The 72089-nt window shown below is 39.9% G+C and overlaps 1 protein-coding gene across 1 annotated transcript; it reads left to right on the forward strand.

Annotated features, from left to right (window-relative positions):
* Positions 1-490: 490 nt before the first annotated feature.
* Positions 491-37464, forward strand: LOC119791212 (WSC domain-containing protein 1-like). The gene is made up of 9 exons (XM_038297189.1): positions 491-720; positions 3266-3846; positions 21655-21769; positions 22747-22931; positions 30395-30516; positions 33747-33936; positions 34423-34587; positions 34666-34866; positions 36577-37464. Exons 2-9 carry the CDS (start codon positions 3456-3458, stop codon positions 36927-36929), a joined length of 1722 nt encoding a protein of 573 aa, XP_038153117.1. The 5' UTR covers positions 491-720; positions 3266-3455; the 3' UTR covers positions 36930-37464.
* Positions 37465-72089: the final 34625 nt, after the last annotated feature.

The raw sequence follows: 72089 nt of genomic DNA on the forward strand, positions 1-72089 counted from the left end.
TGTAATAGAGTGACTATAGGACCAGTTTGATATAAAACAATTTCATAAAATATATGTAATTAGGGGGTCCCCGCTCCATCTCGCCATCAGTTTGTTGGTCCTTAGCCTGGAAAACGTTGAAACCTCCTGTTTTAGGAAATGAGCTTGTGAACGAGGCGCTGTTCGTGGTGCTGAAATGCCTTCCACGGTAACGCAGCTGAAAGGTCACACCTAATCCATGGAAATCCATGAAGCGCTTTGAGTGCTTTCTGATTTAACCCAATTGTTAAGACAAGACATAACTTGACAAACTTTATTTGATCTACATAAATAGCATACGGAGCTTAACGGCCAAAGGGATTGACGTTGGAGCTGCAGTAGGCCTACGGGCTGCCTTCTCCTGTCGGCACAGTGTAGGAGCCGTGACGCGTTTACATCACCAATGTAAATGAGCCTCAGCTCCTCTTCCTCCTCCTACTCTTCCTCCATCAGCCCCTCTCTCTTTCTCTCTCTCTCAAACACACAGACACACGCACACACTGCCGCCGCAGCCTTTTCAGGGCGGCAGAAAGCAGCGCTGGTCCGTCCACACTTAGAGTTCCCGTGTTTATGTGTGACTTAGACATCTTACATAACAGCAACTGTGAAAAATACTAAAAAAAAAGCCCATCAGTCGTTCACATGCAGGACAGCAAGCCGTGCAAAGAGCTACCGGAGAGATTGAGGCTGCCGCTGCTGAAGGTAAGCCGAGCAGCTGAATAGCCTCTTTAATGGTGGAGGCGCTTTGAAAGGGGGGTTTAAGATGGAAGACCTCGGCTTCTTTAACGCTTCATGCGTCTTCGCTTCATCAGGCGATGCGTTTGTTTGCGGCGCGTTTCGTCAGATCTTAATCAGAATCAACGCGTTTGGTTTTGGAGATGACTTCGGCCTGTTTGATTGGCGATTAAAACAGGAGTTAAAGGTAACTTAGATATCCGGACTCTATCAGGGTACAAACTGTTGCTTCGGTAGAGGCTGGTGCATCCAGGCGCAGCGCCGCTGCTGCTGCCGGAGGAGCTCCGCTTAGGAAAAGTGGATGTGAAGGACATAACGACGTGTGACGGCCACCAGCCCGATCAGCGGGTGTTCACCTCCCTGCTCCTCTCCTCTCGGTGTCAGCCTGCATGAAATCACTAGTTCTGATGGAGCCTTATCCGTTCAGGGTGCTTTTGTTGCCCATCGCTCTCCTATCCATCGCTGTTGGGATGAGAGTTGATCTGCTGGCGTCTGTGATAATCCTCCTTTCATAAGCGCCCATAATGCTCACAGCTTTGATCCCTGCAGGGTTTTTTTCTCTCCCTCTGATGACCAGGATTCAGGCTGTTTGCGGATCATCACGCATATTAGCCTATTCTTGCAGGGCATCACCTCACATTGACATGTGTCACAAAGGAAACACAAAGCAGGTCAAGTTGAAAGTCTTTCATTGGACCTCACCTCATAGAAGCAGCAGAAATCCTTCACTTTTTTATTATTGTCATTATTATTGTTTCATGAACAAATAGCTATTCCAGGATCATTCTGATGTTTATTTGTTGAGAAGGATCCAATGTATAACATTGTGAATAATAACCCCCCCTAATTTGCTACCAAAACAGCAGCCTAATGTGGTGCCACATAGACAGAGGTGTCAAGTAACGAAGTACAAATACTACCTTACCGTACTTAAGTACAGTTTTTAGGTATCTATACTTTACTCCATTACTTATTTTTCTTCCTATTTCTGACTTCAACTCATTACATTTTCACACAAGTATCTGTATTTCTATTCCTTACATTTTTAAAAGAAACGTTACTCGTTACTCTTGGCTTCAGTTTAATGTTTAGAAATATTTATTTCACATCATGTGCGCCATCCAATGCAGATCATTGGTGCCATCCACATCTAGTGAAAACTAGTGTAACTGGATGAGTCATATAACGCAAACACTCATTGGTTAACTAAAGGAAATAATCTGAAACAAGCAGGTGTTCTTCAAACTGCAAACGTTAATTGTCTATGCCATGCTACAATGTAGGATTCAGAAAAAGATCTTAAAATGTTTGAAAGGTCGGACACAGGTGAGAGCGTATCGGGAGATGGAGACGGAGACTAACAAGACCTCCCTCATCCTTGGCCCTATCTCAGACTTTTTCGAAATAGTCGTAAAATTGAGTGTTCAATTCATATAGTGGCATCTGGCTGTTTTTTTAAAGGTTACTTTATACTTTTATACTTTAAGTAGTTGTTGGTGCACATACTTTTTCACTTTTCCTTGAGTAAAGAGGTCAAACTGATACTTCAACTTTTACCTGAGTGTTTTTAAACTGCAATATCTGTACTTCTACTTAAGTAACAAATGTGTGTACGTTTGACACCACTGCACATAGAGCACAGTGACTGACACTACACTCTATGGCACAAATATTTTTAAGAGTGGTTCCTGCAGAACAGCTGAACATAAAGGTCAGCCCCCAAACCAAGTGGGCTTTTACTGCCTTAAAACAGCTCTAATCATGAAAACGCTACAGATTTATACAAATGCCATGTTATGATCCGTTAATGTTCATATGATCCTTTCATAAGCTCACAAGAAAGAAAGCTGTGTCCTAGGATGCCCTTATGAATCAGGCTGGGGGAGGCCAAAAACAGTGGAAAAAAACATCACCGTTGGATTATATCTCCAACCACATGTAGCTGTTGCTGAACTGCAGAGCTGCAACTTCAGTGCCTAAAGGGGCATTATCACAGCTCCGCTCTGCTAGACTTTATAACCATCACTGCTCCTAACATGCTCAATAAGGCTTATAGATCCCTGCAGGTTTTTAAAGCTTTTCAGAAAGATTTTTTTACGTTTTTTATACAGAATTATAAAAACATTTGGTAAATGAAGGCTCACAGTTTTGAATTGCATTTAACCTGAGTATGCCATTTGATAACTCGAAAATATATTTGGAATAAAAGGATTCCTCTATTCCATGAGACTCACCATTGCAGACAAGGAACCCCCAATAGTACTTTGGTTTAGAACACTTTCCTGACCTGCACATTATAACATTTTACAGCTTGTTGATATTCTTTTAAACTAACTGCTAAAAATGCTAAAGAGTTAAGTAGTCTTACTCACTTTACCTGTTAATGTTCATAATGTTATCCCTCATTGGCATGTATATATTATTTTCCCTTAGGTTTTCCTTTTATTATATGTTTTTAGGATTTTAGGATCGTCAACCTAATTTGTATCTTTTTTTTTTCTATATCTTTCAGGATCTTTATGGATCACCCTTTTTTCCTACTGATCCCTTTATTCCACTGCTGCTGTTATTGGCAGAAGCATGGACCAATATAGCTACAGGTGCTGCAATGTTCTTCTAAACTTCGGAGCCTTCTACATATCTTCAAAGTCACAATTCATTTAATGACCTTTCATTGAAGTGAGAGGCAGTATACTGCAGATATGGTGGTTCCCCTCAGCAAGCTTCACTGCCTCTTGAAGAGAGCTCAGATGGTGCTACTCTGCCTGGGCATCGCCTATCTGATGGCAGGCAGCATCCTGCTCTTGCAGCGCTCCACCATCAGGGCGCCTCAGCCAAACCTCCCCAGCCTGCCGCCCCTGCTATCTCTTGTCGCACCTCCTCCTGCCCTCGGTAGGGCAGGCATGGGTATGAGAGCACGTTCCAGATGGGCCGCTGTTCAGACCATATCTGGCGGAGGAGCCAAAGCATCTCAAAGCTGGCCAAGTTCCAGGAGCCTGAGGGTCCAGCATTTACACCGCCGCTGGTTTCACAGCCTACTGCCAGAGAGTCCAGAGCAGAAAGTCTCTCAGCACAGGAACAGCAGACACAAAGGTAAGATATACTGCAAGCTGAGAGAGTTCGGCTTAAAACGTGTCTTGTTGCAACATCTGTGAAAATATTTGCAATGGAAACTTTTAAATTGTCACTGTTTTTTTTTAAGAGTTACCTCCCAATTCAGCAAATTTTACACCACTTTAGGGACATTCAACATTGAAATTTTCTTTATCTGTCACCCAGCCTTAAGCGGCACTCACACAGCTGCGGTACAGCTCATCTAAGAAAAGAAAAAACACACAGAGAATATACAGATACGGGAAGAAGGGACATCTGAGGCCTTGCTGCCATAAAAAGGAGCTGCCCCCTTATAGTAGGAAGATGCTGGTGAAGGTTCTCAGTCATCCAGGTCATAGTCATTCCAGAAAAATTGAAAACAATCAACTGGACTTGGTTTCCAACTTAGAATTTGGAAACCAAGTCTAGTGGATTGTGTTTTTCTTTTTTTTCCGGAATTTATATTCCGAATTATTAAATTAGGACAGGAAAAAAAAAAAAAATCAGATTTCATAGTTTATCCTTAGCAGGATACAGTTTGAGATAGAAAAAAAACCTAATCAAAACCACATAGCAAAAGCCAACACAGATAACGTGACATATTGCTGGATGAACGGTTGGGAAGGATGAGAGGTGCGTAAATCATATGTGAGCAGTGTTAGTGCAAAGTAAGTCCATGAAACCCTGGGTCAATGTCCTTGACAGATGTAACAGTTCGTCATCTGACCAACAAGGTGGCTTCACAGATGTTTCAGGATTTAAAACTTAATAGATTCAAACAGAGATAAAACTTTTTTGGGCAAAAGTCAGACACAAAATCTTAAAGCTCAAACTTGTTTATACCAACTGAGGTTGTTTTTGTCAAATATAAATGTAAGTTGTGGTCATAAAAAGAGTTTATCCTTAGTGTCTATTTTGGTTACCAAATACATCTTTCATTGAAAGTAAAATACGAGTAAAAAAAATAAAAATAAATAAAAGAACTTACTTAAGAAAAAACTAAACAAAAAGGGGGGGGGTTGGTCGACCTATGTTTGAGAAACACTGTTGACCCACTATTTTAAGTGGGAAGGCGGCTTTATAAAGTTAAATCCAGTCATGTTGCACACGTGGTTCTGCCCCTCATTCAGTCCTTCAGTGTGACTTCATTCAGTCCAACATTGTTGTTTTTTGTTTTTTTAATATAAACCCACACAGATCTACATCTTCTATCTGACATACGGCTGCTGTGAGGAAACAGGAAAAGTGTGTATTTCAATCCACCAAAAAAAAAAAAAAATCAACAAAATCCTCAAAAAAATAAAGCTTAAAATTGTAGTCATGGGGTCACAAAAGAGATCAACTGAATTTTCCTCTACCAAAATAGAATTCTAGAATATTAAGGACCCAGAAGGTTCCTAAACAGAACAGAAATAACAGAATATCAATACTAACTAAGAGCCAAATGATCTTCTTCCATTTATCCATCAGGGTCTGGGCGGCTGGTGCTTATCACAAGCAGTCTTTGGGCAAAGGGTGGTGTTTACACCTTGGACAGGTCCCCAGTCCATCTAAGGATAGCAAAGAAAAACAACTATGGACACACACCTAAGAGCAGTAAAGAATCCCTAATCAACCGACACCAGAGAACAGGGAGAGGATGCACCCAGGCATGCACAGGGAGCAAAGTCCAAGCAGAAAGACCCGAGGCTGGCATTCAAGCTTAGGACCTTCTTACTGCAAGGATAAAATATGAAAAAGAGAGAAATATACAGGACACATTTAAAGACAAAAGTGTGCTATTATGTGCATGCTTCAACAAAAATATAAGTGTTATATTAGATTCATTAATGAATTACATTTTTAAACATTTATTTTAACAAATAATAAAGTGAAAGTGTCTGATTCCGTCTCAGCTGTAGAAGGCTGAACCGTATTTCTCATGAGTTATGTGAAAAAATACAAACACATATACAAGCATATTATATTTTCAGTACCTTCTTATCTCAGATAGCCAGAAGCTAAGTAATTATATTCAATACAATGCTTGCAGAGCACTTACATTCAACATGTATGAAAGAGAAAACCCAGAAGAGTCTGAGAGGCTTCATTATACTTTCATGTGACATTTTACATGTGGGTGCCCCAGATATCGTAGACGACAGCTCAGCGGTCCTCTCAAAACCAGAGGAAGAAAGGGCTCAGTGAGCCAAAGTAGTACAGGAATAAGAACTGGATACCAATGAGGATTAAAGCAATATTAGTTCCAGCTTGTGCTCTTTATCAAAACTTAGTGTTTTTTAGATTTGCTACAATATTCATCTTTGCTTATCACTACAATTTTGCTCAAATGATGCCTGCAATGGAGTTAGTTGTAATGCAGGATTTGTTTTCTATGTGAGTCTTTAAAACTGATGGAAAATACAGCAGGAAGATATTATACCAGCTTTAACAGCTGCTATTTAAGAGGGATTACATTACGTTGAACTAATGGTGCCTCCTGTCCAATAATTATTCAGTTTAAGGCTAAGGGAGATTTATTTGTGGTGTTTCTTATGATGGCAGGCTATAATGAAAAAAATTTAATATGTTTAGTAAAATAATCTCTTTTCCAAAGTGTTAAAATGGTAAATATAATTAGATTTAAATCTAAATAGCAAAAATCCCTAAAAGTGTACATAATAAAATCATAGCCTTTTTGTTTTTAAAAGGTAGAAATCATTTTGAAGTACATTCTCTGTGCAGTAAGTGGGCATGTTGCAGGAGGAACGAATAAGACATACAAACAGCTTCTGTCCGTGGTGTTAAAATAATTTAGAAATGGCGGTAAAGAAAGAAATGGTTTAAAGACATTGAGTTATAGACAGTAGTTCTTCTCCAAATGATGAAAATTATAGTAATTATGGTTATTATTTAAATTTTACTTTACATTTATAAACAAAAGTAATAAATAAAAAGACAAATATAAATATAATTGGATAATAAAGATAGAATATTAATCATAAATCTTAAAAGCAGGACAACCTTGTCTACTCCCTGGTTTCAAACCCCCAGACAGAGAAGGATTCTTGGTCAGATTTAAAAGATTTAGGTCAAAACTGCTGGATTTAAATCACAAAACCTGCTTGACCCAAATTACTATCTTCATACAACATAGATGTGCTTCATATGGAGCTCGTTAAGTTAACATGGGGGAGAAAAAAATGCCTTTATTTTCAACTTAATGATGAAAACTTTTTAGGGAAACTTGGAAGTGTTTCAACAATTTTGAACTTGTTTTTAAACTTGCAAATCTTTTGAAGAATAAGCCAAATGTGTGTTGTTGTTTACAGCTTTAAAGAAAAGATAATTATATTAAACAAAATTTAAAATTTCTGTGTGGCTATTTGCATGCAAAACACAAAAGCGGTTGTATGTAACAGTTTATCTCAGAAGAGAGAGTCAGCAGCCAGACCATAAAGGAAACAGCAGGCATTGTTAAATACAAAAAAACAAAAACAAAAAAAACTTATAAAGTTTGTTTTTCACACTAGTATTTACTGACAATCAGATTATTTTATGGATTAAAAGTAAAAACCATCCTGCTTAGTTCAATCAATGATGATGGAGCTGCAGCAGCTGCAGCCATGTTTAGTCAGTCTCTTAGAAATATAAAAAACTTGGTAATGCTTACTTCCCCCTTTTCCTTTAAAATGTCTTTGGCATCATTAGCCTTTATTGAACAGAATTCTGATAGGAAATGTTGTCCAGACGTGAGGGCTCCCACCTAGGATGACCACCCCAAATTTGATCATCCCAGCATAACAGCTGCAACACATGAGTTAGCATAGCTGTTGCTACTGTGTGTTTTACTAATACTGTTTGGCAACATCTATCCCAGAGAACATTTTTACTATCCACACATGGTTGCTCCAAAGGTCCACTGTTTCGGTTTCCACACACTGACAGTTTTTTAAGCCTTGATAGAGACAGTAATGATAATGCTCATAAATGTTATTTTGAATGGACTTTTCATTCCAAAGAATGTCCTACATTTAAAATTAAAGCATAAAATAATACAAGGGTAAAATTAGCATTAAAAGCTATTTTATGCAAGAATGTCTCAAGATGGGCTTAAAAGAATACAAATTCTGAACTTCTCTCAGCCCTGGATAGTGAACTTTCTAAAGCAATGTTGTTCCAGTTCCTAATTAAAAAGCTCAAGGTTCAGCTCACACAGATGAAAATTAACCGGCTCACATTCATGATTCAGTTTTTCAAAAATTAGTTCTATAACCTCTAAATGAACTTGTTCAAGTTAATTTGGTAAATTAAGCCACAATCCTCCACAATAGAATGTGGTATTTCCCCCTTTAAATGTGTGATCATAATATATAGAAAGAAATGGAAAATACTGGATGCAGTGAATGAATACTGGATGTGCAGTGAAGCCTTTATTTAGCCAAATTGCACAAAACTTCAGAAACATACAGGAACACTCAGGTTCTGCTGAAAAGATCTGGATCCAAAATTATTTCTTCCATTCCTCATTCAGTAGCAGATATTTCCCAAGATAGCTCGGATGGTTAACACTATGTGTGGCTTTAAATTTGAAGTGGTCATGGCTGAGGTACAGGCTTGTTTGTTAAGTCCTGGTGATCACTGTTTTTTTTCTGTCCCAGTCTTCTTTTGTTAATTGATCAAACTCTGCCAAACGCTCTGCTAAACTGGCATCAGAAATACCAGCAGATGAGTCTGAATGGAGCAGACTAGTTCTAGCAGTAGACATGCTGCTCTGTCAGGCTGTTTATTGTAATAAGTGCCGTAAACCTGACGTTATCCAATGAAAAATCTTCTTATCATTTGAACGCCATCATGAGCTGTGTGTGTCGCTCATTATTCTCAGAGTGAACATCGCTCAGTTTCACGTTCACTACTTCAAAACTGATCCGTTCACAATTCAACAAAGATAGAAACACATTCATGTAAAACACTGTTCCAAAGGCAGGCTGCAGCCGAGCAAAAGGCTCTGTCCCCCATGGTTCAAAGCCCTGAAAGTGCAGCTGGAGGTTTAGATGGAATTGGTTTTTTTAAATAGAGTGGACTCTCTGACTGAATGATAATTCTTTGGGTTAGAATTTCATTTTGCATCGGTATGATATTGATACTTGAATAAGGACTGTTTTGACTCTGTAACAGTATGCAAACTTCCATCCTTCCATCCATCCCTACATCTGTCCATCCAATCATCTCCTCCACCTTATTCCGTCAAGGTGGGGCCTATCTCAGGCTGTCTCTGGGCCAAAGACGGGGTCCACCCTGAACAGGTAGCCAATCTGTTAATATACAAACTTTAACATCCAAAGCAGTTTTACCAAATATTTGATCAAATTACCCCATTTCATAAAACCAACGTTTATTAGAAATTTTAAACAGTATCTCATAATCACCTCTTATGATGAAACATAGACAAGATCGCAAAATTTGGTCCTAAAAAGATCTTGCAGCCATTAATATTTAATAGATTTTTCTCCATCACAGATCAAAGCTAAAATAACTTGTTTTCTTAATTAAACCTTTATTACTATCAGATACTCTATTTCCTAGCACCCACCCTTCCTGACACAATCATGAACTTGTTTTTATCACAAAGAGGTGTGGAATAAGATACATGTCATTGACCCATATTGTTTTATTTCTGCAACCTCATTTAAAGTACCCTCACCCTTAATAATAACAAGGCAATTAATAAATTAATTTTATTGTATGAAGAAAATGTAGATCACATCAGAAATAAATGAAATAATAAAATTCATTTCATTCACTTTACCTCTATCTGTGTGGATCATGGCGACATGCAGACAGATGGGACACATGCAGGGTCACAGGTAAATACTAGGTCCTGCTATTAGACACAGATCATGCAGGAAAAGAGGCCGCAGTAACCTGCAAAACAAACTTTAAAAAAAAAAGTTTTATATAAATGTTGGCATAAACCTAACCTTACTTCTCCAAGAGTTAATTAGATGAAAAACCAAGATTATCATGAGCTATCCAGCCAAGCTTAGCCGTCATTTAACAGCTATGATCCATCCAGCACAATCCTGTTATCTAAATCTTACATCTGAGGTTTCTGGATGAATGCCTAAATATTTAAGTCTGCATAGATTTTTCATGTGCTATAAAAATCCAATTAAACCCAATGCTTGTTTTAAGTCCTTAACAATTACTTTTTTAAAGACTCTATTCCATAAGATCGTCAGATAACTCTAAGAAATATTTTATCAACAGTTTTTACATTGTCTAAAATGATGAACTTTTAAGCCAGAAAACTGAAGAGAACAGGTTTGAAACTGCATACTTCACGATTCTTCCCTTCCTAAACTGCTCAAGCAAATTTCCCCTACGGATCAACATCAACGCTATTTACTGTTCACACTTTCAGCTACAAGTTAAACCTTTTAAAAAGCATCCAACTCAGTTACAAAATTCCTCTAAGCTGATGATATTATTTTTGACATTTGTTCAAGTGCTCCAAGTGATGCTTCCTCTCATACTAGGTGCCCCAAGCACAGAGATGAGTTTGGAGAAAAACTGTGAAGCAGATTTATGGAAACCAGGCCTGATTACAAAGGCATAATGAGTTTAATGAAATTGCTGGTCAGAGTTATCACTTCTTGATGTTTTTAAAGGTTAGAAATTAGGCCTATAGATTGATAGAATTGAATTAAATATGTTATTGTCCCAAAGGGGTCATTTGTTTGCAATAGATCTTGATAAAATTATCACCACAGTTTGTTTAGCTGAAACATTTGCTGCAGGCAATGACGCAAATTTTCCTTGACAGAAATTTTTACATTTATTGTTTAAATTCATTTATTATACAAATGTTTACAGTATTGGAAAACATAATGAATGTTTGTTTGACCTCCTGCACACTATAATAAAACAAACAAACAAACAAAATTTTTTTTTTCCATTTTCATACATTTATGAAAAAGCTCAGGCGGTGGGCATTAAAGAGCTGCGGTTTCCCAAACCCTAACCTTAATTAACCAACTCCACCACTGGAAAAAAACAGGGCATGGATGGGGGTTTAGTTAAAAGTCTATCAAGCCTGACATCATGTCATCAGGAATGAGCTGCTGATGTTCGAATAATTTTGAAAACACACAAGATTTACATACAAACATACAGTATTAAAGTACAGAACTCGGTTTCTTCTCTTTGAATGAATCAGAAATTAATTTATGTCTATCGCAGCCATTTAAAGAGCAGAAACCTAATACTGGACTTTAAATCCATCCATCCATTTTCTGACAATGCTGGTGCCTCCAGCTGTCTACGGTTGAGAGGCGGGGTCCACTCTGGACAGGTCGCCAGTCCATCGCAGGACAACACGGAGACAAACAACCATTCACGCACACCTAAGGAGACTGTAGAGAAGCCAATTAACCGGACAGACATGTTTTTTGGACTGTGGGAGGAAGTCGGAGTACCCGGAGAGATCTCATGCATGCTCAGGGAGAAGATGCATACTCCATGCAGAAAGACTCTGGGCCAGGAATCAGGCAGCAGCACTATCCACTGCCCGTCTTTAAATCTTTCAAATCTAATCAGTAAAAAAGCTTTTAGTTTTGGTTATTGGAAAAAAGGGAAAAGTTATCCGTAAGGCCAAATAGGGGATTTACAGCAGTAAAAACTGAGTTCCGTACAGCTCTTATAGTTTTGAAGTTTTAATAAATCTTTTAATTTAACTAGCATATTTCTTCTTTCTGTAAGTTATATGAACATCTTGGAGTAATCCAACCAAACTCCTGACTTAAATCTGATAGAGAATCTGTGGAGGGAAGTTTATATCTGGGCGATGGCACCAAGGCCTTTCAACTCAAACCATTTGGGGCTCATCACAAAAGAGTACTAATCAAAATACCAACTGGAACTGGATCAATATTACATCGGTTTTGATTTTTAAATGCATTTTTAAGACATTTTCTTATTGCATTTTTGTTGCACAGAGAGCAACAAAATCTGTCTTGAGTCCACAGTGTAACCAGGACTTCCTTTTAAATAATTTCCCATCACACTGAACGGCACCAAATGCTCAAAGAGAAATGTGAAGTGTTGGAAAAGTTTTACATGTGGCAAGGTGATGGAATAAAATACAATACAAAATTTTTCAAACTGATGAACACTGATTGTCTCTTTTTACTTTTGGGAAATGTCACATTTTCTAAATACACTTTTTATTATTGAATGAAAGTAACTTTAGATAATAATTTGTCAGCGGTTGCTGTTTATAAATATGTGTATGTGTATATGAATAGAATAGAATAGAAAATCCCTTTATTATCCCACAACGGGGAAATTGAGGTGTTACAGCAGCAAAAGGTTATAGCAGAAGTGGTCACACAATGTGGACCTTAGAAAGTGTACAAATAACAGAATTAGTAACAGGGTTAAGAAAATACACAACTAAGTACTGTACTGTACTGTACTGTACTGTACAGTGTGATGAATAGCAGCAACATCATAGATGTTCAAAAGGACAGCAGCATGTTATTTAACTATGGCAGAAACCCTGCAAAAATCAGCATGAATGTAACAACTTATTGAGCTTGTTGGGAACAGTGAGGGTTAAAGAGTCTTACAGCTGCTGGGAGGAAGGATCTGTGATAACTCTCCCTGGTGCATGTGCATTGAGGAATTTGCCCACGACGATCAAACATGTTTCATTTTCTCCCGACCTCACGATTACTGATAGGGAGGTGGTCGTGAGAGGCTGATCACCCCTTGTAACCCCCTGTACACTACGCAACGCATGATCAGGCTGCAAGTCGGCCCGATCGAAAAATTCTAGCACGACTAGAAAGTCGCCCCGAAAAGGACAAAAGATCACACAGTGTAAGCCTGGCTTAAGCCACTGCTCCAGTAGCCAGCTCCATAGATGGCTGATGCCACAACAGAGTCATAGAAGGTCTTTAGGAGCTCCCCCTGCACTCCAAAAGACCTCAGTCTTCTCAGCAGGAAGAGTCTGCTCTGACCTTTCTTACACAGTCTAGTCCAGTTTGTTATTCAGATGAACACCTAGGTACTTATAAGAGAGTCCACTACCTCAATGTCCATTCCCTGGATGTTCACCCGTATCAGTGGGATGGATCTGCTTTTGTGAAAGTCCACCACTAGCTCCTTGGTTTTCCCTGCATTAATCAGCACGTGGTTCTGCTGGCACCAGATCACAAAGTTCTGGGTCCACTGTCTGTACTTCTAAGTCATCCCCACATGTTTTGAGGCCAACTACACTCACCGCCCACTTTATTAGGTACACCTGTCCAACTGCTCGTTAACACTTAATTTCTAAACAGCCAATCACATGGCGGCAACTCAGTGCATTTAGGCATGTAGACATGGTCAAGACAATCTCCTGCAGTTCAAACCGAGCCTCAGTATGGGGAAGAAAGGTGATTTGAGGGACTTTGAACGTGGCATGATTCTTGGTGCCAGAAGGGCTGGTCTGAGTATTTCAGAAACTGCTGATCTACTGGGATTTTCATGCACAACCATCTCTAGGGTTTACTGAGAATGGTCCGAAAAAGAAAAAACATCCAGTGAGCGGCAGTTCTGTGGGCGGAAATGCCTTGTTGATGCCAGAAGTCAGAGGAGAATGGCCAGACTGGTTCAAGCTGATAGAAGGGCAACAGTGACTCAAATAACCAGCCGTTACAACCAAGGTGGGCAGAACAGCATCTCTGAACGCACAGTACGTTGAACTTTGAGGCAGATGGGCTACAGCAGCAGAAAACCACACCGGGTGCCACTCCTTTCAGCTAAGAACAGGAAACTGAGGCTACAATTTGCACAAGCTCATTGAAATTGGACAATAGAAGATTGGAAAAACGTTGCCTGGTCTGATGAGTCTCCATTTTTACTGCGACATTCGGATGGTAGGGTCAGAATTTGGCGTCTACAACATGAAAGCATGGATCCATCCTGCCTTGTATCAACAGTTCAGGCTGGTGGTGGTGGTGTCATGGTGTGGGGAATATTTTCTTGGCACTCTTTGGGCCCCTTGGTACTGATTGAGCATCGTTGCAACGCCACAGCCTACCTGAGTATTGTTGCTGACCATGTCCATCCCTTTATGACCACAATGTACCCAGAGATGGGAAGTAACGAAGTACAAATACTTCGTTACTGTACTCAAGTAGATTTTTCTGATATTTTTACTTTACTTTACTACTTATTTTTATGGCGACTTTTTACTTCTACTCCTTACATTTTTACACAAATATCTGTACTTTCTACTCCTTACATTTTAAAAAATTGGCTCGTTACTTTAGTTTTGAATCATTTCAATGGAGTTACCGTTATTATTTTTCACGTCATCAATACCAAATTCAATCTAATTGGATGGGAATCTACGTTGCATTTGACGCACCACTACAAGATGAATCGACAGATTCGGCGGTATTCATTCGCGACAAATCATTGCAGCTTGGTGGCGGTGGCATTAGCATAGTAGTATGGACGACGAGATGATTGAAAATGAACACAACGGAGATCTAGTCCTATTGGCAGACATCCATTTAAAATGTAGGCAACGGCATGAAAAAAGTGGTTTCTACTTTTACTTTTATACTTTAAGTAAATTTACAAGCCTGTACTTTGTTACTTTTACTTGAGTAAAGAAGTTTAATCAGTACTTCCACTTTTACCAGAGTATTTTTTAACACAAGTATCTGTACTTTTACTCAAGTAAGGAAAGTGAGTACTTTTGCCATCTCTGAATGTACCCAACTTCTGATGGCTACTTTCAGCAGGATAATGCGCCATGTCATAAAGCTGGAATCATCTCAGACTGGTGTCTTGAACATGACAATGAGTTCACTGTACTCAAATGGCCTCCACAGTCACCAGATCTCAATCCAATAGAGCATCTTTGGGATGTGGTGGAACGGGAGATTCGCATCATGGATGTGCAGCCGACAAATCTGCGGCAACTGTGTGATGCCATCATGTCAATATGGACCAAACTCCCTGAGGAATGCTTCCAGCACCTTGTTGAATCTATGCCACGAAGAATTGACGCAGTTCTGAAGGCAAAAGGGGGTCCAACCCGTTACTAGCATGGGGTACTTAATAAAGTGGCCGGTGAGTGTATGGCAGAATTGTCATAGAACTTCTGGAGGTGTCAGCGTGGGGAGTTGATGGAGAAGTCTGCAGTGTAGATCAACAAGAGGAACCGTGCCAGCACTGTTCCCTGTGGACCACCACTGTTCCCTGTGGACCACCACTGTTCCCTGCAACCCACCTTATCTGAGACACAGCCCTGTGCCCTCACATACTGTGGGCGAACAGTGAGGTAGTCTGGAATCCACTTGGACATGTGCTGGTCCACTCCTGACAGCTCCTGCTTGCATCTTAGGAGTCCCTGCTGGATGATTTTGAAAGCACTGGAGAAAACAAAAAACATGATCCTCACAGAGCTTCCAGGTTTCTCTGGTGGAGTCAGAGCTTGATGCAGGAGGAGATGATGGCATCATCTACCCCAGTTCTACTGAAAGACGATAGGCAAACTGCAGTGGATCCAATGAAGTCTTCACCAGGGGGCGTAGATGGTGTAAGACCATCAATATATTTATATTTAGATAGCTGCACGGTGGTTCTGGGTTCGATTCCTGGCCTGGGGTCTTTCTGTGTGGAGTTTACATGTCATGTCTTTCATCCAGGCACTCCTGCTTCCTCCAACAGTCCAAAAAAATACTTTTAGATAAATTGGCATCTCTAAATTCTCCTTATATGTTAGCGTGTGTGTGCATAGATGTTTGTCTTTGTTTGTCTCTGTGTTGCCCGGCAACAGACTAGTGACCTGTCCAGGGTGGACCCAGCCTCTCGTCCATAGACTGCCGGGGATAGGCACCGGCCCCACCGTGACCCTGTTGGAATTAGTGGGAGAAGACGGATGGATGGATTTTTACGTATAGAGAGATGGTCCTTTAAATGTAGAAGGCAAAGTGACTTGCAAGAAAACTGACCAGTTTTTTTGTCTATGCAGAGGAATCAATATTGAGAATTGCTTATTTAGGAAAGTTAGCAGCTTCTAAATCTTCCTGTGATTTGCTTACTTAATCCAGTCTTGCAGAGAGGGATAAGCAGCACATGATCTTGTATGTGTTTTAGAAGACCTTACAATGTCAGACCTCTGGAATATTTTCTATCATGCCTACAAGTTCAGGCTGTGTCCCTTCATTTACCTTTAACACCTCCCTGCCTCAGGCTTCTTTCTCACTTTGATTAAAGAATTAGCCTACTGCTCAGTGGGGCTGACATGGACGGGTTTCACCTTTGCTAATGCCTCACAACCGACTTTGGTAGCTTCTGCCTCTAAGTTATTTAAACAGCTGGTATACGTAACTCTCTGGGTCACAGCCAGCTGGTGACTGAGCGTAGCCTCAGGACCCTTGGCTGATTAGAAAGAATGTTCTGCCCTGATTGAACCACTTTTTTGATGTGGCAATGGTTGACATTTCACGGCCCACAGCTTGCTCTCATCCTGCTCTCACCTTGCCACGTATAAAGCATTTCCTTCACTTCAAATTTCTTGTTGAGCATTTGATGCTGTCCAGTGTGATGGGAGAACATTCAAAAGGAAGTCCAGGTTACACAGTTAACTCAAATGTATTTTTTTTATGCAAACTAAATCTAGGCATTGTAATCAAAACCAAACAGCTAACCTGGAGGGTATATTTTACATGCCCTTTATTCAGCAAACACTAAACACCAACAACTTCAGAATGTAAGATTTGTGGAATATCTTTGTTTAGCATAGAACGTGTAAACATAGCGTTTTTTTCCTCAGGGGAAAAAATACTTGAAGTCTGAAGACAAAAAGGAATGCAGGGTGTTTTTATCTGCCAACTGAGGGGCGGATGATGCAGCAAAGATAACATCAAAGACTGAATTCAGGCGACATTTTATACGGTGCCTTAATCTTGTCACTTCATCGCATTAGCCTGTCAAATGGTATTACTTGAACCTCCTTTCTTTATGCATGGGCAGTTTCTGGGTTTAAAATAACTGGGTTTAAGCATAACTGGAATATTAGGAGGGTAATTACCTCTTCTAAGACATACCTGACACATAAGTCAGTTATTAGGGCTCTCAGTAGAGGCTGTATAATTGTTAGATCGAGTTATGACACAAAGGCTGCATTGGCCTCATAGATCTCCAGTTCAGCTGTGTGTGTTAGTGTGTCAGACATGGAAACCAGACTCTATGTAAAATATTCAAGGTGACAGTCTGAAACCTTTCCTCATATAACAAGGAGTGAAATTAAGCCAGAGAGAGTAGATCCTACCATATAGTGCTTAATATTGTTAGTCTGGGTTCAGTGTATATAAAATATTATCTGCCATTTATTAAGTTATTTGCCATATTGTTTGGATGTGGGATGCATCCTCCTCAGTCATGTTGCTCTGGCTTTGCAGCAGTGCAAAACCTTAGTGGTTTGAGGAAGAGGCGGATTGTGGAAAAAAGCCAGTTATAAATACAGACGTTTGACCAACAAAACTATAGGATTGGACAGTGGCCTCGGAAATAAACAAGAAGTTTTTTTAAATTTGACCTGTCTTATCACTGGTGTTTAGATTCTGCTTTCCTTCTGGCGGCCAAGCTCACCTGCGCCAACCTTACCCACTCCCAATCAACTTAAAGCCCAGAACACACCGAATCTGTTTGTGCGTCTGATCTGACAGAAAATTGTGTCAGACAAGGTTGTGGTGTTTAGCGCTCATTGAAAGTCAAAGTGGAGGATCACACCGGAAACGATTTCCTGCAGGGGACAGCGTAGCTCTGACTGAGCTAGAATCCAGGTTTGTTTTAGTCGGACTACGCAGCAATTTAGCAGCAATTTAATTGGTCTGACAGGAAGAGAGACGCGGTTACAAAGTTAAACACATCCACTCTTGGGGAAAATACAAAATGTTGGCAAAGAGAAGCAGTGCTGCAGTGCTGCATCTCCTTTTGTAAAATTGGGAAAGGCACAATCTCTATTGATTTACTATAAAGTTATTGAGTCTTTTACAGCTGCTCTAGAGTTGGTAAGTGTTATGAGCTTGACTGTTTGCTCGGTCCTGGGTTTGGCTAAGTTTTCTGCCATAGTTTGAGAGTTGATGCAGGACCTAAAAAAGCAGAAGGAGAAGGCAAGGCAACCAGGCCAGAGTAATCAAGTGAGAGAAAGCAATAGCTGGGGAATATTAGGAGAGAGACAATAATGCGTAGAGGTATTCAGGGTGGAGCTTCAGAAAGAAGTATACCAGAATATAAACGTTATAAAAAAGGAACAATAAACCATAGAATACAATAGAATAGAAAATCCCTTTATTGTCCCACAATGGGGAAATTCTGGTGTTTACAGCAGCAAACAGATGAAAAAAGAAAAAATAGTCAAACAAATGTGGACCTTAGAAAAATGTATAAGAATAACATGCTAGTGAAGAGCTAAAAGATAAGCAAATAAAATACTGTACCGTAAAGTGTTTTAACAATATAAAACTGTGCATCTGGAGAATAACTAACCAATATACAGTTTGGACATTTTACAGTGATTGATATTTGACATTAGCAGCAGAATCAGAGATGCTCAAAATGACAGCATCATCTTCAATTAGTATCATCTGCCCAAATCCCAGGATGGTAGACAAACTGCAGTGGATCCAATGAAGTCTTCACCAGGGGGCGTAGATGGTGTAAGACCAATCGTTCAAGGGTCTTCATCAGGTGTAAAGTCAGTGCTACCTGCCTGTAGCTGCTAAGGTACCACACAAGAGGTCTTAAAGGGATAGTTCGGGATTTTTGACATGAATCTGTATGGCATCCCCATCACCAGTGTCATGCAATCACACTGACTTACCCCTGGCAGCATCCTGCAGAGGTCTCGTCCAGCTTTGGTCAAGCCGAAAGTAGTCCGGCAGGTTTGCTAGACCCAGCGAAATAAAACGTTTCTCTTCCCAAAACATTATGTGTTCAAAAGAGTGATATTTTTGCATCCCAAAAACATTGTAGTGGAAAAAGTCACACTTCGTTATCACTTGGTCCTATTTTCTCTCTGTTCGTATCAGTGCGCGCGACACCATGACCTGACAGCTAGGGCCTACTAACCTGACAACAGCCAGATGCATGTCTCGCTCCGCCTAGCTCCTAGCTAGGCGGAGTGAGACATGCATCTGGCTGTTGTTGAGCTCGCTGTCAGAATGACGGCGCGCACTGATACGAACAGAGAGAAAATAGGACCAAGTGATAACGACGTGTGACTTTTTCCACTACAATGTTTTTGGGATGCAAAAATATCACTCTTTTGAACACATAATGTTTTGGGAAGAGAAACGTTTTATTTCGCTGGGTCTAGCAAACCTGCCGGACTACTTTCGGCTTGACCAAAGCTGGACGAGAACTCTGCTCACAGGATGCTGCCAGGGGTAAGTCAGTGTGATTGCATGACACTGGTGATGGGGATGCCATACAGATTCATGTCAAAAATCCCGAACTATCCCTTTAAACATGAGATGCTACACAGTTCATCTGCAGATCATCTCAGAAGTTTAGAGCTGATGTCATCTGGACCTGCAGCCATTCCCACCTTGATCTTTCGCAGCTCATTCCTCATCTGTGTTGTTGAAAGCAACAAGATGGCAGGAGGGGATGGGCTGTGTGATGGAGTTCTTTGGAGTATGGGGGATGGGTGATGGTTTGGAGCTGGAGTTGTGAAGAAGGTGAGGGTAACAGCAGGGTGTCCTGGGCTGGGGAAGGAGTGGGTGGCTAAAACCTGCTTCAAAACTGGTTCAGATCTTTAACCCATTTCAAGTCTCCAGCAGCCTGGGTTTTCTTATTTTGGCCTGAGATTGTCTTTAGGCTTTTCCAGATCCCTCTAATGTTGTTTTGCTGCAGCTGGTCCTCCATTTCTTTCCCTGTTCTTTCTGATCAGCTCTCAGCTCCTCCTTTTTCCCTGATCTAAATGATCTCCTCTTTCACTTTCAGAAATGCTTTTATTTCAGGGTTGATCCATGGATTGTTATTGGAGAAGTGACGAATCTTTCTAATAGGCAGTGTTGTCCACACTGAAGTTTATGTAATCGGTGATCCAGTCTGTGCTACTATTGATGTCCTGTTGATTAGGAGCGCAGAGCTCTTCCCACACAGTATTGGAAAAACAGTCCCTGAGAGCTTCTTCTGCTTCCACAGACCATCTCATCACTGTGCGTTTCACAGCTGGTTCTCTTCACACCAGGGGTTTGAACACAGGCTGGAGATGAACCAGATTGTGGTCAGAGTTCTTTAGAGGAGGGAGAGGTGATGAGGAGTATGCCTCCTTGGTGTCGGCATACAGTAGAGCCAGTGTTTTAGTGTGGTCTGCTGTGGGAATGTGGGAAGTGTTGAAGACAGAGAGACATGGTTGAAGTCCCCAGAGATCAGAAAAAGAGCCTGTGGATGCTGTGTTTGGAGTCTGCTGGTAATACTGTCCAGGACATCACAGACTGTTGCTGCATGAGCAGAGGAGGGGACAATGTCTTTGCTGCAGGTCCTGCAGGTCGTCTCTTTATTGGCTAGGGGTTCAGAGTTTCACCATCTTTTATTTACAAACACAGCCAGACCCCTTCCTCTCTTCTCACTTCTCTCCCTGGTTCTGTTGGCCCAAAGTAGATGAAATCGTGGTTAGCCACGTCTGAGACAGGCATAGGATGCTAGCCTCACGGTAGCGTATTTCATGGTGAGTTAAAGCCACCAGCTCATCCACCTTGTTAGAGAGAGATCTGGTGTTGCCCATGACGATGGACGAGATGGTTGGTCTTCTCTCCCGGGTATTGCCCAACACCCACACTGCTGCCACGTCTCTTCCTCCTCAGCTCGCAGGGGGCATGGGCTGGCTCTCTGGGCAAGCAGCTGGTCCCGGGTATAAACAATGGGAGCCTGGTCAACTAACATCCACCTCAATTTGGAAAATCCTCGCCTATTTTGCATACCTAAATGGAAAAGCAAATAACTTAGGAACTGTAAGCCCAAATTCCATGTGTGGTACATTATTTGAAAACTAACACCTTCCAGTTTCTGAATATATACATGGAAATTGGGTGAGCAAAACAAAGCCAAAGCTACATCAGTTCAAACAAGACTCAAAGTTACTTTTTTTATTCTCGAAAATTATAGGTCTTTGAACAGCAGTAATAAAGACATGCTTGCTTGTTGTGGCTGCTTTGTCATGGTACATTTTGACATGCTGCTATATCTGTTTTTATTGTGCTAGCTGTGTCCATAAAATGATCTTGGTGGTTGGATTGTGGAGAATCTAAGCTTTCCAACGATGTCTAACATGTCTATACTGGTAAACATTTTACCAGTGTAATTTTCATGCATTCTGAGTTATTATTTGTAAACACTTTAAAACAGGTTTTGAGAGGATAAAAAAATAATTGCAGCTTCTATTGATTCAAAACCTTAACATTGGCCTTTTTTGTTCCATATATACAGACATGCAATGACTGTGCAGTATGAATAAGAGCTTCTGTAATGAACAGACAAAACAAATGCACTGCAAACAAACCCTTTCATGAAAATCAGTTTGATCTAAAAATGACTGTTGTCCCATTTAACAAGCTTTTTTATGAAGCATCCAACACTAATTAGATAAAGTTCAAATTATTTCAGAGGAGCTAATTGATCCACTTACATGTTAAGTTCAGGCCTTAGTTTAGAGGATGTGCAGAGTCTAATAATAATGCAGTAAAAAATCAGATTTGACTTCAAACACTCCAGCCTGCCTGAGATTCTTTGTACTTTTATTTTTCACACATGCAGGAACCTACATTGGCTGCTTCCTGCATAATGCCAGCGATCGAGCTTTGGGGGGAACCATGCTTTATGACCTACGCAAGATGACCAGCTCCCTGTGTCAGGACACCTGCTCAGAAAGGTAACCCATTCAAGGCTGGCTCCTGTGAGGGGGGCCACAGAGGGCCACTTGTGTGAGCTAAGCTTTGGGAGCCTGTCCCCTCCATGAAAAGCTTCCGTGTCTTTTAGCCAGTGGAGAGCCAGGTGTCTGGGGAGGTTTAAGAGACGAGGGATGGGAAGAGCGGGGGTGGGGGTGGGGTACAGGAGGCTTCATCACTTGCTGTGGGAAATCCTAATGAGCTGACCGGAGCAGTTGGACTGAATATATTGGTGGTTAGAAATGAGCTTCTTCAAAAACCCTGCTTTGAAAAGTAGCCAAGGGGGTCACTGTGATCCACGCTGCATGACCTCCACAAAAAGCTCCAAGGAAATAAGAAGGAGGCAGGTGGAATCCTTCAAAGCCGGCTCATGGAAGACCTCTTTGAATTATTCTTTTTTTTCTCTAACTCACAGCAGAGCAGCAGAGTAAGCTAGCTGCAGAGTACTCCTGAGATATGCATTTGGTGCTTACATCTCAGGCCAACCAAGTGCAAGCAGGAAGCCGGCGTCCGCACGGGGAGCGGTCAGGCTCGTTACCTGAGCCAGCCAATTACAGTGATGAGCTAAAGTAAAAAAGTCAAGGCAATTTATGGGGTAGCTTCAAAGGACACACAGGAAAAGGTCAGTTTTCCCAAGGAGGAAGGATGAAAGCTGAGGGAGGAGGATGAGTCACAAAGGCTGAGATAAGTAAAGAACAGATCAGAGGTGACTGTAGTTCATGCAGAAGAGGACATTATGCAGTCAGATGAGAAAATGGGCAGAAGCACTGACAACCTTCTCTGGGAATACGTTATATTTAATGCAGGGAAGTCTGAATTAAGTGATAAGTGTAAAAGCTTACCTAATGTCCTCCTATGGGATTGCATAGCCTGAGGGTAAGAGTCTGAGGTTATAAAATGCCTTTGGCTAGGGAAATAACTGTGCTTCCCTCCGTGTGTGTGTGTGTGTGTGTGTGATTAGTGGATACCAGTTTGCAGGCTTGGAGTATGGAGCTGAGTGTCACTGTGGGAACCGGATCAGCAGCCCCCCGGCACCGGAGGAGGACTGCAGTCTGGTGTGCCGGGGTGAGAGGGGGTCTCCCTGTGGCGGTGTGGGCCGTCTCTCCATTTACAAGGTGGAGGAGCAGCTGCCAGGTCACAGAAAATGTAAGCCAGCTCCCCTCGGGGAACACAACACACACTGCTATTTATACAGGCGAGGAGAAATAACACATTTCCAATTCTAAGATGAAGGAAAAATGTTTGAAAATAGCATATCTCGTCTTGAAAAAATCTAGCGACATGACAATCAACTTTTTATTTTTATAAATGAGGAACTGCTAAAATTATTTACAGATTACACATAAATAGATTAATTAATTCTGCGGTTAAGAAAGGAATTACTTTAGGATTAGGATTCATTTGGTGATAACAGCCTACTGCGCCTACTAGTAGGTAGGAGGCCAACCTGAAGCCATGCTATGGGACTGATAACCACTAATAACAGTCATTAATTGGGATGATAAGATCCGAAGCAGCTGACTCAGCTAGACTAGAATGTGTGCGGGTTTAGTGTAGAGCTCGCACTACGACACAGGGCTTTGATGTAATGATCAGTTTCTTAATGAGGATCGGCTCTGATTGAATTTCACGGAGGAATGTCACACTAGGCAGCCAACTGTAAAGAATAATCATCTGGACTGGCATTTAAACACATATTAAGGTCCTATAGTTTGGTGTCTTATATCAACATTGATCAATTTGATCACATCAAACACAGCTTAGGATAAGGAATTATCACATTTGGGAAATATCTTCGAATCTGATGTTACGTGGGATTCACATGTGGACTCCCAGCAGAACGTTGTAGATAAACAAACCCAGCGAATGTAACTTAGATTTAGGGTGAGAGATTGTCTCTCCTGAAATAAAAAAGTATTTTCTTTCCATAATTATTTAACTCTGTCGAAGATCATAGTCCATAACAGTTTTATATGAGGCGTGAACTTAATCTTATATCTGATGCTCTCCACTCGTTTGTCCTTTTCTCTGACTGTCTTTATCATATTATGTTATTATTTCTTATGTTAGCTCTTCAGTCTATCAATGATCCACGGTGAGCTGTAGGGGTAGAAAAACTCAGTCACTTTAACTAAAGTCAGATTTCTCTAGAATGTAAATTTCCTGGACAGTTTTGATGCAATCTTCGACTGTAGGTCTTTCAGTTTTTCACTATTTTCTAGTGATCGTCTTTATGCTTCCTGCCAGAGGCATTAGCAGCAGTTTATGTTTTTTCATCTTTCAGAAGCCAGTTATCACATGCAAAGTTTCATAATACAGAACTTCACATTTACAGGGCATTCGCTCAGAAAAAGAGCGATATGACGAATTACATATTTGTTTCCAAATTACTCTGATTACTGGACAGCCTGGGAAGATCTTGTTTTGTTCTATAGTCTCCAACACGTATTTCCACTTCCTTGATGTACTTTCTCAGCCGGTTACAGTGTTTTTTCAACATTATTCTCTCAATGTGTTTTAATTCCCACCTTTTTGGTTAATATAAATACATTTCTGCCATTGATCCACTTATTCTTTATGGGGTAAATACCACCTTGCTTTGACAATAGAATAGCATTTTATAGTCTGGAGACATGATTTGTGATGAGGATACGTTCATCAGAGACAGAAATCCCACTTCAGGTTTTCCCCAAGTTTCTGGTATTTTTTGATGAAAACAGACCCTAACCTGCAGATACACTATATTGCCAAAAGTATTTGCTCACCTGCCTTGACTCACATATGAGCTTAAGTGACATCCCGTTCCTAATCCATAGGGTTCAATATGACGTCGGTCCACCCTTTGCAGCTAGAACAGCTTCAACTCTTCTGGGAAGGCTGTCCACAAGGTTTAGGAGTGTGTTTATGGGAATTTTTGACCATTCTTCCAGAAGCGCATTTGTGAGGTCGCACACTGATGTTGGACGAGAAGGCCTGGCTCTCAGTCTCCGCTCTAATTCATCCCAAAGGTGTTCTATCGGGTTGAGGTCAGGACTCTGTGCAGGCCAGTCAAGTTCATCCACACCAGACTCTGTCATCCATGTCTTTATGGACCTTGCTTTGTGCACTGGTGCACAGTCATGTTGGAAGAGGAAGGGGCCAGCTCCAAACTGTTCCCACAAAGTTGGGAGCATGGAATTGTCCAAAATGTCTTGGTATGCTGAAGCATTCAGAGTTCCTTTCACTGGAACTAAGGGGCCAAGCCCAGCTCCTGAAAAACAACCTCACACCATAATCCCCCCTCCACCAAACTTTACACTTGGCACAATGCAGTCAGACAAGTACCGTTCTCCTGGCAACCGCCAAACCCAGACCCGTCCATCAGATTGCCAGATGGAGAAGCGCGATTCGTCACTCCAGAGAACGCGTCTCCACTGCTCTAGAGTCCAGTGGCGGCGTGCTTTACACCACCGCATCCGACGCTTTGCATTGCACTTGGTGATGTATGGCTTGGATGCAGCTGCTCGACCATGGAAACCCATTCCATGAAGCTCTCTGCGCACTGTTCTTGAGCTAATCTGAAGGCCACATGAAGTTTGGAGGTCTGTAGTGATTGACTCTGCAGAAAGTTGGCGACCTCTTCGCACTATGCGCTTCAGCATCCGCTGACCCCGCTCCGTCAGTTTACGTGGCCTACCACTTCGTGGCTGAGTTGCTGTCGTTCCCAAACACTTCCATTTTCTTATAATACAGCTGACAGTTGACTGTGGAATATTTAGGAGCGAGGAAATTTCACGACTGGATTTGTTGCACAGGTGGCATCCTATCACAGTTCCACGCTGGAATTCACTGAGCTCCTGAGAGCGACCCATTCTTTCACAAATGTTTGTAAAAACAGTCTGCATGCCTAGGTGCTTGAATTTATACACCTGTGGCCATGGAAGTGATTGGAACACCTGATTCCAATAATTTGGATGGGTGAGCAAATACTTTTGGCAATATAGTGTATCTGTAGCGGTCCTCCTCCTCCTTCTCAAAACTCTTAGGTAGATCTGTAAAAAGAGGTGAATCCGTTTTTCTTTTTTGTACATAACAGCTTTCTTTTTACCTATCTTTCTTAACTATCAAGCAATGTGCATAGTTCTACTTGTTTAAAAAAAAACAAAATCCTTTTTCAAAATCAAAATGTGTTGGAAAGTCTTCATTATAATTTTCTAACCACCAAGGTAGAGCGTTAATTTAAAGACGAACTAATCCATGCTCATGTCCACTATTCCTATCACTCTGCAATGTGCAATCAGCACATCAACCGATTATAAATGAGGTAAAGAATAAGTAATGGTCAGTGGTGACAAAGTAATCAACAGTAGTACTTGAGTAAAAGTATTGATACTCATAGTCAAATCTTACTCAACCACAGTAAAAGTTACTCGGTTCAAACATCTACAGTACTCAATTTTAAAATACTAAAGTATTCAAAAGTAAATGCATTTAAAAGTACTTAAGTATTAAAAAATGTAAATAAAATTTTCAAATTCTGTCTAATCTTCAGCATAAAGATACCACCAAAAAACAAGGACAGATATTTGATTATTATTTATTATTCAAAAACAAACCAAAATGAAAACAGAGGAGTCTTTATGCTCCTCACACTTTCATTATAGAATACAGGTTTAAGGTTAAATCTATTAGAAACTATAATGCTGCTTAGAGATCTCATCCTACTGAATAACTTGGCCACATGGCAACAACTAACACCCTATAAAACTATAAACTACTAATATTGAGTTTCTCACATTAGTGTAATGTCATTAAATCTCTAAAACAGTGGCGTCCAGATTTAGTCCTAAGGGCTAACACGATGGAATGAAAAACAACAACAGAGGATTAAAAAGCGAAGCTGAACCAAAAGGAACAATGAAGTAGCAGCTTACTGGAAATGGAGTGGAGGGAAAGTTATAAGTAGCCCACCCAGAAAATTGCCGGTAATCGAGTAAAGCAAAGATACTAAAAAAAAAGTGCTTAAGTAAAGTAATCAGTAAATGTACTTTGTCACTTTCCACCCCTGGTTATGGGACATACTGTATTACAGCACAGAAATGGACAAGAGTTTCAATTCCCTGTAGGGCTGCAACTAACGATTGCAAATGATTAATCTGTTGATTATTTTTTCGATTAATAATCGGATAGCCAAAGATTCCTTGAAGAAGACTTTTTGCAAAATTTAACCAGGTGAAACTGAAAACATTATTGACAGACGTAAACTTTTTTTTTTAAATCTTGAATGCAAAATGTTTATATAGTTTTTTACAATCTCAGTATAATTGCTGCTTTAAGTGGGTCGCTCTGTCAACTAAAGGCGTTTTACAGTCTCTATACTCCAGTTAATGATTAATCGATTACTAAATTAGCTGACGTTTAAATAATCGATTAATCTGAATAATTGTTTAAGCCCTAATTCCAGCAATTGCTAACTCATAATGATGTTTAAAAGTATTGATGCCCAGAGAGGCCAAACCTGCTCAGCCTTAACAAGCTGTGTTAAAACAAGCTGGGAAAATATATTTGCATGCTGCTGTTTAACGTGCCCAGATTAAAGAAAATACATAACTCTTCATCAGCCTGCACCAAGGCTAAACCTGTCAGTTTTTTTTACCTGCGTGTGTAGGTGACAGGGCCCTCAGCTCTGACAGTCATTATATCTGTCTGATACACACCTGGGAAAATCACGTTCTGGAAAGCTCTCCACATTAATATGACAGCCGTCTGGGAGCTGTCATCGGCCCTCTAAGCTGGGGCTACAAATGCATAAAACATCAAACTGCTGCGATTGCTTTCCAAGTGACATTTGTAGGTGCACTCATTGTAAGTGTTGCCTTTGATGAAATGTGTTCAAGAAACAGATAGAAAAACCTGAGGGCAACACATCTGCATGTGTGGTGAGAATAAAATGAGAAATAGTTTGAGGTTCAACACATTTTAAATGTTAAGCTGTTTATTCCAGTGTGTCTCTTTTGCGTATTTCCATTTGCATAGAAACATCAACAGGACTGAAATGCAAAGCTTGCCACTCAGCTGCTGTACATTAGAACAGATAGTTTAGGTCCTGTCATGTCACATTTTAACAAAAATATATATCCAGATTTGCTTTGTTCTTAAATTATTTTGTTATAAACAGTATATTTTTGCACAGATAAGGACAAATAAGACATTTTTTCTGTCAGTAGTGGGTCACTTTTTGCACATATAAATACTTATCCCCTACAAAACGATTTATCCAACCTGAAACTGACAATGGGGAATTTTCGCATCTACATTTAACCAGATGCAAAATTTCACACTAATTTTTTTATGCTTGCATTTTGGGCACAGGCATGGCAATGGCACAATGGCCTTGGAGAAAAAGCATTTCAGAATTTATTAAATTCCATTCAGCTTTATATAGCACTGATTCTCATGTCATACAAAGACAGTTCTTTAAAATCATACAGACAGATTAGTTGAAACTTTTCTTTCTATGACTTTGTAGGATTTGCTCCTCCTGGATGAGCATGTTTCAGCAGTCTATATTTACTTGTATTGTGTCATTGACTCTGCAGCAAGCCCTCACTTGGAGCATGCCACAGTGGAGAGGAAAAACTCCCTTTTAACAGGAGCAAACCTCCATCAGAACCAGGCTCAGTGTGTGCGGCCCTTTGCCGAAACCAAATGGGGATTCAAGAAAACTGAAGCAGACATTCAAAAGGAACAAAGAAGCATTCATCCATGAATACGTAATTGTCAGAACTTAATGGTTACAGTAACCCAGCTCCATAGGTGGCTCTGGGAAAAGAATAGTTAAACAGATGAGCTCTAATTCAGTTTACATATAAAAAAACGTTAGAGAGCACTTACAGATGGTTATATTTAAAGCTGTACCCATACCTAAGTCTGGGAGAGAAACAGGACTAAACACTGCAAAACATAAACATCAAAACATCCCCAATTCTATGGCATGCAGCAGGAAGCTAGGCCAGATGCAGCTACTATTGTGAGAAAAAGTAGAGAGAACTTAAAGTTAGAAGTTGAACGTACTTTAAACAATCATAAATTGAACAATATGAAAAAATGAAGCAGAGTTGGAAAAAAAGGTTCTCTATGTCTTCCAGCGGCTTAAGCCTACAGTAGTTAACTAAAGCGATAAATCAAAATATTGATTTATCTCTAAATCAATATTTCTGCAAATTATGCAATGGACAACAAATTTAGCTTTCACAAGTTGAGTAGTACGGCTATCGCCACAGTGTTCCGCTTGATTTAGGCATATAAATAACTTTATTATAATTCATGCAGGGAGTATTACAGATTGTATGGACACTGCAATGTAAGTAGAACAGGAAAGAAAAAACTGAAAAAAAGAGAAAAGATGAAAGAAAGAGGAGATAAAAGGGAGACAATGATAAAACGCCTTCAGTCTGCTTTATCACCTGCAAAGAGATCTAAAAAAAAAAGGGCTGCTGTTTTTAAGCGTAGGAAGGCTTAAGCCCATCCTCCACAACAAAGATTTTTTCTCCCCCAATGTTCCTTTACCCGCTCTGAAAAAAGCACAGTTAAGTTGTATGAAATAATTATAGACCAACCTTGCTTTGTTATACTTTGGGTCAAGCAGATGGTTTAACAAGTGGTGGGTGCAAACCGGTTTAGTTATTAACCTTAGTATACTATAATAATTCAACATTTACTATTTTTCCTTTTTTGTTGTTTATTTTTGTTCATAGCACTTTTGTTATCATTTTAAAGTTTTCAAACTCCATGGGGTACAACTTGATCTTTCTTTTATGGCAACTTTCAAAGAGTTTTAAAGAGGCAGATCAAACCTCTTTCCACCTCTTGTCCTTTGAGGATGCAATCTTAGATCGTCTTCAACATGTCCACACCAAATACATGTATAATTCTTTTGAAAGCCAATTTAGCGTTTCCTATGTGGAGCCTTTGTAGATCAGAAAAGTGTCCCAACAGTTTGACTCTGCCACCACCATTTTCCTCGTATGTATGGTGTATTCAGTGTGATAAACAGTGTTCATTTATTAGTATTTTACACATCTGCTGAAATGGACTATTGAACGTTTTGATGCTTTTAAAGCCATGCATCATTTTCCTTCCACTGTAAAATTACGCTTTATTTTGTTGTATATCAATTAGGGTCCCAGTTATGTACATCTAGATGTGGTTGCAATGAAGCAAAAAGCTCAGGGGACGTGTTTCTTCAAGGGTACAACAACACTCATGCCCATAACTTGGTCCTGTACAAATTGTCTTATTTTCCCGAAAGACAACCTGACCTGTGTGAAGGAACCTGTGGTAGATAAGCATAATCATAAACACCATTAATATTCATGATTGGAAGCTTCATGCCCTCCAGAGATTAGCAGCTGAGCTTTGAATGTCAAAACAGTGCTCTGGGATTCAGTTATGCTGAGGAAAGAAATTCCTGCAGACAGATTGAAGTTTCTAGTTCATGTATCTTTTCAGAGGGAATATAGAGCACTCGTCCAACTAGAGAACTTCTCTATTCTGGTCACATTATTTTTGAACATATTTTACACATACATTTTTTTCACCTTGTAATCTTTGTTTCTCTTTTCTTTTAGTCAGAAACATTCAGCATCGTGGCTGCTTCAACCTGACAAACAGCATCATTAGCACTTTCCCGGTCCACTCCTTTCAGCCCAACCTAACCACTCATTCCTGCATCGAGACATGCACTGATAAGGTAGGGATCCTAACTCCAAAAAGGACACTCTTGATTGATTGATTTTATTGATCTTGCAGGGGAGAAATTTACTCATTACACAGCTAAAATAGTCAAAAAGAGAAAGAAGGTGCCAAAGGAAAGAGAAAAGTGACATGGAGAATATACAATATATACAGTGCGTCCACATACATACAGTATATAGGACAGTTGAAGTCTCTTATTTAGCAGGATTATCATACAGGGTTATTGCACAGGGTATTTACAGGGTATTTACATGGGTACTATATATATATATATATATATATATATATATATATATATATATATATATATATATATTACCCCGCCTCTCGCCCATTGACTGCTGGAGATAGGCACCAGCACCCCTCGCGACCCCAATTGGGATAAGCGTGTAGGATAATGGATGGATGGATATATATATATATATAAAATATTTTCTCACCCCTCGTGGGGTGGTATGTGTCATCCTCAAGCTGGGGTCCTCTACCAGAGGCCTGGGAGTTTGAGGGTTCTGCGCAGTATCTTAGCTGTTCCTAGGACTGCGCTCTTCTGGACAGAGACCTCTGATGTTTTACCTGGAATCTGCTGTAGCCACTCTCCCAGTTTGGGGGTCACAGCCCCCAGTGCTCCAATTACCACTGGCACCACTGCTGCTCTCACTTTCCACATCTTTTCTAGCTCCTCTTTCAGTCCTTGGTATTTCTCAAGCTTCTCGTGTTCTTTCTTCTTGATGTTGCTGTTGCTTGGGATTGCCACATCTATCACTACTGGCTTCTTGTGCTGTTTGTCGATCAACACGATGTCTGGTTGGTTAGCCATCACCTGTTTGTCAGTCTGGATCTTGAAGTCCCATAGGATCTTAGCTCGGTCATTCTCAACTACCTTAGGAGGTGTCTTCCATTTTGACCTTGGGACTTCCAGCCCATACTCATGGCAGATGTTCCTGTACACTATGACAGCTACCTGGTTGTGGCATTCCATGTATGCACTTCCTGCCTGCATTTTACACCCTGCTGTTATGTGCTGTGTTGTTTCAGAGGCATCTTTGCACAGTCTGCATCGGGGGTCCTGCCTGGTGTGGTAGACCCTGGCCTCTATTGATCTTGTACTGAGTGCCTGTTCTTGTGCTGCCATGATTAGTGCCTCTGTGCTGTCCTTCAGTCCAGCCTTTTCCAGCCATTGGTAGGATTTTTTGATATCAGCCACTTCTTCTATTTGTCTGTGGTATACGCCGTGCAGCGGCTTGTCCCTCCATGATGGTTCTCCTTCCTCTTTCTTGTCCTCACTTTCGGTTTTCTCCTGCCTGAGGTATTCACCAAGCCATTTGTCTTTGGGGGCCATCTTCCTGATGTACTCCTGGATCTTAGTTGTTTCATCCTGGACAGTGGTCTTGACACTCACTAGCCCTCGGCCTCCCTCGCTACGCTTGGTATACAGTCTCAGAGTGCAGGATTTGGGATGAAACCCTCCATGCATTGTGAGGAGCTTTCGCGTCTTGATGTCAGTACCCTCTATCTCCTCTTTTGGCCAGTTTATTATACCAGCAGGGTATCTGATGACTGGCAGGGCATATGTGTTGATGGCTTGGATCTTGTTTTTCCCTTTCAGCTGACTTTTCAGGACCTGCCTTACTCTTTGTAGGTATTTAGCTGTGGCAGTCTTTCTTGCTATCTCCTCTTGGTTTATATATATATATATATATATATATATATATATATATATATATATATATATATATATATATATATATATATATATATATATATATATATATATATATTATATATATATATATATATATATAAAGCTATTGCGCTGGGTATCAAATATAATGAAGCAGGTTATTGCACAGGGTTTTAAGTAGTAATTGGAAATTATATGTTACACAAGCTATTGCTGTGTAATATGTGTCGTATTGTAGTGTCTGGTTACAGCGGGGATGAATAACCTGCGGTAGCACTGCTTTTTACAGACAGGTTGTAAAAGCCTTACACTAAAGGAGCTGCTCAGCTCCTCTACAGTCAGTTCAGACGGTGGAAGGTATCGTCCATGATGGATGTAAGCTCGGACAGCACCCTCCTCTCAGCCACTTCCCTCCACTGAGTCCCAAGTGCAGCCCCGGACAGAAGTGGCCTTTCCCACCAGTTTGTTCAGTCTCTTTATATCCCGCTCTGCGCTGCCAGGGGCCCAGCAGACAACAGTGTAGAGGAGGGCTGATGCCACCACAGAGTTATAGAAGGTTTATAGCAGGGGCCTGCTCACTCTAAAGGACCTCAGCCTCCTCAGAAGGTGGAGGTGACTCTGGGCCTTCTTGTACAGGGTGTTGGTGTTATGAGTTCAGTCCGGTTTCTTATTGACGTGAACACCCAGGTATTTGAATCTTTCCACTCTTTCTATGTACTGCCCCTGAAGTCGATCGCCATCTCCTTGGTCTTACTGGTGTTAAGACACAGGTGGTTTTCTCACACCAGTCCACAAAGTTCATGATGACCGACTGATACCCCAGCTCGTTCCCCTCAGAAACCCGCAATGGCCGAGTCATTGGAGAACTGATAATTAATTTAATGCATACAGCAGTATATGGGGTGCTCTCCATTCAAACAGTTAAAGCTACCTTAAAGGACTACGGGACCATGTGTGGGCACACATAGCACTTTGAATTTTGCTGAATATTAAAGCTTTAATGTGGTTTTAATGGGTTCTCTGAGTCCTGCTCTAAAGGCTTACTAGCTGCAGCTTCTCTAAAAACTCAAAGAAAAAAATATATCAGCATGGAGTTGACAGCAGCGTGATTAATTCTCATCACGTAGTGTGAGCCCCGGCATGCATAACTCGAGTGAAAATTTCCCAGCAGCATCTTCATGTGCTGCAGCACTGAAAATTATCACATTCTGTAGCAGGAAAAGTGAGAAACTTGATGCAGGAAAATACAGATTAAATCAGGGATTCAATGTGACCAAGTGAAACAGAAAGTAGAAGAGAAACCTCCTGCACACAGAGAGAATTCAGTAATGTGATCACTACTCACAGCTGTAGTTAAGTTACCATCAGGTTGACCCACAAACCTTACAAATAGCCATAAATGAAGATTGCTTGAAATGTATTTAGTTTTTTTAACAGGCACTAGCGTATGGTTAGCTGACTTTGTCGCTAGTATGTCACAAAATATGGAAAAGGTTAATCAAGTTTCATAAATTTCACCAAAAACTTGTCTTTCTGGTTTTCAGGAGTTCCCCTTGGCTGTGGTGAAGAAGCCCCATTGCTTTTGCACATGGACCTCGTCTCTTTTTAATATCAACCGGCACTCGGACAAGCAGCAGTGTGCAGAGGGCAGCGCTCAGAACCGCACAGAAGGCTCAGCATCCACAGCCGAAGCAGAGCCTGACCATTACCAGGTGTATCACACGCCTGTGCTCGGTGAGAGTTCGTCTGACAGCTATAAACGTGTCAGTCTGCATGTGAGCAGAGTCGACTTTGAAGCCCAACTGCTTCTGCAGTGAATTAGCTAAATGTTTTATGCCCCTCTCTGTCAGGGATTTTTGATAATCACACAGCTCAGTTAAAGCTTAACCCCCCTATTTATCTGAGTAGAATAGCCTGTGATAAAAGTAGTCCATACTGCGACACTTTGTTTGAACCCTTTGTTGGTTTCTCAGGGGAGCGCCGCTTAGTGAATGACAGAGCGGGAAATTACACTTGAAAGCCCTTTTCCTCCCCATATTATCTAAAATCTTGGCTCATATCCGTTTGAGAGCTCTTACAGTCACGCTGCAGTTGGTGTCACAAACGCTTTTGGGTCTTATGTGTCCCTAAAGTGACTCCATTTTGGGCTCTCAGTTTATCCAATGACTCTGGTAACTCAGCTGACAGTAAGACAAATAAAAGAAAGCCCTTTTTTTTCAGACTCAAGGTGCAAAGAGAGGATGTTTCTGCCTCAGAAATCCTCCTCCCTGGTGGCTCTGTCCAGTTTTCCAGGGGCAGGCAACACCTGGGTCCGACACCTGATTGAGCTTTTGACCGGATACTACACTGGCAGCTTTTACTTTGATGGCAGTCTCTACAACAGAGGTAGGAAAAGCATTTCTGAATAAATATGCTGTTAAAATGTTTCACTACAGCCCTGATCGGTTTATTCTTTGGTACAAGGTTTTAAAGGGGAAAAGGACTATTGGAAGAGCGGCCGCAGCATCTGTGTGAAGACCCATGAAAGTGGTCAGAAAGAGATCGAAATGTTTGATTCTGCCATCCTGCTGATTCGAAACCCTTACCGGTCCTTAATAGCTGAATTCAACCGCAAGTGTGCTGGACACCTGGGGCACGCCACAGAGGCACAGTGGGACAGCAAAGGTAAGAGCGGCCCTCAAGGTCAAGGGTTTACTGGCTTTGTTAAAGGTTTCTATTCTCTTTGCATTATATTTACAGAGGCAAGCTTTTCTGAGTTCTTCTGAACCATAGAAGACCAAATATAACGTTCTTTTCCCAGCAGGTTGATCGTGTTTTCTCAAAGAGCACAAACTGGAAGGCATCTTTGTTCTGTAATATCTCATATGTGCAGAGATATTCAGAAGTACTGATCGCTGACATGTCACAGATGTTTACATTTTTTTTTTTTTAGATGAGTCAGGTACTTTAGAATGTTTCTTCCTCTTTTTTCACTGCCAGATAAAGCAGCTTAAGACATTTTTTGTAGATGCCAAAGGGATCTGTTTTCTCCGGTGTTGACCTCAGCCTTAAACTAAAGAACATTTCACATGCTGTTTGCAAATATATAAAATGTATGAAAATATTGTCTGTTTTTAGCTTGCCTCTCGTCTTCAGCAGCTCCAGTTTGCTAGACTTTCCCTTCTGTCCTTTCTAATGGTCAACCTTTTGTCAGCGTTATGCTGAGAGTGTTTGCAGTTTTCTTTTTAACATTTGAAACTGTTTCTCAGAGAAAGAAAAAAGCTTTGTTGAGCCCAGATCTAATACTTCAGTGTTCTGATTATTGTTTTTTTAAATGGGTTTGCCTTGTGATACAATGATCCCCAAAACCCTCAATTTCTGAAAGACGTTTCCCATAGAGGTCAGATTGATCCAACTCTTTCTCTCTGCTTTCCTGGGCAGTGTTGTGCATCAGCTAACTATCTCAGGGTAGAAACAGCACCACACCTGGATTCTATCAGGAAACATCATTGTCAGAATAACACCAGACTCACAGCACTCACAGCTTTTCCTTTGTAGGCTAGTGATTTTCTGACTCTTGTAAAACTCTTCTGCTCTGCTGCCGATTATATTTATTCTTTTTTGGGGGGGTTCTTTTCTTCCCTTATTCAAACTTACTTAACCCAACACTTACATAACTTAACACTGCAGATGAAAGAAGGAAATTCTAGAAACCTCTTTGATATGCAGACAGAACTCTAGATGAACCAAAGTGGATCTTTTTTTCAGATCTTTTGGGAGTTTTCAAAAAATGATGGTCCCCCCCAAGGCAATTGAAAAGTTGTTCATAGAGAACAATTTAGCAGCAGTCTGTTAAGGTTCACCTGTGCTTTTATCGTGAAATGCCGACAGACAACAAGACCTTGACAGGAAATAACCTGAGGTTGCCAGGGGTAACGGTCAGTCTGGGAGGCTGGAGATGAACTAAATATTAAACAATCATTCCAGCCACTAAATAAGGTAAACATGCCCACTGTTATATTCAATGCCAGCACAGGAATTACATGTAATATTATGCAATAACTTTATATCAGAAATGAGCACATCACTAATGTCTGTAGGATGGCTACATCATCAGCCATAATTAAAAACCATCTTAAAAACCAAATCAGCACAAACCTCCTTTCAAACATTCTACCAGATTTTATTTTGATTTAAGACTAAAATAGGGGTTTAAAACTGATACCCATCCTCCCACCCATTCAATTTTGTCCACTCTCTGGATATTTTAGATTCCAGGATATTCCCTTCCTTGCTATTACTGTACAATTCTTTAAGCTCTTTCTCTTTAAACTTTAATATAGAGCACATTGATATTTCCAGAGAGAAACCTGTTTTGTGTTCTTTTGTCTGCAGAATGGCCAGAATTTGTCTCGGGCTATGCCCCCTGGTGGGCCTCCCACGCTCTGAGCTGGCTCAAGTTTGGACGCCACTTGGTGGTGGTGCATTATGAGGAGCTCCGGAAAGCCCTCCTCCCCCAGCTCCGTCTCATCGCTGCTTTCCTGAATGTCACCATAACAGAGGAGAGGCTTCTTTGTGCACAGAGCAACCAGGACGGCCATTTCAAACGCCCCGGCGCCCAGCAGACCTCCTTTGACCCGTTCACTCCTGACATGAGGCGGATAATCGACTCTTTCATTGTTACAGTTGACCAGGCACTGCAGAGCAGGAACTTTAGCAGAATTCCAGAGGAGTACCTCCCCAGATGATGGTTGTTAGGCTTTGAAATGACTGGTTCACCCTGGGTCTGAGGGAATGTTTGTGGTTTTCTCAGCAGGAATGGATTAGCTGATGTAAGTGGACCAAATGACCTTCTTACAAGCCGGGCTACAAAAAATGATGACGGTTCACTGGGAAATCCAACAGAGAACAGTTGTCGAAAACCTTGAGGCCTTGACCTCTTCTCTGAAAGCAACATAGATGATAAACAGAGAAGACTTGACATGAAGTGCTAACCTGACGGAGGGTCTGATTAAGCCACGTATACCATATACTCTTAGCATATGGTTGTTCTTGAGCAGGTTTAACTCCTAAACATTCATTAGCCTATCTAGATATACTAACAGACAATAAAGGAAGAGTTTTTTATGTTGAAGCCTCAGTTTCCTTTCAGAGAAGAGCCTCGGTACCATCATCATCATGTGGCTTTAAAGACTTTCTGTGGAGAATGCCATCAGCTGTTTATCAACTCTATATAAATTTCTATGATTTGATGTCATTAAAAATCTGAAGAGAAAATGTTGACACTGGCAAGTTTTTTGTCCAATGATGTGACATGGGAGGTTAACGCTACCTTAACAGGTAGGAGTGTGCAGCTGTTGCCTCTGATATAAACCCTGATATTACTGCCCATTGTCCATTCAGAATGCAGAAAGTAGCCAAACCATGCTGTTCACAGTGGAACTTGGAAGATCTCCCTCACTATGAGATGTACCATGAAATAACACTGCCACCTGCTGGCAGTGAGGCACTACAACAAGAGCTGTATGGTCAGGGAAATTAACAGGATAAAATAGACGTTAGTGTCAAACTTTTGGCATATTTGGGTTTGATTAGGGATCTAAACAATACAAAGCACAATGGTATAAACTGATTCCTTTCAATTTTCAAACTTATTGTGTTTGATGTAACAATACTGTTAACAGTTTGAAGCTTGGACTATTGGGAAAAACAAGTAAAGGAGTGACATGCTGCATAACTGGCTGCAGTTTCATTTACAATGTAATGAACACAACCATCCACACAGACACATCGCTGAGCTAAAACAAATGACAAATAGAAGCTTAAAAATTCAACAGGCCTGTTTTAACTGCTGTCCAAACAGAGAAAAAACTCCCAAGTTGTTAAATGGATCCACACATTAATATAAAGAGCAAAACAGGCTGAGGAAGAACTGAAATTTACTTAAAATTCAGTGTGGGTGTTAAGGGTCTTTTACTCACGTACCCAGAGTGGCAGTCTGTGGGCGTCGGGCTTGAACTCAGAACCTCAGGATTCCAACCCCCATGCCCTAACAACTAGGCCACCACTGCCCAAATAAATAACATGCATAAACATATCAATTAAGATGGCAGGCAGCATAATCGTAAACAGTGGCGGGCGGCTGACCTATAGAGCCCCCCCCCCCCCCCCCACTCACCCAGTGACCTTGATTAAGACATAAAAAAATAATAAAAATGTAATTATAAAATTTTGATATTTCCAAATATCTGAATATTTTTTTTATGTGCAAGATCAATATTGAATCTTTCATGAGGAGTAAAGCTGTTTCGTTCGTCATCGGATTGGTGAATTTCCAAAAGATCTATGCCCAAAGACTCTGGTTAAAAGTTGTCCATGCGCAGTAGCTTCTCTTCAATGCTAAAGACAGGACCATCCTGGCCAGCAGCTCTGATGTGCCCACAGCTGAAAGCAGCTTTATTTGCCTCACAGTCATCTGTTAGAAAGTGCAGCTGATTGACTGGTTTATAGATTTATTTAGCAACAAGGCTAGGCTAACTGCATGCAGCAAGGCTAAAGCTTTATTCTGCTTTCTCAGCCTCCATTTTCATTGGTCAGGATCGAACCCAGCATGGATTAAGACAGATAGGACTGATTTAAAGCACTTCAGAACATTTTAGAATGTACATTTTTGTTGTTGGCATTCATGGAAATATACTGGTGTGATATCTTAGTATACATTTGATTGGTTTTGGTATACGTCTATTTTTATGTTACAGCGACCCCTGGAAAGAAACTCCACGAGCCATGACTGCAGTCAACATCTGTTTGTTTTTCGAAACATGACTCCTCAATTCCCTTTGCAATTCCTTGATAAAAATAAAAAGAGCTGTTTGGACTCATTTTACATATTTCACATCTTGGAAATTTAAAGTAAGGCTTTATTTGCTCATATGATCAGATGGTTTAAGACAAGGTGGTAAACAAATAAACTATTAATTACATTCCCTATTATTTAGTAATACTGTAAAGGGAAAAACACAGTAAAAATGCATAGTATTCAAAGGGTTGAAAAAGAGAAAAAATTTATTATTTGATTCATCAGACGATAATAACAGTAATTTTCCTCTAGAGATTTTAGAAGTAAAAGTCATATATGATCTTTTAAACCCAGATTGTTTGTAGTGCTGAACACAACTAGCGTCTGAAGCTGCAAGTTTTATAAGTTATTTATTAAAGCTGACAGGGCTAATCGTACTGAATGTAGCGATAGTTCTGTTATCCCCGGAAGACACAGTAGGTTTTAAAATAAACTTAATTAGTGAAGCAGTGCCAGAAGGCCTCACAGTCAGCTGTCTGTCAGATTTGCAGCAAATAAAGACATGCATATGCATCTGTTCCAACAGCATGAGAAGTCAGGGGGGATTTCCTTACTGTACCGTTGTGGACATAAACAAAGTGTGATGTAATTTATTTCAGAAACTGATGATCTGCTAAGATTTTAACTCAAAATAGTCTAAAAATGACTAAATTTCCTGCCCTTAGAAGTAGTGACGCCTGTCTGATGTCAGGGGTCAGAAGTGGATGTATAAACTGGTTTTAAATTAATGCAGAGGTCATTTCAAATAACCAGCTGTTACATCCAGGGTGTGTGAAATAGCCTTACGAAGTGTACAGTGTGTCAAACATCGAAGCTCATAGCCTACAACAGCAGACAACCACACTATGAAGAAGAATAATCCACATTATTCACTGCAAATAACTTTGGGATGAACTTTGACCTTTGCTTTTAGACCATCCCTCAGAGTGCAGCAGGCAGCTCCGGTAACAAACTGGGGCTAATTCTCTTGCTCTTATGACAAAAGTTGATACTGGCAGCCTTTCTCAGAACACTAGGGCTCTGGTGACTTTAGAGACAGCAGGGCACCACTTCCCACTTGGTAATATAGCCGTCATGAAGAGCAAGAAAACCGACACCACACCATAAAAAGCTACAGTTAAAGGAAGGCATTTTTTCTGTTAATATATGTAATTTTCTTGATTTGAGCAAGTATGGTAAACAAGACAATTTGTTAAAGGAAAAAGAAGATTTAGATTTAAACTAAGAAAGAAATAACTCTTTTATCTTATTTCAAGTGGTGCATGATAACTAATTATGTCTTTCATGGGCAAGAATTCTCATTCCACTGGCAAATCATATTATCTGCTCAAATTTAGTCCAAAACCCGGCCTTTTTTTTTTTTACTTATTCTTAGATCAGTTCTTGCAGTGTACAGCTTATGCAGACAATAAAATATCACCCTTTCTGGAGAAACCTGGTTTAGGCTCCAACATTCAGAAGCTTAGGTCAGCAATATAAAGAATGGAACCTTTCTAACTTTATTAGTGGCAAATGACTTGTGGTGAATATTAATTGGAAAATATTTGCTCAGCACATAGTAAGTCAGACTAAAAGATTGTTGCTACTCCTGCTCTTCGCTCATAATGTCTGGGTATGTGAAAATGTAAATAACTAGAAGGAGTTGCCTCGTTTATACTCACAAAGTTAGTATTTGAGTAGTATAAATAAAGAGAGATAGGGGATGGTGGATTTTTTTTTTTTAAGCATACAAAGCCTAATTAATATAGTCTATAACGCTGATGAAGATTCTCAGTCATCCAGGTCATAGTCATTCCGTAAAAGTAAAAAAAAAAACAATAGACTTGGTTTCCAAGGTTTGAAGACATTTCGCTTCCCCTCCAGGAAGCTTTCTCAATTCAATGTCTGGATCCGCAGTGAGTTTGAGTCTTTATATAGACAAGGCCTTGTATTGCTTGGAAACATGCAAACTGAAACCGACGAGTGGGTCGTTTGGTTCCATTGTTAGCCTGTAATATCTGAAACCTGTCTATGATTCTGAAGGTCGGTCGTTAAAGGGGGGGATTGTCATTAAAGGGGAGGAATGTCTCCTGTAATACCTGAAACCTGTCTATGATTGTTAAGGGTTGGTCGTTAAGGAGGTATTGTTTTTCCCCGGCAGTGAACAATACATCTCCTTTAATGACAATCCCCCCTTTTAACGACCGACCTTCAGAATCATAGACAGGTTTCAGATATTAAAGGCTAACAATCAGTTTTTTCAGAATTTTCAAAATCTGAAAAAAAACTGCTAACAAATTCAAATACATTCAATATTTGCTTGAAAATGAAATAAGCCTATATAAAATCAAATAATTTTACTCACCTTTGAAATATTCATGCAGAGTATTTATTTTACACAATAGAATGTTTATCAGAAAATCAGTATTGCTTCTATTGACTAATTTAAAGTAAGCTAGGCTACATGCTGGCAATGAATGAGTTAAAACTATTCTAACAGGTCCGTCTTACTATATGTACCATTGATCAGACAACAGGCTTTCTGCAAGTCACACCAGGGACCTTGCAGTCAGATGTCAACATTCAATTCATTTATGACCATTGGCCAGATATTTGTCAGTTCTTTCTAGATAATATTCTTAACATGTGTCTTAATTTGCTTAATTAAAATGCATTTTCCAAACCTTCTATTCTCTCCTCCAGGTTTCCTCCACTGCTTTTAGCCACAGCTCCACTTGTCTCACCAAACCAGCAGAGGCCTACAGATTAATTTTATGTTTGATTCACAACCAAAATGCAGATTTTGAATGTTCAGCAACGCTGTACACTCTAAACTAATTCTTGTGTGTCATGACAACTTAACAGACGGAAAATGTTTGCGCTTCAAACTAGTTTACATAGTTTTTCATGCTATCACTATGTCCAGAGTTTAGGACTTCTACATATTTGGTGACACAATGGTAAGCTTATAAAGATAATCTTCTGACTCTTGTCTTAGCTGAAGTGTTAGTTTTTGTCTTCTTAAAAAGTAAGTCCCTCAAATCGCATGTCTTTGTCACTTGGCCAATATTATTGCTATTACTGTTAATATATACTAGATATTTACAATAAAATGTCACAGGATGGTGTGGGGGGATGGTCATTTAAGAAGGGGGGTGGTTTTTAAGATTTTTTTAAGAAGGGGGATGCCATTCCCCCTCATCCCCCCTCAACATGAGTACTGCACATGATCCTCTTGCTGCAGCCAAGTTTCTGTAAGACAACATAAATCAATGTGATTATCACAAATCAAGTCATTAACTAACAGACTTTTTGAAGAAAGAGATCTAATGTTAAACAGAAGAAATCACATTTAATCGTTTAAACTTTTTCCCAGATTGGAGTTATTTTAATTTTAATTAGATTATAATTATTTACTCCTTTGGTAATGTTTTCTAATTTATTAGATTTTGGTAGTGGGCAAGGCACTGTCTGGATGGAGTAATGAGTGGGTAACAGTAGAGAAGCTGCAGAGAGGTCTGTTAAACTACGACTCTGCTTCATGGTCCAGGGCTAAAACGGAGCCATAACCTGTCACATAGCAAAGATGTAATTAATGTCTGCTGTGCAAGCCTCCGTGTTGATCCAACTCTTACTCCACTACTGCTTTCTTCAGCATCTTATGATGACTGCAAACCAAAGCTAACAGTTTTGGACAGGCATTAAATTGCAACACTACAAAAGAGATATGTGCAAAGTTTGAGAAAATAAAGAAGCTAAGGTCTTTAGAAAAGTGCTAAGGCACTTCAGTAACATTATATAAAAACAGATGAGCCTGGGGAACTTTTTTTATTGCAATCCTGGAGATGGTGTCTTTAGTGATGTCAAGCTCTGTTAGTCAAGCTCTCGCAATGAAATTTCGTTTAGCAATAATGAGCATGGGAAGATCCAGAAAAGAAACAGAATTAGCATCTTATCAGTAGCTGTCTGTCCACTCTAGATTTTTACAACATTGCCTTATGGAGTTTTAAATGCAATGGTTATCACATTAGAGGCTTTCTGTAGGTGAGCCCAATCCACAAACACCCTGAGGAACAGCAGCTTAGGTTTTTTTTTAGATTGTTTTTTCAGGTAAGAACAGCAGCATATAGAAAAGCCTGGAGACCCGGTAGAGGCTTCACAGTTAGAGATGAAGTAGGTGACTGAGAGTGTGTTTTATATGATTCTCCAACAGTTTAACCCTTCTCCAAGAGATGACTGACGATGCGGATGGAGCAGCAGGTGGATGAGTGGAAAGGAAGTAGAGTCAGTGAACAATTGGTGGAAAACAAGGTGAAAACAGGAGCTCATCCTCCTTTAGTCTGGACTGATAAAGATGGGTATGCAGTTCCTCTGAAACAGCCCTGTTCTTGGAGGAGATAACAACAAAAAGGGAGTGATGCCATTTGCTCTTTATAATTCTTTTATTAAAATCCTACAATAAATTTACAAGATAACAAAACTGTCATGGTTCTGACACTCGTGGACTTCTGTTTAAGTTTCTTTTTAAGTTTTCAGTTACAATATAATTTATGTCATTCTGTGTCATTGGTTTCTTTTCCATTTTGTGTGATATTTAAGCAGTGTTATTTTTTTAGTTACTGTCGTTTTTCCTCCCTAGTGTCTCCTAGTGTTTTAGTTCTTGAATTTCCTTGTGGATCAGTTCTGGACTTTGTATTTTGTATTTTTACAGTTTCATTTAATTTTGCAAGCAATCTTCCCTGCCTCCTTCTACTCTGCATTTGGGTCCACAATTACATCCACCAACCTGACACAAAACCTAAGCTATCTTTGTATTTGTTTTATACACAATAGCACTAAAATATCTGCTCCTATGTCTAATCAATCAGGCAGCATTCAAGATATTATTAATGGCTTAACCAGCTGGAAATTTTCAACCCTTAGTGGATCAAAACATTTTTTAAACCTCATTGTTTAAATAGAATATAAAGCGTGTTCAGTTATGTGTGGATGTCTTATTCCTGAGGATATTGGGGAGAAAGAAAGATCACAATGATGAAGAAGAGCAAGAACTGTAAAAAAAAAATGCACTGAAGTCGAATTAAACATCTGGAAACTATCAACTATGTATTTATAGTTTTATAAATATATAGTTATTATATAGTTGTATAAATGTTATATACAGATATATTTAACCTTAATTTTCTCCTGCTGCACAAACTCATCTTTTATCTTCCTTTTAACTACCTTAAATGACTTCTCCAGTTCCTATCTTTGTCTCCTTCTTCTTTCTCAGTGATGAACCCTAAAGTTTATGGGGTACATCTCTGGGTAGGAGTACAGGGGCAACCAGGCAGAGGTAGAGAACAGATCCTCCAGGAGAGAATAGCATATACAGACAGTTTGAATAGTTCTAAAAAGATGGGTTCCCTGCTGGCCAATCAATATGATCGGCCAGCAGGGAAATGATTGTAGACTAATTAATAGTGACAGCATGGATTCCAGATTGGCTACCTTATTTTAACAATTAATTTTATAAAGACTGGTCATGTAAGAATACAGTTCCAACTGATGAAAGTGGTTCGGTCTGAAAACATAACGGTTATTTAGTTTGTAGAAAAGCTGATTTCATAGGAATATATGAAGAGGGTGATGCATCTGCAATGATCATAATGTATGACATGTATAAAGAATAAATGTAAAGCAGTAAGTTTGATATCAGGATGCCTTTTAAAGATGCTGATACGTTTAACCTAAACATTAGATTTATTCTTTCAATTGAACAGATCAGATTTAAAGCTTTAAAGCTATATTCTTAGTGCCTTTAATGAGCTCATACAACCAGCATCTGGCCTTAGCTTTACATTTAACTGACAGACGCCAGAGTGGGATTTGATTTCACTTCCGATGATGACCTGAATTTTCCTGACATGACAGTGTCTCTTGTAAAATCGTAGTTTTAAGAAAGATCCACGGTGACTGTTCTGAGAAGATGGACTGATCACATGTTGCTCCCATGTGTGGTAGTTTGCTGCCTTCTACAAGCTTCTGAAGTGATGCAAAGGGTTTTGTCCGTCTCTGGACCTGAAGACAGATATGTCTGAAAGCGGGGGATGTCTTTTATTTAGCCCGTTTTCTTTTGTGCTTTATAAGATAATGGTCACACCTTCAGCAGAAGCTCAGATTGATTGGTTTCAACTGGTTTTCTTTTCTAATTAGCAGAAAAAAGCTCCACAATTCCAATGTAATTCCAATTTCAGTTTAAATGTTCATAATGGTAAATGATATATACATATTTTTTCTACAGACAAATGTTCATGGAGACTTCTGGTGGAATGTGCAGTAATCAGCTGTGCTGCTGCGTCCTAGTTTGGTCATGCCGCCCACCTGGCGTGCAGCGGTGCTCATGACCACACAGTTCTGAAATGGTTCATTACTGCTCGTGCTTGTGCAGAAATGCATCTTTGGCTTAGCACAGAGTCTGCGCTTCACGCTCCACACTGATGGTTCACTCTCAGCCAAGTCCAGTGGATTGTTTTTTAAACTTTTACAGATTCCCACTCAGCAGTATGGCTCTTCCTACTCTCACTACCTAATAAACTATATGTGGCTGATCATCCTCTGCCAAGCTTAAAAAATCCATTTGTCTAACTATCAAGATTTTATTTCTTCCAGCTCACAAGAGGTGATGCTAAACGTTCTTTAATATCTACCAAAAGGAATCCCTAAATTATATCAGAAGCAAATATTTCATTGCATAACATTACATAAAGGACCAGATGAAAAGGTACATAGATCTTTGAATATTTCTCTCTCATAATTCTTATTTCTATCTTTTCAAATATGACGTAAATGTTTCCTTGTATTGTCCTTAAAACATTTTCTCTGTTTCCTTCAAGTATTTCAACATTTTAGTTTACATATTCATTCAGTTAAGTCAGGATTGCCATGTTATTACAAGGCAATTATGTAGGTTTTCTCTGTATTTGTTTTATATCAAACCCCTTTTAATTTAAATCTACTTTTACCCATGAGCAGGATTAACCGAGGGGTGAATTGATGAAATAAAGTCAAATGTCATGATTTTGGCACTGATGACTGGCTAGATTGCTCATTTCATTCACCTGTCTAGTTCTGCCCTGTTCCTCATCACTGCTCATCTGATCCACCTGCTCCTGCTTTTATTTAAAACTCCTTGGTCTCAGCCATCATGGCCAGATTATTCTTGAGCCTTTGGTGTAGAGAGTTTTAAGGATTACTGATGGTGTTCTGTTTGCCTGATCCTGACCTGTTTCTGTATTCTGACTTTTGGGCCTGCCTGTCCCTGCCTGGTCTAATTCAGACTCCTGTGTGATTCTTCTGTGGACTATACCTGGATCTGCCTATTTACTTCGCCCTGTGGCTTATCCTGCCTTCCTTTGTCAGCTCGAATCTGATCTCCTGTCAACTCTGCCGTCTTCTAGGCTTTCGTGTCTGGAAATCTCTTGCAGCGTCCGCTCCGTCAGGTCAGCCGACCAACTTGAATCATCCTCATTCATTTGGCACGAACTGAACTGTCTAACCAGACGTTTCTGTGATAGACGCCTGAGCCCGTGCTTCTGATCCTCTTGTTTAAATAAATGCTTTTAAGTTATTCCACTGTCTGTCTTGCCTGAATTTTGGGTCCTCTGTTCTGAGCCTTGAGACTAAATTTGCCAAAGTAGAAAGAAGAATGTATTTGTTTGTTGCTTTTTGGAGTAATGAAGATTTTATTGATCTGTGTGTAGTGCATAATTCATAGTAGACCAGGAAGTGTTTGCTTTGGGATGGGAACCTTGTATGTCTAAAACCATTCCTTTTTAGTACATTTTGTTAGCTTATCTGTCTGCTATATTAACCAATATAATTTGGAGAACTAGATCTGCTATTTTCACAACTTCTGTGAGACACTTGTTTTTATAAAGTAGGGCATTGATTCATAAAAAGGTTTATTTGAATTCTATAAAGTTTTCCGCCCAACATCAATGATGAACTGCATTGCAGCATTCTACACCCAGCAATTGTAATATCTATGCTTGAGCTGTCAGTCAGGTAAAGACACTGGTTGGAATTTGAAATTGTAAAGGTTAACTATTTTATGAAGGGCAACATAAAACTGAATAGAACCAGACTACAACTTTTTTGAGTTTTAACCGACTAAAACTATCACATATCGTAATGCCTAAAATGTCACTAAAACTAACAATACATTTCGTCCTGAAGACTAAAACTAAGACTAAATCTAAGATGGCTGTCAAAACAAACTATTCTTTATTTGCCTTCTCTTTCATTAGTGTATCCATTCTGTTGAATGGCAACACAGAGACTTACAACCATACATGGAATAGCTTGTAGAAGTCAATTAAGCTAACAGTCACTTTTTTGGAATGTGGGAGGAAATTGGAGTACCCAGAGAGAACCAACACATGCACGGGGAGAACATTCAAACTCCATGCAGAAAGACCCTGAACTGGGAATTGAACCCTGGGCTTTAGTGTAGCAAACCAACAGCCCTACAAACAGCATCACCATGCAGCCCCCATTAAATTATGTTTTATTTATAAGCATATGTTTGTTTTTCTTTAGATATCCACTTTATCTTCATTTATTTATGGAAATATTTGCTTAGTTTGTGTTGTCCTTTGTTTTACCATCATGCTAGGTATTATGATGTTGAGTGGCTTTTTAATAAGAAACAAAGCAACCAGTGATGTGTACATAACTACCAGTAGATGGGGCTAGAGATCTTTCTGGGGGCAAAGCGGCCCTGCAGGTCCTCAGTCAACCTTTTCCTGACATAAAGAGCTTTGTGGACTCATTGTTCCATGAAGGATTCATTTTTTGTTACAGGATGCAGGTTAACATGTGCAACATTTAACCTGTGAAATGTATTTGGAGTATTTCTTGAACATGTGTTCTGATTTATCCCCTGAAGAGAACAGCTGTCAGTCCTCTTTGCAGTCTGAATTATGTCCATCTCTGTACTGAACTTGAACACAGATGATAATGATGATGCACTGTCTCCTCAACAGACAGTAAACATGCCAGTGCTGTGTTTCTGTTCCAGCAGCTGATTCTAAACCCAGATCCTGCTTTCCTTCCAGTCATTGTGTCAGAAAGAGCAGCAATGAAACGGCTGGGACTCTGATGGACGCCCATCTGACAGGTTGATGCAGCAGCCTCAGCACTGTCTGCAGGCAACAGTGAGCCTGTGAAGGATGGAGACATCTGCACGTCTGAGCGTTCCTCTTTGCAACATGCTGCTCAGTGTGCATGACAGGACATGAGGAGGTACACGCTTGCTTGCTTGCAAACCGTGGCTGCCATCATTGTTTCTTGAGTCTGTGAAATAAAGACAAATCAATAACCTGCAGATTTACATAACTCTTTGAATTTGATGTTGGTAAAGTCAAAGAAGCAAAGCTAAACTCATCTTTACTCATTTTGGACTTTTGAAACTTTCTGAAGTTTTCTTTGATGATGATTTAGGACAGATTTCATTTTGTTTAGTCACTTAACCCTGACTTTAAGTTAATTCTGTCTTTACCCCTATCCTATTCCTTTACCTTTAAAATCATGTGTTTGGGCAATTTGAACACACTCCCTTAGTTTAACCATTAAGACACACCAAAGACAGCACAGTCTGACAAACAGAACATCAGATTTGAGTTTCTAGATGGGGATTCCCAAAGAGCTTTCAGAGTAAACCTGGAATAAGCTAGATGGTAGTTCCAAGGAACCTGAAACAAACATGTTTTCTCTACAGCGGATTATGGTGGAACAGTGACCTTCTTCTCAGCATGGTGCCCCGGCTGCAAAATGGCAGACAAGAAGTTCCCTGGAGAGGACAGTGAGGGAAGCTGAGAAAGTTCGTTGGAGCGTCAAAGCAGTCAGCCGTCCACAGGGGAAAGCAGGCTAACCGATAGTTTGTTTGCTTAATAACCTGATATTTTTTGATTATCACTATTATAGCTGAAGGTCCAATTATGCTCAGCAAAGGTCTGATAAATAGTTCCTGGTGAGGTTTAACTGTCATCTACTTAAGCACAATAAAAAGCACAAAGGCTTTATAACAACCTCCTGCATCCCTTCCATGAAACCACAGGAGGCACTAAAACAATGTCATTTAAAGCTTGTCAGTGTGATAATGATTCCCCTTGACTAAACCTGAAAACAAAGGATCAGTTGTAAACTTGAATGTTGTGGTTAATTGGGTTAACTAGATAAAAGTCATTATTTTGTTATATTCCTAACTAATAAGCATTGAGTTAATGAATACTATTCTTGTTTTTTTTTTAGTACATTTAACTCCAAACTAGTGGAATAAGTTGCGTATTAATTAAGCGTATCATAAACAATCTCATAAAGAACAACTTAGCGGTAATAAGGAAGTACTTTTGAAGATTTAAAAAAATAATTAAAATAAGATCATCTTGGCTGACTGGTTGTAAATAGGTGTGGCTATAGAGCAGCAACACCGTCAGTGAGGCTGCTGTTTGATTTAATTATGACAGTTTAAGAGCTTTAGGAAACTCTAAATGTATTACCGGTACCTTTGAAAATGCAAGAGGGGGAAACTTAATGCAAATAAACTGTTAATTGCATTTCCTAATTAAATGAACAGACTTACCTGTCAGGTGAAGGGATCTTATTACTTTTTTATTGGTTCAGTTTATCAAATAAAACTGTACAATATGCACACATTACCTTAACAACAATAAATAAATATACTTATTGGATTTTTTCTCTTCAACTTATTTATTTAAATATAGGGCTTAAATAGTTTAAGTTCAACTTATCAAGTTTTAGATTCAAAACCATTAGAAAGTGTTTATTAGGGACAAAGGTTGGAAATATATGAGAACTAGCAGCTTCTGAGGATGAGCAAAACCACAGAAGCTTTATCGATGTAGAGAAGGATGAAAGCTGAAAGGATTTATAAGTTCCATGAAAAACACTCATAAAACCTCCAAAAGATCTATAAAGCTATAAAATGCCTTAAATATAACATCTGATGCCAGTTAAGATCAATATTTCTAACCTCTTCTTTATGAAATGCATCACAAGGATTTTCCTCTAAAAATTAACCAAGTAACTTTTACAGAAAGTAGAATTTTAAGGAGGTTGTTCTTGTTTTTTAATAACATTTTACTCTGCTAATTTACTTGAATTAAACATGTTTCAAAGTAAGTTTAAAGGAGTAAACATTTCTTTATTCTTTCCACCTTTGGATGGCTGCGTTCGGTGCCAATAACTGCCTGCATGTGGAGCTTTGGAGCAGAAGTGAACCTTTAGATAAGCTTTCATTTCTCTGTAAGGTCCATTCTGTTGATCGTCTCCCTGCAGTCTGCTGGAACGCCGCTGCTGCTCCAAATCTCTGGCTGGTCCCTCCTCACTGATTGTTTAAACTGGGACCTTTAGCCGGTGCCAAAAACATCTTTTCAAATGTCAACAGAATTTCTCAGTTGATGCTGCTTTAAATCGAGTTTAGTATTTTGCATCTGGCTCAAACTATTGAACTCGTTTTATTTTTTTGTACAGTGATAGAATGAAATCCAAAAATCCTATCAAAATAGGTTTAACATTTAAAACAGTTTAATTAAATAATTTGCCATAAAATTTTTTGAATAAAAGTTGTGTAATTTTTTCTTAATATGTGCTGAATCAAAATCATTCAATTCCAATTCAGTCTGAGGGCTAAAATAAATGCAGAGGGAAAGAGTGAAAGCAGTCCTCACCAAAATAGTTACCAAAATGTATATATAGTTATTTAATAATTGATATTCGTCATGTTTTTATTTTAAATGAAGAAAATCATCTTCAGAAATGTAGCAGGAATAAATAAATATGGACACACCTGAAATTATTTTATACTCTAAGATAATTTGGGTCTTTAAAGGAAAAAAAAAAGTGTGTAGCAAAAAACAAAAAACAAAAACAAAAAACCCCTCCCATTAAGATAGTAATCCAAATCACATCAGGATGTATTTAATGAAAGTCATCATCATCTTTTGGATCAGGATTTTAAAACTCTTTGTTTCTCAACCTTCTTTCGGTTGTTTGTCCAGAACCAGGAATAGAAATGAAGCATGAAGTTTTCAGGAATAACAGCGAAATCATTCCGTAATCATTTATCTAATCGCATCTAATCGTTTATTTTAAAAAGGGAAACATACAAACATACATAACTGTATAAAAAAAACACAAAAAATAGTTTCCAGAAAAAAAAAATATGTCTTCCCTTTTCACAAACTTTATTTTTTTATCAACTCAAAGCAGACATGTTGATTTTATTATTTGTACATTTTACTAACAGTCTTTGTAGAAACGGCTGCAAAAATAGAGCCTATTAGATGGAAATAAACTTACATTTAAAATCATAAACAATGGAACTGACCTGAGTCTAAATGGTCTAAAGTTGTCTGTAGAGTTTTCTAACCTACAGATTTACTCCACTTTATAATTTCTTACATCCTGTCAATAATCAATATGAGTTCATGACTTCCGCTTTCTTTTCTTCTATCTGCTATATTGCTTTTCCAATATAATCCATGTTTTTAGATGCATTTAGATGATCCTTTGAGGAATAGAGACTACGCAATTTTCTCATAAATATGGTTCCATAATTTGAGTAAATCCAAAATAATAACAGAAGCTCCTTTTAATGACTTTAAATGGTTATTTTGAACAATAATTTTAGAATTCAATCTGAGATCTGGAAGCTTTGAGCAAATATTTTTGATAAAAATAGATAAAGCAGGATAAAAGTAAACCAGCAACATAGCAAGGATTAAAACTATTTGAACTTTATTTCATTTAGTAAACCATAAATATATAGTTTTAAATTGAACTTAAAAAGTCAACACATGGTGGTCTGTGAGGGTATGGCAAGGGCTAGATGGAAATATTTTATTTTTCAGGTATTAAAATAAAATAGAGCTGGGATCTGTTCTACTGTGTGAGGGGCAAACAAAAAAAACAAGCTTTTTTCTACCAAAAGGTCTGTTTTTCTTATACCCCTGAGTTTCACCTTCAGCTTCCAGATCAGAACCAATCAGAGGAACAGACTGGATCTAGAGAACAGATGTTTTCCCACACCTGAGCTCAGGTGTCAAAAATAATAAAAACAATGTGAAATAAATTTGCTCAGTCAGACTATATATATATTTTTTTGTATTTTGTTCCCAATTCATCCACTTTAAATGTGTTTAAAGGGGAGTTACTGAGAGGAGCGCCACATTTATAAATACAGGTTTATAATAAGATTTTATTTTGTATTTATTTTGATTCCTTACTAATTTCAGGGCAACACATTTATGTTTTTTATTTGAGTTTGAAAAAATAACATGCCAAAGAATGAAATGCTGAAGTTCAAAATATTAAACACTCTTTTATAATCAGTAACACCAAATACGCAAAGGGGAAACATGAGTAAGAAAAGGTTGGGAACTTCTGCTTTAGAGCATCTCTGGCTTATTGTTTCCTTATTTACCTTTACATAAGATCAGAAGCTCAGTCAGTTCAGATGGAGAAAGTTTGTGAATGTGGCTTTTCACGCCATAAATTCTCAAAATGATTAATTACTGTACTTTGACTGAGCTGTTCTAATATAGAAATGTTTTTATTTATGGGTTTACAGTCATGTTGATGAACAGGAAATTCCTTCAGTCTTTTTCAGGTCGTCAGGACTTGTTGCTGGATTGCTCACAGTTAACCTGAACCTGGTTAAAATGGAGAGCTGCATGTTTCAAGACTGGTTGAGATTTTTAGAAAGACATGCAGTGTTAGTTTACCTCCACACACATTGTGGGCTTTTCTGACCAGAGCACCTTTTTTTTATCAAACAAAACTCAGAGACCTTTTTAAAAAGCCTCATTAAAAGGGATCTTAAATGAGACAGAGAACTGTTTCCTGTTTATGGCTCCTTTGTAGGCAGTTGGTCGTACTGAATTAATTCTATTATCAAACTAAAAGAGGCTCTCCATCAATCAATCAACAATGAATCTTTATCCTTCCACTTCAGTGACTCTTAAATCCAAACTATTCTAAAAGTAGTTGCCTTTTCAAACTGAAAATAACATTAACCTTCTGCAGCCGCCCATTCTACGTCCCGACTTGACTCCACTGCAGATTAGGACAACAGCAATGGAGCTCATCTTTACATTAAAATAACATTTCCATAATCTCAGTTTTACTGGGAAAAGGTGCCTTTCAATAAACTCAGATTTTTAAATTTTTTTTTTTTGTGACATGAAAATGTGAAGAAAATAACTAATTCAATAAAATACGTTTTGGGATCATAATCCTTAGAAAACAGAACCTTCGTAGGCCATTTTTTTCTACCAACTGCGGGAAACCAAATAATCTAAACATCTAATGCATCAGGAAGCTAATCTAATCTATTCTATCATCTGTTGTTTTCACACAGCTGAAAAATCTGGGTTCTTGTTACAGAGGTGAACAACTAGACGCAAACCATAAATAATCATTTACCAAGGGGCTTCCTACCACTCCTCCAGCCCCCGCAGTTTCATGCTAAACTCCAGGAAGAGTTTGCGCTTCCAAGCCTCATTTGCTGTATCTGATAAGCTCGCCATATTCTCCTCTGTCAGTGCGATTCCCAGAGGCCACAGAGAAACACAGTCAGCAGATTCTGATAACATGTACGAGCATGATGTTTATTTTGCTTCAGAAATCAAAGTGGCCTTTGTGCTTAGTTTGGAGTGAGATTCTCAGGCTTTTAAAGCTCAGTGTAGCGTTTCCGTGCCCTGGCTGAATCACTGTCACGGGGCCTTCAAAATAAACAGGCTCCTCCACTGTGAACCCTCACCGCTGAAGTGGTGCATCTAAACCAGGGCTGGGTTAGACGGCTTCTGAAACTAGGCAGCTGCTTATGGAGCCGCGGCCCACCGTGGCAAATGTATGATTATTATAGGATATCATCTAGAAATCTTTACTCATACAAAAATGCAGTTCTTTTAGTTGTCTTGGCCGCCATCTTGATGCTCAGGGGAGGTAAGACCAAAGCAAACTGATAGTGATGAAAGGTGACAAGCTGCAGAGATTGAACACCTTCCAAAACTCATAGATGAACCTGTCAGATCTGCTGACTTCTCTAAAAACCAAAGTTTTATCCAAATCTTTAGACTGAACTCTCCCTGTGACTCCTGCTTCTGGAGAAGCTTTTCCAATTCAAACAAAGATGTTCAACCTTCCAGGGCAGGAGAAGGACTGATATTCCCGTCACTGACTAGTTTGAACAAAGTTCAGATTTCTTACAGTGATGTCATAAACGAGTTTGCAAACAGAAAGCCTGGAAGCACAGGTTTAAATCAGCTATTGGTGTAATGAGCCTTTGCATATATTTGTATACTTTTAGGAGGTTTTTTAGCAGGACTAATTCAACTTTTTTTTAAAGTCATTTAAACCTGGTTTCCAGTGACTTAATTTACATAAGTATGTTTTACATTCTATTTTTCATTTTATTTAATTAATTCTGTTTTTGTAGAATTACATTTATCATTCTTATCTGAGTTCATTTTTTTTAAATATGTTTTTCTCCATGGATTTTTTACCCCCCTTGCTTTTGCAGTTTTATTATTACCGAAAATCTAAAGTAAATGACAATTTTACTGTACACACAATGTATTCTAGTTAATTTAATCACTTCTAGCAGCAATGGATGATTATATACAGGCATGCTCACAGTCAGCCCTCTAGGGTCGCCATCCTGCAGGTTTTGGAGGTTTCTTTGATTTTAGCACAGCTGATTCTGACCATTGCAGAAAATCCTGTTGATCAGCTGTGCTGAATAAGGAAAACCTCTAAGTCCTGCAGTAAAGCGGCCCTCAAGGGCCAACTTTTGACATGCCTGATATAGGATAATGTAAACCGACTTACCAGAGCTGCTGTTGACTGTAGGTGTGCGACTGTTCAGATCATCTGAATATTGATTGCAGTCGACTCATCTCAGTGGTAGAAATAGATGGTCAAAAACCAAACATTGCTCAGAACCCTGTGGACGGCTGGACCAGCTCTGATCTAAACACTGCACTAAATGTGGAGATATTAATCATAGGAGAGCTGTTTATTTCATAGCTACCAAAAGCTTTTTATTTTTTTGTTATTTGGTGCCACTGATATCTGGAGACACATGAACTGGGTGGTGTTTATTCTCTGGACAGGCCCTGGCGCGATGACACCATCCCCTGTGTGTAAAATTAGCCCCTCAGATGAAGATGCTGAAAGACGAAAAGGCTCAGGCTGCGTTTTAAGTCCCATGCGAGGAACCCAGGAATCGAGCCGCTGGTGTAAACAGCAGAGACGGGTTTGGTGGCGCTTTGAAGCTGCAGTGATTGCAGCTGTCTGGAAGTGAAGCTCTTTCACATGTGTGCTCAGGTTCAGGAGTTCATGTTTTACAGCAAGTCAAACATAGAAAAGTAAACCGCAAATGACAAACCCAGAGAGCAGTGAGCTCCACAGCTATTTTTTCTTTTATATCAGAACGCTGAGGTCATGCAGTCGTTTTGGTTTACCTTATTTGAGATGGATGGATCACATGAATAACATGCGTCACTTTTACAGGCGGGGAGAGAAATCCAAGCAAATGGCTAAAACCCACAGACTGAATTCTTCAACTTGTCATGTTTTTGTTCTTAATTCAACGTTGAAAACATTTACTTAAACTTTATTTTCTTTTTATCTGCAAATGTTTCCTGCAGAGCGTGTCACAGTAAATCAGAAACAAATATCTTTTATTTTATTCACATCACATGAGAGTCGGTTGCTTTCTGCAAAGTTTAACATTGAAATGTGGAATCATTTAACTTTTTACTGCAAACTGAATTCTTTCAAATGTTCTTTTATTACTTCATAAATCAGGAACAGTTGAGCTACTTAGTGCCAGGAACAAATGGAACGTGCTGCATTCCTCTTTAGTACCTGTGTGTATGCAGCACCTCCTGCTCCTATTATCTGTTACTGCTGATCCAGGCCTCACAGGGAGTCTCCTCTGGACGCCTTCGATTGGGAAACTCTGGACCCCACAGTAGAACAAATGCAACATCCATCTGTAATGTTTTCGTAGTAAGAATGAGTGCAGCACCCTGCAAGATTTATTAAAAAACCTCAACTTCTATGAGAAGCAAAATACTGTAGTTTAAAATCTGTAGTATTAACTAACTACACCCACATGTTCTTTGCATCTAACATGGATGATCTTTACTGTCAAATTACAAACTGCTCATCAGAGAGAAAGTGTCAGGATGTATTTGGAGTGAAGCATATCCAGAAAACCATTAAATGATGTAAAAAGCTATGAAATGTGTGAAAACAGCCTAACAATAGAATTTGTCATGGCTAACAACGAGCCATGTAATCCACTTAGAAATGCTTTGGGAGGTGGAAAAAACTGCATCTCTGCACCAGGATGAGTTGGTAAAATGACGCACTGATCAGAAGCCATCTAAGCTACTAAAAACGATGCATCCAGCTTTTAACCCTGTGATGGCGTTTCGTTGCAGTCGCTGGATGATGGGAGCTGATAGAACCGGCAGGCCTCAGCGGCCCGGGCCCGGCGCTGCGCTTTGTTCCCAGATCCAGGGGTTAATGGGTTTTCCTTCCTGGGCGGTGAGGGAGGAGAAGCACAGCTTTCTGCATCGAGGAAAATTAGGATGCAGCCTTGTATGGCGGAGCCGGGGAGCTGTCTGCTTTCCCAGCAGCCCCTGGGCCGGTGACAGGGAGATGGATGATATCTGCAGCCTGGCTGCACTGCTCCCCCAACAAACACACCTACAGTCTTTCCTCATCCTCTCTGTTCCTCAAACACACAGAGTATGAATACTAGTCTAATACGCCTTTGTCACTGTTGCCTCTGGCAACAAAACTCATATCCTTGATATCAGGGGGGATGAAAACAATAAAAATGTTTGGAGAGAGAACTGCAGAATTCCCTTTGTTTGCTCACATAAAGTCAAACATGATGCGTCAAAATGACCAAACAGACACAGAGAGTTCGTTTTGAGAGGTTTATTAAAACCAGAGTTTACAGAGAGGGGAACAAGACAGACACCTACAATAGCAGCAACTGTTTTCCTTCAGAAGTGATTCACTACTTAGGTAGAACTTTTATAAAATAAGTCGTCATTATTGCCTTTCCTCTGTTCTGCTGTCTAATTGTCTCTAATTGTCCTTACCTGTTGTCCAGGTTTGCTCCACTGTTGCTGCATTACGGACCGTATCCAGTGGTCATGTCACCTGAGCGACACCCGCAGCATACTAATGAGAATGGGGGTGGTTGGGGCGTCCGAATACACTCTGACAGGTAGGAAACACGTTTAGCGCTTGGTTTAGACCCCGCCTCCTTTTCCTCTACCTCTTCCTTCTCATCACTATGCAGGAACAGAGAACAGGAAGGGGGAGTGTAAAAGACAGTGAATGGCGGAGCGGGGAGAAAGGACAAATAAGGTGAGAGTGGTGCTGAAAGCCGGGTGGGGGTGGTGATATGAGAGAGAGAGGGATGAGCGCAGAGGAGGGCCGAGCGAGGAGGGTGGGGGGTGTAAAGAGGGACATCCATCACTGTTTTAAGTGACTGCAGTGGGAAGGAGCTGAGTAAAAGGTCGTCTGGTCTCTCTGCAAGCGCCGGACACCTAGGCCGAGCTAGGCTATGATGCTTACGACTCAGAAGGCCTCTGGAAATATTCTAACAAAACACAAGTCACACAAGTGAACAAAACCGCTAACAAAAACGGATAAGACAAAATAAAGGAATAAGGAGCAGGGATGCAGAGACTGATGGATCTGTCTCATCTCTGAACGCCAAGAGGGACGGACATCCTGGATCAAAGACATGAGGACAAAAAAGGTTTAAGAGAAAATGTGAGCAATACAATTTAGAAACAATTTTTTTAATCTTCAGAGCCTGAAAAGTCCCAGTTAGCTTCATTCCCTTTGCATTTCCCAATGGTTGGAGCAGTGTTAAAAACATAACTCTGTTTTTTCATTTTATTTCAGAGACACTTTGTCTACTGACTGCTTTAAATGTGTTTTTACAGAGACATGAAAACTGCTCTGGTTCCTGAGGATGATGGTGACAACATGGACCTTCATCAAGTCTTAGGCCTGAAACATTTTGATCCTCTTCTCAAGGGAACATTTGAAATGAATAACATTCTCTAATTTCTTGCCTTTAAATGCAACCTTTGCCTCACTGCACCCAGACTCTGTTTCTACTGCTTTAATATAAGGTCTTCTACAGCAAAGATAAAAACAAACCTTTAACCCTGTCATGCATACTGATCACTACAGTGTACAGCTGTACATATGTCTTCAAGTTGATCATTATTCATACATGATAGGATTAATGTATCTGAATCATTTTGCTTTTGGTCTCAGACATGCTGGTTGGTCCGTTTGCTCAAATCAAGGGCAAATACTTCACTTGGACACATTATTACTCACTTTTCTATCCTTTTTAGCCCAGTTCTGCTGACACTAGATTACAAATGTTCTGTTCTGTTAAAGTAAATAGAAAACATTTATCCTGTTAACCTTGGAAGTCAGCAGGTATAGAGAAGCTACTGACCTATAGTTGTTACTGCAGCCTTTAGCCTGCAGTAACAACTATAGGTGACTTTAAAGACCACACCTCTGGACAGCCAACGATCAGACACAACGTATCCCAGCATATTCCAGTTCAATGAGTCCAACTGGGTTACGTACTGGGTTTCTCCTGAAAGTTAGTGGAGTTTATCAGTCTACGCCCTGAAAATAATAAGGAAACTTTGGTGCTTTTGATGCGCAGGGAAACCGACATTAAAATCAGCTTGATTTATACCCCCTTATTGAATTAAAAACTAAATGAAATTGCTTCTGTAGGAGATTAGTGTGTGAGTGAGGTGGGGGGGTACCACACTCTGCCATCAGCACACTATTCTGCTTGTGAGGTTACTGTCTGGCCTCCTGCCGCAGTGTCTGGAAACTCAGACGCCGCCCCTCCATTCTGCACCCTATCAGTCATACCTACACCCCACCCCCCCAAGATGGAAGATCCAGTGAGAACAGAGCAGCTTCATCTGACTTATTCTGAACCCAAGGCTGGCAGAAATAATCATCCAGCTCTGCAGCCTTCATCTAGCTACACGGCCACCTTTGAACGTACAGAAATCTCTCAGACTCTTTGGTTTATCTACAGCTACTGGAGCTCCAAATGGATCCCTGAGGAAAACCAGAAGCCCAAAGATCCAACCGTGCCGTTAATAAACGGGAGGGGATGAGACCTTCGCTCCGACTCCAGCTCCTCTGTACACAATATTCATCTAACTTGTTCTTAAAGCCAAATGTCTTATAAAATTAGACAAGATGTTTTCATTTTGTTTGCAAAGTTTTGCTGGAGTAAAATAATCCGTTGCTGTTTAGAGACACTTTTTGGAGGGGGCAATCTGTGGATTGGGATTTTTTTTTTTTTTTTCTTATAGGACTGGATCTCATATAAGACAAAAAACATGGTGGATATTCTTTGGTATTATACTGCTAATTCTGATCATTTAAAGTTTATCCAGTTTTCTGTAGCGATGCATCAGAAAGTCTGGAAGCACTGATTTTAATCAGCTAGTGGAGTAATGAGCCTTTGCATATATTTATATACATTTAGCAAACCTAATTCAACTTTAATTTCTATTGTTTAACTAAATGAAACCTGGTTTCCAGGGACTTCAGTTACATAAGTATGTTTTATATCCTATTCTTCATTTTATTTAATGAAGTCTGTTTTTGTAGACTTACAGTTATCATGAGTTCATTTATTTGTTTTTGCACCATGGGTTTTTTTCTTTTTTTCCCCATTGCTGTTGCAGTTTTATTATTACAAAAAATCCTAAATTAAATGACACATTTAATGTAAGCTCATTGTTTTCTAGTTCATTTAATCACTTCTAGCAGTACTGGATGATATCGGACAGGCCTAGTTGGCCCTCTAGGGCCGCTGTCCTGCAGGTTCCAGAGGTTTCTCTGCTTTTAGCACAGCTGATTCTGGAGATAATTGTCCTCTTGTTCATGCAGCTGCTTGAGGTTTTTGTTTTTGGGAGCTATCATTTGATACATCAAATAAATAGAAAAATAAATCATATTTTTTAAATCTTACTAAGCTGAAAGTTTAACACCAGTCAATGAAAGGAGCCCTGACTTTGTCAGATTTAGCAAACTTGAAAACTTTGGGATGCAGGAGAAATTATTTCAGATTTTCCTCAAAGGTTCTGCAGAAACAAAGGAGCATATTTTCCAAATGCAGCATGGTTTAAGCAGCTGCCCAGACCGAACTTGTTTGACTTTGAACAAAGTTAGTTTTTCCCGTGTGGCAGAGCTACAAACCAACCAGAAGCTGATTTTTACGGGGTGATATTTATTGGATCCTTGGTGGATTATTCTCAGCTTGCTGCTTTGTTACTCGTGTGTGTGTGTGTGAGGATTTGCTCAGTGCGCTGCCAGACTTTGCTATGTGTCAGACAGACCCTAATAAAACTGTCTGGCTGTTCTGTGGGCACTGGTTTCATTCCGGTGCGTCTGACTGCTCAGAGCTCGTCGTGGCGTGGAGCTGGCCTGCTTGGTATTCACGGGGCACGGCGCTCTTTCAGCTGTTGCTAGGAGCGCCGTGGCACAGGCACACACTGGTTAGCTGGCATCAACATTTTTTTCAGTGTGACTCCAAATGGGAAAAAAAAAACAGAATCAGGGAAAGAAAAAAAATTGAATGTTTTGAAATGCATTTATAAGAAAAGTCATTGAGGAAAAACTGCTGCTGTGGATAAGAGAGTTTAAAGATCAGGTCAAACTGTCGGTCCTGAAAATGCAGAATACAGAAGGACTGCTGCTTTAGAACAACTAAATGCATTTAAACTAACAGATGTGTGTTGCCTGCTAAGGCTCATCTCCTTTTGCTGAATTGGGTCATGGACCAATTTAGCTGGGGTATCTCTGCATGACGTTACAGTAACAGAAAGTCAGGAACGCCTGTTCACTGATTACAGAAGACAAAACTCTGATTATTGCATTAAACAGGAGGAACATTTCTGTGCATCTTTGTAACATTTGAAAGCCCAGATTTACTTTTTTTAACATTAACAGTTTAAATGTTAAAGTATTTACAAAGCTAAAGTTATTCCTGAAGGACATTTCTCACTTAAACTAAATGCTTTTTCTTTTTCAATGCTTTTTCAATGGAATTACTGAGCAGGACAGATGCAGGATTTTTGAAGGAGCTCAGACTTCCTGTCGCTTGCTGTGGGTTTTTTAGCAGAAAGATCTTTATTATCAGTATTTTACCTTTTTCCTTACTTAGTTTAGGGATGCGCCTTCAAGAAGGATGTGGGAACATACAGAACAATACAGATTTATACATGGAGGAATTCCCTTAATGCAGAGTTGAGTGTGTAGCAGCAGGAAACACAGAAAGCAGCAGGAGATGAAGAATTAGTCTCATCTTTCAGCAGACATCCCTGCTGGTTGATCGGAGCAGGACTCAGACCGAGGAGGTAGGACTGATCACTTTGAATGCAAACGAAGGAGAATTTAAAAAAAATCGACGCTGACACAAAGATTAGGCTGGTATTTTACAGCACGGCGAAGCATCCTAACACAGCATGGCTGCTGTAGCCGGCGAAATATATCGTTTTGTTTTTTCTTTTTAACAAAAAATTCAATTTATATATGATGAAAAGAGAAATTCATGCACATGCAACAAAAATGCTGTGATGTGCTTTGATGAAAGCTGCAGCATACCGCCGCGTCGTCTCATGCCATGTCGTCTCCCGTGCTAATTTATTTCAGTTTCCCAATTGATTCTTGTTGCTGCTTGATTTCCGCTTCACATTTTGGTTTTTTTTTGGCAGAAAGTCGATTGTGCCCTCCGCCCGCGTCCCAAGAGCCTAACCCGTGATTTTTTATCAAGAGAGCTCACAAGTTAGGGTCTCAGGGAGCAGGTGAAGTACGACAGAGTCTACTGAGGAGCTGCAGTCAGCTGCAGGGTAGTCAATGACACCTTTTCCTCCTCCTCACTCACATATGCACACACAATGTCTTTTCCAAAGGCACCTTACAGCAGCCTGCCATTAGAAAGCCAGATGCTTCTGTATCCCGACTGCCTCTTCTGAATAATACCAATGCTCCTGCAAAGCCTGCATGCCTAAACACACATTAATATGCTGCTAAATGTGAGCTGACATCAACTTCTTCAGGCAGATAGCAGCAGCAGAGAGAAAAACAGCAAATTTGGTGAAGAAATGAAAAAAACTGTAGGACAGACAGACGTAAAAGATCTCCCTGCTCCACACAGATGCAGACAAACAGAAAAGCCCACTCTGTGCTAACTAGCCTTTGTGCAGGACCCCCCCCCCCCCCATGGTCGGGCGTCTTTGTCCTAAAGAACGCAGCTGATCATCAGTTGACATCTCTCCCTTCCAGGACCGCCTGAGCAGAGCGTCCCTCCGTGGTGAAAATATGGCAGAGTCCAGATGTTGAGCAGGAAGGAGCGGCTCTGATGAACGGAAAGATGCGAGTAAAATCCCTGGCAGGAAGAAGCTTTAATGAACTGTTAGAAAAAAAATGAGCAGGTTCGTCCCCAGCGAAGGGTCACGATCTGTCTTCCTACCCCCCCCCCCTCCCATTTTACTTTCCATCACTTTCAAAGGCAGACGCTTCCAGCTGAACCGAGGCGACTTTCAGCAGGTTGGAAGGCGAACAGAAAGCAGCTTCGGTCTGAAGAAGAAGCAGCAGAACAGCTGGAGGCGACAAGCAGACAGTAAAAATTACCAATAAATTAAGACGGAAACATTTTTGGCTTCTGTTCCCCCAAACACACCACTGTCTGTACCCCCCATTACTTAACCCCTCCCCCTCAGCCCCCACCCCCCCTACAGAAAACCCTGCCAGTCAGATAGATGTCTCTGACTTCTGTCTGGGGACGGCCAGGCACCAGCTGACGTGATGTCGTGCTCATTCCTCTGTCTGCCGCCGAGGATGAGGTGCAGCTCAGGCTGCGAAAGGGCAGAGGAAGAGGAGGGTGAGAAAGAAGGGGATGAAGCTGATGTGTCCGTGGAAAACTGCAGCCAGGTCAAAGGCTTAGGACCCCCCCCCCCATTCTCCTCAATAGAGAACATTGCTCCATCCGTTTGCACTGTCAGCTCCATCGCTGCATCCCAACCCACCCCTCCTCCTTCCCCGTAACTCCTCCTCCTTCCCCCCATGCCAGACGGGTGGGGGAAGGAGGGGTGGGGGGTGTCAGCTATGCCGTGGTACTGTCATCTACACCCTGTCCTACTGTTCTATACTCCTTCCTTCTCACCTGCAACACGATGCGTCGCTGTCACAACAAACAACAACAAACAGGCAAAAACAATCGTTCCGTCCAGCTGCCGCCGCCATCTCACCCGATCCCTTCCTCCACCTGACCCCCCACGTCCCAAGCCCTGCCTCTTCTGCCCCCAGCCTCCACGCCCTCAGCTCACGCCTGTCCCCTCCCATCACGCCAGGTCTGTACCTGTCTGCAGCTGCTCGCCCAGTGAGATACTGCAGCAGGAGTCTGCAGCGACATCACACACTCTCCCTTCTCTCTCTCTCTCTCTCTCTCTCACACACACACACCCTCCATCCAGCCTTTGCTGGTGAACATGTTCCTGCCTGTGTTGATCAATTTTTCCTCCTTTCAGCAGCAGACTCGCATGCACACTGCAGTGTAGGAGGATGCACTGTAACAACCCAAACGTCTTGGACTTTGTCTCAAACAAATGTTCTCTCAGACGCTAATGAAGCAAAACAGCCATTCAGCCAACAGAGCCGTTCAACGGAGACAGACAACAAAAAGAATCAGCACCACAGCTGCTTTGCTGAGCTGACACACACACAGACGCTGACCAACAAGCACAACGGGCATTGTCACAATATTGGGACTGAAGCTGTTCAGTCAAACCGAGTCGGAGGCTTTTTTTGCACTTGGGAGGACATGTATGGTTAAAATCCCCAAATCAGGACATGGGAAGGAAGAACTAAACCCTGTTTTATTGCCATGTGTTCAGTTAACAGATACAGAGATCTGCAGCAAGACGCCTGCATGTGGTTAGTTCCTTAGACAAACATTCGATCATTAGAGCTCTTTAGACAGAATCAGAATTAACTTCCCCCTAAAGTCTCCTTTGGTGTCACATTTAACTGTTTAGAGACATATTCATTAATAAATATCATATAGGTGTTTCATTAGTGCATATTCGTTTTGTATTGTAGTTCCTTATTTTTCTACAGGTACAACTTTGATCATAGCTTAATATCTGCCAGCTTTCCAGATCCATATTTGCCCATTTAAATTCTTATTTAAAAACTCCCACTGCCTCCTTGCAGCGTTCACTTTAATTCACTTTAGCTTTCACACTGAGCAGATAAATGCCTACTTCTGATGCAATAACCTTTGAGTTTATTCCTACATGCAATAAAGTGCTCAGAAAAGGAATAAAAATTAGACCTGAACAATCAGCTGGATATAGGTGTCAGTTCAAGGGAATGATATAAATACATGTGGTTGGAAAGTTTCCCAGCTACTCTTCTCTCAGAGCCTGATTTGCCCTTGGCAGCTTGTCCTAATCTCAGAGCTTTATCACCTTCAGGACCCTCAGATAGATTAGGGTTATGACCCTGTTTCACATAAAGGGGGGGAGGGAGGGATCTGCAAATCTTATCATTGATTGATTATTAATTCAAATGGAAATTTGCTGCTTTGCGACTTAAACTGGGAAATGTTTAATCAAACCCAGTGAAAGCCTCGTCACGCTTCTATCTTGCAGAAAACACACTAAAGCCTGTGGAGTTAAGATCCCTGGATGGGGATCAGTAAATCCTGCAGCCAATGTCAAAACCGTGGCCAGGTTGAAGTCTGTGGGGGGGGAGGGTTGGCTCAGAGAGGCTGGGGGCTGGGAGTTCGTCAGCAGGCGGCTATACAGGTGATCAATCAGCTTCATTACAACGTGTCGCTGCAGAGTCTGGAATCGTGGCCCCTCCTCATCCAGCTCCACGCAGACAAACACCCCCCCACCCCCCACCCTGCCTTGCTACGCTGCACACTGACATTCAGTCTCATGTTTCTTCGAACGTTTCCAGGCAGACCAAGAGAATCTAGCCATGTCGACCCTGCCTAATCCAGAATATTAATATATATTAATACAGAATATTAATCCGAGCTTTTCATAGAATCCTCAAAAGTGTGACTGCTGTACAGAAGCCCAGAGGCATCACACCCGCAGAAACACATCTGTTCCTCCATCACATACATCCTCCTACCTCCTCCATGCAGCCTGGTCACAGAGCGTTCGGTTTAGAGTAACGGCGGCGGCGGTGATGCACCTCACCAGCCAGCGGGACATTAATGACCATCATGTCTCGTCACACTCGCTGTCGGTCCAGTCAGCAGATCCTGCCCTTGTCCCTGCCCTTCTCCAATCAATGCTATTGATCTGTCCCAGGGGTCAAGGGGCAAGAGCGTATCAATAGGGGGAGAGTGGCTGATGCAGCAGGCGGAGAGGGGCCGTCTCCAGACGGATCGATGATACTACCCCCCCCCCGTCTGCCGTTGCTGTGTTATGATTATTCATTTGCCATTAGCCAGACCACAGTGAGGGGCTAGAAATAGAGCTCACAGATTTTATGAGTTGGTGGAGCTGAGGGGCCATTCTGGCTGGAAACATCAGCGTTATGATGCGGGGCGATTTGTTTTTTAAGTTTTCCTCCCATCTGTGCTGTCGATTATGAAAGGCCGATCCCTGTTCTATGCACTGCTTTATAGTCACTTTCTCACTCTAAATAACTTCTAAAATGTTCTCAGGAACTCCATGAACTTCCTTTTCAAACTCAACGTAGAAAATGGATAAAAAAAGTTATTCGTCAGATAACAGAGTAAGAAGCTGCTTTGGAAAATCCGCTTTATTTTCACTCTATATTACTACTACTTTTGCTTAGTAGCATAGTTCATTTAAAATTCAACAGTGAAATAAACAGGTTGGTCTTTTAAAATAGAAAATAATAGAGTTTAAAGCAGGCTAATTCATAAAGAGATCAAAATAATCTTGTGTAGGCGTTTTGCTGCTTTAATTTCAAATATAACAGAGACATTTTCTTCTACTATTTCCTTTCAAATGACCTCAGATAGAGAAGCTCTTCACTTATGTCTGATTTCAGACATACTTTACATTAAAAAATTATTTTCTGATTTCAGATTAATTCATTAGAGTAGAAAACCTTTTCATCCTTTTTCTTTTTTCACATATTTTGCATTAAAACACTGGTCCTAGTTGTTTTAGCAGATTTTTCAGCATTTGGATCTGAACAATTATCTATTGGTTTTATCATAGAATCCCATCTATCATAGAAAATCTGAATAGAATAGAAATAATAAAGGATATCTATTGAATTTAAGACTGTTTAATGTTAAAACATAAGACATATATTAAAGATGTTATTTACTCATAGATGTACCAGATTTAAGTTGAATGGAAAATGTGAATTTTTCTGTAGTGTGTTCTGTTTTGGCATTAATTACATTTTTGAATCCTGACTGAAATCAAACAGAAAACTTGATAGACACCACAAAATCATGGTAAAAAGAAGTCGTTCAGCTTTTAACGATTCATCACAAAGTGGAAACATAAAAAAATTACATATGTTATACGAACCATGTACAAATACTTCTACAGTGATTTTAAGAAAGGGAAGGAAGAATTTTAATCATGTAATTATTATAAAAATAAATAGACTCTTACATTTCTGGCAGGCATATATTTGCTAAATGAAAGTAAATGTACATCTAAACTGCCAGACGTATGAAAACCTTACAGGATGGAGCATTAACATTTTGAACATACGTCAATTGTTAAGCAGAGCAGCTGAGTTAAATATAAGAGTGTCTTTTACACAGTAGCCTAGTGCTCTAACAGCTATTGTAAAAGTTGTCAAAAATCCATAAAATCTGTGGTTTTCCAAGTAGATTATTTTAAACATAGTTCCCTGCAAAAAACCCCGACATATGTGCAACATTTATTTTTCAGGTTTGAGCACAATGCTAGAGACAGAAAGTCCCTTCTGACCAGAGCTGTTTGCAGCTGTGCATCAAGGGCCTGATAGATTTGATCAGTTTATTAAACATCCTGATTCCTCTGGCAGAACCTGAAACTTAGAACCATGATTGCTGCGTGCATAATTCTCCCAGATGAATCTAAATCCATTACAAATCTTTAAAAAGAAGGATAGAAGGTGGATAAATAAATCTAAAACAAAGAAACAAAAAAATGTCTAAAACCTGTGAAGGAAGATGTGAAGACTTTTGAAGACCTGGAAATATTTAAAGCTTTTAAAACAAGACTAAAACACAATCTTTATCATCTGATCTTATCATTTTATTTCCTTTAAGATAATAAATAAAATTGCCATATTTGAGATCCAAATCTGACACAGTTTGAAAAACACAGAACCAGTTTAGAAGCACAAGTCAAGAGGGAAGGAAAAGGCTAAACATATTTCATAATCTGTTCGTCTTTTTGAAACATAGTCAGACTTTCCAAACTTTTAGATTAAAGATGATCGAAATGATTCAATTGATTCCCATCTAAGGATGGAAACAGTGGAAGTATTCCCTGTCATTCCCCTAGAATTGATTTATTAAATGTAAAGCAAACCCGGTCAGACCAGAACCTGTTATCTTTATTTTGTTTATCCCTTTATTTAGTCATGTACAAAAAACTATTGAATTACTTACTTTTTGGTGTTTTTTGAAGTGTATGGCTCTCTGACCCTAAATTGTTTTTGTCCACAGGTCAAGAGAGATGAAAAGTAATTAAAGGTCTTAAAATAAACACTTCACCATAGAGAGGAGCCTCTTCCGTTTTTAAATAATCTGTGATGAAATAAGGCAAAAATATTTAAAGTTAGGAAAAAAATTTCTTCTGAAACTGATGCTGAAGATACAGGATAAAAGGGAAATACCCCAGATTCATATCCCACAATAAAAACCTGTTAAATGATCATTAGAGATTATAATTATTGATCATCCAATGATCTCTGCTTTGACTTATTCACAAGTTAATAGGAAACAGAGGGTGACTTTTAGGGGTATTAATGTGTATGATGTAAAGAACTAGGGCTGCAACTAAAGTTATAATCTGTCGATTATAATTTTTTTGATTTCATTGATTAATAATTGGATTGCCAAAGGTTCCTTAAAAGATATTTTTTTTATTAAATTAAACTAGGTGAAACTAAAACTTTTCCTCTTGAGGAGTTCTTGATAGAGCAGACTGATGAACGAAAATGTTTTTTTAATCTTAAATGCAAAATGTCTACATGTTTTTTATTATCTTGGTGTAATTACTGCTCTAAGTGTGTCGCTCTGTCAGGTACAGCTGAAACAATTAATCGGATTAATTGATTATTGAAAAATTTTATTACTAAATTAGTTGATGACTATTATAATAATATATTAATCACAATTAATCTGATTGTTTCAGCCCTATAAAGAAACATTTTTACATCACTTGCATCAACCATTAGGATGCTTTCAATCAAATAAAAATTGGATTTCAGCCATCAGACTGAGCATCAAACAATCACAGCAAATCCAGCGCCGTCATGCGATTGAAACCTGAGCTAATTGTTTAAATGACACCTTTAGAGAGAACATGTCCGCTCGGCTGCAGGCCTCAGACCTGGCAGAAACACTGCCATCCATCAAGGTGAAAATACTCTGTCACCATGATAAACAACTACAGCAGAAATGACAACCAGCACTTTCTGCACAAGCTGCATTTCAGATCAAGTCACCCCGAAGAGAAACAATTTCAAGCTGATCTGCCAGGCCATTTTTCTTCCGCGTGCCGCTGCCGAGTCATTTTACAAGCTATGGTTGAGAGGCACACTGATACGCAGAGTGTTGGGGTCCGCAGTAAACAGAGACTTCAGTGTCGACCAGGCAAGCTTTAAGCCTGAAACTGGATCTCAAAGCATAAATGCTCATTTTATGGAAGTGTGGACAATGCATCAAAAGGCTCAGAGAAATATAAACAGTCCGCTTTTCCCTCATGGCAAGACCTGACACATCGCCCAGATCCAGGAGGGAATAACCCAGGGCCAAGAGCTTGGATAAGGTTAACAGTAAAGCCTGAGGGGAAATAGTCACACTGGAAAAAATGAATTCTGATACTTTTATTGATCGTGCTTTGAGAGAGAGCCATGTTTGGATGCTAAAACCCGTCAGACAGATGGACAGGGACCTGCACAAAGGTGCAAACCTTAGGAGAACTGTTGAACTGTCTAAACCCTCCTTACACTGACAAAAACATCATGAGTTTAATTGTTCCAGTTTTTTGTGATTTCAGCTCAAAATATTTGTAGATTTAAAAAATCTTGGTTGGTTAAAAGAAGTCTCACTTGCAATTTCCCATTCAAACATAAAACTGGACCTATTTTCTATTGGAATAAAAAAAAACAGGAAGAACTTTTATTATTATTATTATTATTATTTTAGTTTGCAGGCCAGCAAACCTCACGCATCATGCCTAAAATCAAAGAATAAAAGAAAAAAAAAGAACAAAGACTAATTTAAAGGTAGATCACCACACCTGGCAAACAGATATAGCCTTATGGAAGTTTGAGTTGTTACTAAGAGAACTATTTAAGCCAAGCTGGAAGTCCTACATGTACTCCAAGGAAAGCTAGAAGGTTGTACAGTTAACTCCCAGGGTGTCATTCTAAACCATACAACCTACTACCTCAACCTGGATGTACACACTTTCAACAAGGTTCCTCCTCTATAAATACAACAGAAAAGATATTTTCTTATCAGTATTTGTCAAATTTTATGTTTACGGGGAATTTTCTACAACAAGGGTCTGCAACCTGCAAGTAGTTTTTTCCCCAGTAGCTTTAGCTAAAGGTTTTCCCTGTTTCAATGGAATAATTGCACAAAATAAGTCCAACAGATTGACAAATACTGTTCAAAGTTTTTTATTATTTTTTTGTCATCAGGTTAGACACTATGCATTTCTTTATTTATTTCTTTTTGTTACATTAATCTTATCCTCTTTCTGCCCAACTTTCATAGTTTTTGTTACCTTAAAACAGAAAGACTAAAAGATTAAATAGTCGTTGCAAAAAAAGTGGCCATAATCAGTTAATTTAGATTAAACTTATTTTAAAGGTTGCATCATTTTTTTGTGGACTGGTGTAAAAAGTGTCTGTCTTTGTTGTAAAGGTTGCAGACCCCTGCTAGAGCTGGAGATGCACCGAGTTTTCTGCTGCGACCAGAAATTGATGACTTTCCATCTATAGCATCCCTCACATATGACTGTAAACTGGAATGTCCAATCTGTTACGATCAGTGAATGCATCACATGAAAGGTGGAGGGTTTGTGAGGAAGGATCTAATGCAGCTACTTTTCAGTATCTAGTATTTTTAGAAATAGATCATAGGAATTGCAAAGATGTCGGATGCTCATTAAAAGAAAGCAGATCTTTTTACAATTTGTTAAAACTTTTCTAAACTTTATTTTGGCCGGTAGAAAGTATGAGACGGTGAGACTTAAAACAGATGACCAGGATTGCTGTTTTATTCTTTGACTCTAACTGGTTGTCATGTAGAAAATGTAGAAATGCTGGCAGCTCTGAAATCTCAGCCAGAAGTCTGTGTTTACTTAGTGTTAGCTGTCCTAAATGCACTTAATCCTAACATCAGTTTAAAATCACAATGTTTAGAAAAATCATGTCATTTTACAACCAGGCAGAGATTGGAAACCGGCCACAAACGTCTGATCGGTGCATCTCCATCATGTAAAAAGACAAAAAGAAGTTTTTTCGTGCGTTACGAGTCTTTAATATCCAACATCCCAAACAAAACAATAAAAATGTCAAAAGACGATGTTCACACCACAGTGACAAAGACCCACAGAAGCGAGCTTGTGCTGTTAGATTTGCCACAAGATCGGATCTACGGGTTTGTGCCAAATGGTCAAAGTATCAAAACATGTAAGGGAGGAGGAGGTGAACCTACTCATGTGACACTGCAGGTGACATCATCATCAAAACATCTAATTTTTGGCAGCAAGGCGTCTCTGTGACGGCTGACTGCAGCTGGCAGCAGATCAGCTTAACTTAAAGTTCATCAAACAAATGGAGAGAGATCTGGGCGGACTTACCCTTAAATGTGTCTTGGTCAGGGAAGAGTTTTCAGAAACCAACTTGAAGTTCCCCCTAAAAGCATGAAAAAGAGTTTATTTTAGATACCAAGAAAACAAAACAAAACACTTTAATGCTAAATCCTTCCCTGAGAACTCTATCAAGAAAATAATGATATCACATTACATAATCAGTCAGGAATGACTCTGGCATCCGATCTGCCGGGAAAAAACCAAAAGCAACATTTAAACAGAAATTACAGAACATTCTTAAGCTGCTGTGGCTCCATTTCTCAGCAGTAAAATATGACACAGACTAGTCTGAAAGTGCAGACCTCCTCCTATCCTGGAAGAAGAATCCTGTTTGTTTCTAAATCAATCCAAATCCCAGTTTTACAGGAATCTTACAGAAAAGATAAATGGAAATCCTCTAAGCTCAGGATCTCCTTGGCAGAAGGAATTAATAGTAATAACCAGTATAACAGAGTCGTCTGTCACTTTTCCAAAGCAGGCCGCAGAATTGCCACAGAGCTCCTCCTCCTGGCCAACAGTAACGTGGTGAGAGGTTAGCTCAACTTAGCCAAGACCGCAGATAGCAGAGAGGGTAGAGCAGAGCATGAGGGAGATGCCAGTGTAATCAGGCATGCTACGGTCAGCTAACATTAACTGTGGCGCTGCCAGACAGCCGCTGGCAGCTGAATATCACTACAGCCGCAGTGCAGCAAAGGAACGGCTGGAGTGAGGCTGTCTGTTTCAATAAAGCTTCAGGTCTGCAGGGAAAATCTGAGCCAAAGGTGTAACAACTGAGCTTCACAAACTGCATGGTTAGCCATCATCTGTCCGCCATTTTCTCTAACTCAGAGACAAGACATGACCCAACT

Source organism: Cyprinodon tularosa, unplaced genomic scaffold (genome assembly GCF_016077235.1).
Source record: "Cyprinodon tularosa strain WSP-4 unplaced genomic scaffold, ASM1607723v1 ctg110, whole genome shotgun sequence".
NCBI lineage: Eukaryota > Metazoa > Chordata > Actinopteri > Cyprinodontiformes > Cyprinodontidae > Cyprinodon > Cyprinodon tularosa.

Coding starts and splice junctions, on each gene's coding strand:
- LOC119791212 (XM_038297189.1), top strand. CDS start 3,456: ATGGTGGTTCCCCTCAGCAAGCTTCACTGCCTCTTGAAGAGAGCTCAG. Junction 30,517..33,746: donor TCGAGACATGCACTGATAAG/GTAGGGATCCTA, acceptor TCTGGTTTTCAG/GAGTTCCCCTTGGCTGTGGT. Junction 34,867..36,576: donor GGCACAGTGGGACAGCAAAG/GTAAGAGCGGCC, acceptor TTTTGTCTGCAG/AATGGCCAGAATTTGTCTCG.